Genomic DNA, 61,687 nt, shown 5'->3' with positions numbered 1-61,687 from the left:
CCCCAGGAGGTGTACCAGGAGCACTGGAGCTCTTTGGAAAGTGATCACACTCTCCAAATTTTGACAAAACCTGAATCTGACTTTTTTTTAAAAGTCCGAGCTGTCAGCTGTCATTCAACCCGAACTTCTATAGGCATTAGATACAGTGTCAGATGCATTTTACGTGTGTTTTAGCACTCTAGTCCAGGGGTGTCCAGAGGCCTGAATCCACCTGGCAAAGACTCTGATCCGGCTTACTGGATGTCTTTGGAAAACGCAAAAGAGGGCCTAAACTTTTGGATTTGTAACTGTATATTTAGGAGTAACACCAAGGTAAAAGATAAGCAATTAAATGACAGAAAAGTACCAGGTTTTTCACCATTTACTATAGAAATGTCAGTTTGGAGATTTGGTTTTTAACAGTGGTTTCACAATTAAAAAAAAAAAACAATCTGTGAATTAATAAGAACTTTCTTTGTTATAACTACAGGACAGGATGGGCAATGAAATACCAGAATTTCTTTGGTAATATTTCTCATTTATTTCTCACAGTTAAGCTCAAAGAGTGATGCTGACAGATTTCTTTATCTTTAGCTGTCTTAATTGAAGCAATTTATGTTATATTAAGATATGTCAGAGATTAAATTTGTAGTTGAACCTCTGTGCACTGACAGAAAGGGGGTGTTTCACTGGTCTGGCCCACTGGAGATCAAAGTTGGCTGTAAGTGTCCTACGATGTGAAATTAGTTTGACATCCCTGCACTAGTCATAGCGGTTTTAAGGAGAAAATTAGCAAACAGGAGTGTATAAGGCTGGTTTTGGTTAAAACACTTCACACCACAGATGTACCAGAGATTTAATGAATGGAAACCCTGATTACTCATATGTGAAACCACTGCCTTGCACCAGTTTAACACACGTGCCTTGTAACCAGAGAAAATATTTTGGCAACTGAGGTAGATGAAGGAAGTTCTGAACCTGGTAAGAGAGAAATGACATGAGAACATGTGAAGTGGCAGAAATACCACTGCTTAAAGTGGCACAGTTGTAGAACTATCTCAGCTATGGTGCCCAACCAGTTTAGGGGAGCTCTGTGTCAGTATTGTCACCTTACTGGGTAGAGAGCAGCTTCAGAACAGCAGTCTTTATAAACGGCTGGACAGAAAAAGTTAATACTGCAGGATTTTATTAACATCTGAGTGATTACGCTTAGATCGTCTTCTCCTTTGAAACCTGGGAAGCCAACAGGGATACAGTTAAGTGAGAGACTAAGGGGAGAGCAAAAGACAGAACCAATCTAAACAACAGAGGAATGTTCTCAGCTCGAGCTGCTGCTCGAACTGCTGCTCCCTGCTCTCCCACTTGCCTACAATGGTATGTGTAATTACTCCACAATTAAAGTGCCTTTGCTCGTCTGTGTGTGGACCTCGCAGTGCCTGGTGACCACACTCAACCTTGTCAACAATGTGGCCTGGACACACCAGGCTATTTGACATAAGTGAGTCGGTGAGTGACAAAATGAGGACAGGGTTAAAAAGTAAAACAACATTTCCCTTTTAGATGATGATGCCGCTGCAGGAAAAGGCAGCTGTTCTGATCGCTCTCTTGCAACAGGTCCACCTGCTACAATTTTACAACTTCAGCTCTATTTGAACTAAATTCTTCCCTTTTGTTTCAGATCTTTCATGTCATCTACCTTCATTTAAAAGTCTATTTTTGTTACTCCTTCCTTTCTCTTTATATGACATTTCCTGTGCTGTCTCATTTTCTTCGCTTACTCTAGTCTGACCACAAGAATGCAGGGTGACTGTCGTTGCTCTAGTCCACGCATGCATAATAATCACTGGCCCTGACAGGCACACACACAGACTGTAAATCACACTGATGCACATGCACACTATCAAACAAGCAAAAACATTTAAGACCTCAACAGTTGGCATTTGGTTTCATCTTAAGCATAACAGTTTTTAAATGAACCCTCATCCACATGTTTGCATATACTGTACACAACCATATACTCTTCACTTCCTTTCCAACATACATTTATTGGGAGACTAGTTCTATTTCTGCACATTTAAGCACTGTAAGAGGAAACAGACCAAGGGGGAAAAATACGATAAACATAAAGATATATATAGCTATTTGTGTGTATTTGTATGTGTTTTGTGGGAACTGCGGCGCAATTTCCACCCATACTGGGCTTTTCCTATGCAGTCCTCCTAAAGGTGCCATAGTCTGCATTGCTTGTTAAATTCAGTAAGTAATGAGAGAGCAGCTGGCTTCTCTTTCATTAAAAAAAAAAAAAAAAAAAAAAAGGCATTGCTTAACATATAAATAAAAATACCAAGAAAAAAATTTAAGTATGTCTTTTTTTCCCTCAAGTTCATTTAATTACTGGAAAAAGACCAAGTCTACATTTAACAAGCCAACCCTAACTCACTGGTCCAGTTTCAACAGTCATTAGTATGTTGGAAATACAAATGAGTTCCATTGCAATCATATCAAGAATTTCTTTTCACACAGAGTTTATCTTGTAAACCAACAAAGAAGCTATCCTAATCCCTTGCGTGCAGTTCATACAATAGTGGCTAAAATGCCTACAGACAGCATTTTAACATGCAATTCTGTCTCTTATCTTAACTTACAAAGTCAGTAATTTCATAAGACCATTTAAAAATACAAATAAACCAAATTCACATCTGTAATATTGATAAACCATCCAAATGAACTTCCACATAAGCACCTGAGAGGTTAAAAGTCATATAATCATGCAAGGGAAAATGTACAGCAGCTACCAATCTGGTGACCTGCCTGGCAGTCCCATTTAGTAGCAAATATGAGATGTATTTCTAGCTTTCCCTCAAAAGGGAAAGCAGAAAAAGGAATCTGCAGATGCAGCCAGAACTCCAGCATGACACGACTCAGTCTGCCTTATGAAGATGGTAAAAAAATGCAGCTGGGCATGCCTGGTTTTCTCTCATCTGAGCTCTCACTTCTTTCCCTCTTTTGGACTGTCTTCATAGAACTGAGGCTAAGAAAGTCATCTACAACTTAAAATCAGACTGAAAGTTAGCTGACGAGCTCCTTAAAAATGGAAAGGCTTTATTTTAAAGGACCCAAGCTCATACAGAGTCCATCCCTGCACATCTTAATGCTGAGTGTCCTTAAGCAAATACACTGAAGCTCTACCAGCAGCACCAGAGCCGTTTGTGAACAATATAAAAAGAGAGGCAGGGAAAATTTGCCACTAGACTCAAAGCCACCATGTCAGTCTTCCTGGTATGAAAACGTGTGTCATCTTGGTTTGCGGTTCTGTTCAGACAACAGCAGGTTATTTAGCTTGATTACAATGTTGGCAAAATCAGTGAGGTCCACAAAGTCCGAGGTGATGATGTTGACTCCGTCCACCCCTGGCTTCTGAGCCTCAACCCAGGACATGATGGTTGGCAGGTTTCTAGAGCCAAAAAGGAAGAAAGTCTGTATCAGCAAGCAAAGCATTACGGCAATTATTGTTGCACCGAACATCCTGCTATTTAAATTTGAATCAAAACCAAAATCATGACCTTGCAAATACACACAAAAAATATCCACTGCCAAGGTTTTGTCTTTTAGTTTTATAGTTATGTCTACATCACTGTCAAAAATCTAATCAGTAGTTCCTTACTTAACTGTTTCTCTTTCTGCCAGATTTCATTAAGAGCTGTTGACTGACTTTTGAGATATGTCACAATGTGGGAGAAAGTGGACATATTGGAGAAAGAAAATTAAAGGGACGGACATTTTTGTCCATCTGTCAGGGAGAGAGTGCTTTGCCCCCATTCAGAATCAATGCTTTATATATTTTAGTTCCTGGCATAGACACATACACAGCGATGCTGTAGCCGTATCACTTCTAACACCCTCTGATTCTTCACTATGTTTCAGTCACCAGCAGAACAAAACCAGGAAGTCACATTGTTTATCCAGCAGTGATAAACAATCCCATTTCCTCGGAAGTGCAAAATTAGGCTACCTCCTGTCTCGCCGTAGTGTCTGTTCAGAAGTTTTATACCCTGATATTGGTGCCCAGTGGCAGATGTAAGGGCATAGAGAGTATAATACCCGTACATCAAGTCAAGACTTCCACTGATGATAAAAAAGCCAGATGACAGCAAACAAATAGTGAAAATCATATGCCTTTGCTTACGAAGAATACAATCTCTTAAGAGTTATGAAAAGTTTTGATTTATGCTTTGTGCACTGTTTTTTCCCCCGATTCAGTCAATATAATGATAGATGCAAAACATGTTCTTATAACTTACTGTGTTACAGGATGTGCTCTAAGATCTGCAGTGTTTCTTGCAATGTAGTTTTTCAATATTTTTAGAATTTCTTCTTTTTCTGGCCTTTTAAGGCATGTGCAAAGCCAGCGTTTGACTTTGTTCCATGCATTTCATTAGCACCATTAACTCTATGCTGTGGTGTGCTGGGGGAGCAGCACAGCAAAGAAGGACTCATGCAGGCTGGAGAAACTGATCAGGAAGGCTAGCTCTGTGGTCGGCATGAAGCTGGACACTCTGGTGACAGTGGCAGAGAAAAGGACATTAAAGAAACTGATGGACATTATGGACAATGCCAGACATCCTCTGCACACGGCCATTAACAACCAGAAGAGTCTGTTCAGTGACAGGTTGCTTCTCCCAAAGACAAGAACTAACAGACTTAAAAACTCCTTTGTCCCACACGCCATCAGACTGTTTAACTCCTCCCTGGAGGGGAGAGGGAGGGGAAACAGGAGGACAAAGGAGGGGGGAACAACTAAGCTGTAGTGCCTCTTCACCTCACTGTGCAATACCTTTTGTGCAATACTTTTGTAAATAGTCAACGGTGCAATAGACTCAATACTTGAAATGTGCAATTCACTTGTATTTTTATTTTTATTCCTATTTATTCTATTTATCCCCTTCGTATATTTTATTTATATTGTCTCTGTGTGTATATATATATATATATATATATGTATACATATATATGTATGTGTGTGTGTGTGTGTGTATATATATATATATTATTCTGTAACTCTGTAACTTCTGTCGGTGCTGTGCTTTTTTGGAAATCGAATTTCCCAGAGGAACCCACCCGAGGGATTAATAAAGTTCTATCTATCTATCTACTGACCTCTACTGGCCACAAACTATAATAAATCAATGAAGATGAGCAGTAGAGGAAGCAGTTATTCTTGAGATTTTTTTCAGAGTTGTTAGGTTAAAACTGTCATACAAATATGATCCATGATTCCCTCTACACCATCCAATCGCAGTCACGGACCTCTCCACCAGGTAGCTGCGCAGGCCCCAGAGCAACCCCTTAGCCACAGTGTTGACAGTGGGAGTGAGGATGGCCTGGGATACATGGAAGGAACCCTGCTTGTCTCTTTCCTTCAGCGTAGTTTCCAGGAACTAGAAGGCAGAAATTTGAATGAATAAATCTCATGTGAAGAGAATGCATTTAAATATCTTTAGTTAGAAAAAGAACAAAATGGAGACCGCAAGAGATAAAACACGATTATTATTTTCTAACCTCTATGAGCTTGATGGGCTCAGTGGTGTTTGCCCAGGGAGCAGGGATCTTGTTGCCAGGCCACATGACAGGAACGCCTTGGGCTGAAGGATGATGGTAGAACACAATCACCTGTCAAGAGAAAAAATAAATAAAAGTTGGTGATCAGATGTCTGCAGACAAAAAGACTTCAGGCGAGTTCTGTGATCCATTTTGCAGTGCAAAACATAAAGTACAAAAAAAATATACCCCCCCCCCCCCAAACCAATGACCCTAGCATGGTGAAACACCTGACCTCAAAGTTAGTGAATGATTACAGATAACTGAGCATTCATGGTGGTATCTGCATGTTTCACCCTTACTGGAGATTTAATATTCAGCAGGAAATCTATGTTGTAGCTACGTCATAACCACAAACCCCTCTGAAGCCCTATGCCATGGCCTATGAGGTAACCTCTGCACCTCCCTAGAAACATAAGTACACGTTGGGTCAACACAGTCCACAACTACGACCACAACAATGAGCTGGGAGTGAGCAGGTAAAAAAGTCCCAGCATTTTGGGGGTTTTGTTTCTATCAGCCGTATTCAAAACACTGGGACAGGACCACAAGGTAACACAATTCACCAAACACAAGCACAAACACCAGCAACGATGTGCGCCACTGATGTGTCTACAAAGAGTCCTCGCAGAAGTCTAAATCTGGGCTTATGTGTAACTGGAAAAATATCTGACCAGAACAGTCTTCATCCACAGTGACAGAAGAAAAGTCAGAAGAAGTTTGAGTTGTGGGTTTCTCATAATGCCAAAAAAGAGTGAGGAGGAAAGCTGCCCTTTTCACCTACAAACTGTGCACTTTGTGCTCTACTCTCACTGTCTGCCCTGCACTTCATCTCCTTGTTCTTTGCCAACTAAGCCAGTTACAGATTAGGGTCATGGGAACAGGAATGATAGTATCTGAACATAAACATGCACTGACTGTAGTAATGTAATGCAGACGCAGAAGTACTCACACCTTAGCTGGAGGTAAGAATATGAAAGAGTAATATCGGAGACGCCAAAAGACAAAGAAAAATTGAAACGTTTTTAGCTACAAAAATCTGGAAGGATAAATGTAGGTTAGTTTATGAAACAAGTGCTAATAGGATGATACTTGCCACTAATTCTTGCCCTGGAAAATCACAGTTGGAAGGGATTACCTGTGCACAGAGGTCACGCTAACACACCGCTACACGAACACCTGTCTACTCCTTTTACTTGTAGGTGTACACCACATTTCAAAGGTTTGTGGAAGTCACTTAATATGTGCTTTTTATAAATATCAAACTGATTAGAGATAGGGGACCCTGGTGGTTAGCACTGTTGCCTCACACCAAGAAGCTCCTGTTCAAATCCAGCATCTGGTCACAAACTTTGGAGTTTTTATGCTCTCACCATGTCTGAGTGGGTTCTCTCCAGTTAGTGGGTTTAGGTTAATTGGTAACTCTAAATTACACATACCCACCTCTCTGTGATAGTTATGCAACAGTTCCAACCAGGGTGTACCCCTGTTGGAGTCAGAACAACATGTGTGCTTATTACTTGGAGCATCTCACCATGAGTCCAAGTTTTGAGGAAATGGATCAAAAATATGAAAATCTGTGAAATGTGGTAAAAGTGAAGGTGCTGGAGGACTGCTTGGAGTCACGTGACTTAAGGAGATCATGAAAAAAGAAAAACTATCACTCCATTTTGCAATACCTTGCCATAGCCTGTGACACCACGTACTTGGAACCACTTTCCTCCTCCAAAAGGCCAATGACCCAGACATAACTCCAAATTGCAAGAACTATTTAAGGAATAAGTTAGCTGACTGTCTGCACAGTGAATGAATCTCAGCCCTGCTGAGCTGTCATGGGTGCAGCTTAACACTATAGCCAAAAGAAAAGTACATGAAACCAGTCCCACTAGTGGCAGCACCCTAATAAGGTGTAGGCTGAAATGTTCCCAGATGACTTCTGTGAAGGCCAAAAGCCTGCAAGGCTATGATTTCTAAAGATGGGAGATTATTGGAAAAAGCAAAGCTGAGTTTTTTGTTTTTTAAATTGTTGTGACTTATTTCTGTTCACTCTGCCACTCATATAATGAATACAAGTATGATATTTCATGAAAACATTTGACAGATACATTTACCTGTTGCTACATACAACAAGCACACAAACATTTTTGCAATAAAGGCCGTCAGTACTGATGCAGTCTGATCGCACCTGGTATTTCTTCTCCCAGAGATAGTCCAGAGTGACGTTCTCCACCGCACAGTTATTGCACAGTTTGCTGCCAAATACTTCTTGGAGCATGCTGATGAGGTAAACGTGGTGCTCTGCCTCCATTGCATAGTAATGGTTAAAGTCCAGGAACACCACCTACATAAATTAAACATCAAACATAATCAGTTAGTAGTGTAAATGTAGCTCATTTATTTACATGTTTTATGTTTAGAAATTTTTAAAATGTGCTTCTCACCTCTTTCCTGTGTCTGCCCAGGAAGGAGCTGATTTCTAACAGGCCATCCCTCACCTTTGTGAGAAAACAGGGTGAAGAGCCAGAGATCAGGATACAAATTTACAAATCTTAAAGTCTCTCAGTCATGAACTGATGCAGAAAGGCTACTGTTCTTTTTAAAAGTCAGCATATTAGAACGCCAAAGAGCAGCTTAAATATTTTAGTGAGTGCGGCACTGCAAAACTCCACCAAAATATTTCACAAAATAAAGGTTAATAGAGTCAAATATCAACCTGTATACAGTTACAGCTGCTAATGCCACTGACATCAGAAAATCTTGAATATGCATTTCTTTATTAAATATTCTTCAGTCACATGGTCAAGTTATGACAGAATCTTTGTAATCAAAGAGTTCCTCGTGTAGGGAAAAGAATCACCCATCTTTATAGCTAAACGTTACCCTCTGATCCTTGCTTAAGGTCATCTCTGCCCACTATTAGCAACATCAACTGCAACACAGTACTAGAAGAAAACAGTTACTGTTCATACTGGGAGAAAATGAAAGCTTGTATTCAAATGTCATTTTAGCATTCTAGGACTGGAGCTGGCACAAAAGCATTCAGCACAGAAGGAAAATATCAGATTGTGACAGATTAAAATGAAAAATGTAACACATAAAAGTAAATGAGGGAGACCAGCTCAACAGTCACAATAACAACCCAAAACGGCAGTAAAAGTTTACTCCTCCGCTCACCTTGTGTCCAAAGAGGCCATGAATGAAGTAGATTTCATTTCCAAGCTCGCCTGGTTTTGCGGACACCCTGAGGTCAAAGTAGCGAATTCCTGCATCCAGCTGCTCCTTAAAAGTCAGGTTCTGGCGACACAGACCACATCACATTATACATAATAAGAAGCTGAGAAACACAGACACTAGACTGTAAAACACAGATCTGAAAAATGTACCATTTAGGCTAATTTGTGTGTGTGTGTGTGTGTGTGTGTGTGTGTGTGTGTGTGTGTGTGTGTGTGTGTGTGTGTGTGTGTGTGTGTGTGTGTGTGTATTGCAGTGATTTTGAGTCCAGTACCTGTGTCATGGACCACCTCACCATGACTTTCTTGGCTAAGACACTGAACATGGTAGCCAGATACTTAACATAAACCTTTTGATCGGGGCCCACAGGAGCATGCACATCCACCCAAAAAGTGAAAGAGTCGTGAGAGCCTGGAAAAAAGAGGGAGAGCTGCTGCTGGTGATGGAAAATTAAAAATTGAAATCGAAATCAAACAAGAAATCAAGGTGAAAAAAGAGAGGATTCCGTCTGCATCAGTAGGTGATGAAGGAATCAGCAGTGTTCCTCCCCCTGTTATGCTGGGCGTGAGGGTGGGGTTAGGTCTATTTTTAGTCAACATTACCACAGTACATTTTCCTTCTTCCGTTGACTAAATATCTTTACGCTTTGTGGACTCACCTGGCACCGCTAGATGTTTGAGGGGCATGGCACTGAGCTTGGAGGGGAGCGAACCCATCCAGTCGGCATGGACATTGCCGATCCCCGCAGGTCTGGTCTTCATTTCGGGAGCCGCCTGTCAGCAATAACTCCCTCAAGAGACTGCTCTCTGGTACTGATGCACTCCTGGTGAAGGATTTCCATGCGCTCCCACCATGTAAAATCTACCATAGGTCATCTTGGACTGTCACGATCGATTTTGCGCTGCTTCGATACGCATGATTTCAAGTCCAACCGGTTTCGTTGCCAAGTATCTGGGAGGAAAACTGCACCTCGTTGTTGTCGGTTGGACTCCAACCGGCAAACCGGCATGCCTTGACAAAGCCAGCGGGCAGCTAACGATCGCCGCAATCCTCTTAGGGTGAAATCCCTCCTCCCCTCCCGGCAGGTTGAACACACTACCGCACTAGGCAAACCATGACATTTAGGACGGGTAGAATGCCACTAAGGCACTAATTAGCTCACTGATCACGTGACTGACCAGGTGACAAATTACATAAGTAACACTTGTAGTCTACTTCAATATTAAAAACCATTGTATTAATTTTTTTGTACGGATGAACTTGTTATGTAATTTGTTTTTTATTATTAGAATATTATTTCCTACACAATAAACACTGAATAAACATTTTTAAACAACCGGTGACATTTTTGTTCCGCTAATGTGAGCTGTAGGCTATGTACATGCCATACGAAGTAGATTTGTACTATCTATGTACACTATGTATCTATGTCACTCTACAATTATACAGCGTCATCTACTGGTGCAGTCCTCGAATTGCGACCAAGTCGTGTTTTTTTCTCCTTATTCGAAAGAACATTCGTGTTTTGAAAAAGTAGAATAAAATAAAGAAATAAATAATAAAAATCTTGCGTATAGCTCTCACTTTAGTTATCTATTTGTAATTCAAAATATTTTACATTAAAAAGAGTCCACATTGAACAGGCATCCCTAAGTTACGCTAGAAATGTTAGCCTATTTGAATACAGGCTATTAACGCCATACCTCTCAAAGGACAACAAAGACCATAAAGCATTGCGGGCGCCGTCTCCACACTTGGTAGCTACAAGAAGCGTCGCGGTTGTGTGTACGTTTCCATGGGGAGAAATCACGCTCACACGCACGCGCTCACCTTGTAAGAGCTTCGTTCGTTTTATCTGAAGCTATCAGCAGGACAGCAGCCGAGGAAGGGACTAACGACCCTACATGGTGAGTTTAAAAGTGAGGGGAAAAAAGAAGAAGGGACACACAAGAAAGAGTCTGCACTAAATGGTCGAGGAACTGTACTGTTAAGTCTGATATGTCAGCAACAAATGCCAACTCACCTTCTTTTCCCGATAAAATAGCCTGCTTAATATTTTTACATTAAGCAGTCTTAGCTTATAGCTTTAGCTTTAGAGTAAAGGTAGTTGATTCGTTTCATGGAAAGACTGCTGGGGTTGAATGCGTGTGATAGCTGTTAGTTAACCAAAAGTTAAGAATTATGTGAGTAGAAGTATTGGTTTCTTTAACACTGCCTGTAGACGTGAGTTTTTAATATCGTCGACCTTGATTAGCTTTCTAATGTCACGTGGCCTGGATACATCTTAATTCCCTTTAAATCCCTTCACAACAGATCGCCATATGCGACTGAACCCTCCCCTTGTTTTGTTGCTTATTTTTACTCAGTGACAAAATGTGACATTACAGTGTCACATTTTGAAGGTCTTAGTTGTATCATATATTAATATTTTTTGTAATGATTAATATGTTACACTGGTTGCATAATGACTCCTTGAGGAAAAGTCAAATGGCCAGAGCAATTGTTTTCCAGTGTAATTAATTAGGGAGTCCCTATCGCACTAGCTATATAAAACCCTGTGTGCTTATCTCACAGCTTATTTTAAACATTCAAGCCACATTCTACAGAAAACATGTGTGATTATGATCCAGCTGCGCAAACTTGCAACCTACAAAAGAAGATAGCTGTGCGTTATTTCCGAGAAGAACACGCAGTTTGTTAGTTTCATTAAAGTACGCTGCTTAGCACACCTATTAGACCACCACCTGCTAATTTCTAAAATGGTTTTTTATGTTTCTATAATGGTTAATCCACTATTACAGAAACATCATTAAACCACACACACTTTAATTAAAATTATCATTTTAATTCTAAATTATAATGATTGTCATTATTCATTCATTTTCAATTTACTGTTTTACAGAAAAACAGGGTGAAATAGCAAAGCACATTATTATTTTTTGAGTAAGATGCCATTTACAATTACAGTTATTTACTTGCATTCATGAAGAGAAAAATTTGTTTTTAGCTTTTGTGTTATGTATGATTAATCTCTGACTTCTCAGAGAAGTCCAGTATGCAGCTAAAATATGTTATATGTTATTTGCCTAATAAATAACAATTTTATTTTTAGGTTTTGGACAGATTTCTAAAATATTTTTGTGTTTACTTTGTTTTCTTGATGAAATGACAGGTCGTCTAATAAATTTGTTAGGCACTGTATATTAGTTGTAATTGTAAGTTTTTTGGGAGGTCTATAAGGCTGAATGTACATCAGGCCAGTGATTACGATGGCCTGTGGCGTCATTCAAATCCTCTTGCCAGGCAGGGTGCTTGGGCAAGGTAGTGGATACCGATAAGCATGATGGTGATGTAACATCCTATTTACATCCCTGTTGGCCTAATCTGACTAGGGTTGGCTTTGTCATCTCCCTTGGGTGGTCATGTTGAAGCCTCTAGTGTGACACACACCTAATCCTACCACTGAGGGAAAAACAAGAAGTGGTCTTAGCATGTCTTTGTTTTCGCATTGTTTAAAAATCCTGGCCGACAAGAGTTTTTTGGCATGCTATTGGATTTATGTGATCTTTTATGTTTGCGGTTGTATTTATTGCTGACAATTTTTCATGTTTTTCTGTCTCTTGGCTGTTAGTTCAACTGCGTGACCGAGATCCCTACCTTTTTACATGGATCAGTTACTGCAAAATGAGCTTTATTAAACTCCCAGGATTGGCTGACAAAGACAAACATTGGCCAAACTACGATCTTTTCTTTTGGGAAAAAAGAAGTGAATTCTGGCTGATGAAACAAAGACTGAACAATACTTGAAGGAAGAAGGAGGATATTTGATTGATGAATCGGCTGTGTTTTTCTACAGCCCATCTCACACAATAATAAAGTTAGCTGATAAAGAGGCTGATGAAACTGTTTTGAGTAATGATGAATCGCTACACCACCCTGAAGCAGCTGGGTGATGGCACCTATGGCAGTGTGATGATGGGAAGAAGCAATGAGTCTGGAGAGCTTGTAGCCATCAAAAGGTGAGGATGTTGCTCATTCTTTAATTTTTTGGTTGTCTCTCCCTATTCAGCCTTTATAACATATTAATATTATGAGATTTATTGTTGTGGTGTCATGCAGCCCTATATTATGTACATATTTGATCAGCAATGAGTCTTAATAATGTCAAAATAAAATCACAATCTTGTTTGCACTATAGTAGATATATAACTAATGCTAACGTAGATCCCCTATTGCTACCAAAGAGCCTTTATACTCACAAAACATAGTGAAAAATCACATTTCTATCAAGTGTTTGTGTATCTGTTAAAGTTTTTACATGTAGATGTTGATTTTTTATTACATTTTTTTTCAAATTTGTGATGCAGAAAGAAATGGTTCCCTTTGAAATCAAAATATGACTGTTTTCATTTTACATCACAGCCTTTTTCTTTGTTGTTCTCTTTAATGTTTGTTGTGACACTACGAAACAGATGTGCTGTAAAGTTAGAAACCCCTGACCTGCCATCACCAGGACAAACAAACTACATTGCTTTGTTTCAGCAACATAGCAGCAGTGTTCAATAATAGATGCGAAACTGGGGACGTGCGTCCACTGGTTGATCATTTGGTTACCATGCAAGACAATACATGTGGTGACGGTGAAAGAGAGTGAAAGTAGAGGGGTGTGTCAGGTTGCTGACATTGTGGATAGATATCGGCTCATTCTGTAACTCTTATGTAATTCCAGAAGAAAGGACAAGTAATGTTGATCAGAGAACCCAAGCGTATAACAGGAGGTGTGTTGTTTTAAACAAACACACATTGGATAACAGTGAAAAAGCAGAGTAGGTCATCAGAATCAGAATATGTTTTCATTTTAATTTAAGTACAGAAAAATCTTGATTAGAATATTTATCACATTACATTCATCACTTTTCCAAGTTACTGATGGAGATGCACAGAGGAGTCTTGTAAATGCTGTAATAAGTAATAATAATGTTTATTAATAGATATGGCCTGAAAAGATTACATATGTGATGATCTGATAATAAGATGTATACATTCCTTAATGGTCTTCCATAGAATGAAGAGGAAGTTTTATTCATGGGAGGAATGTATGAACCTAAGAGAAGTAAAGGTAAGCATGGTAATATTAATACACCTGTTTGAAGTACCTTATAACAGCATTACTCGCAGACCACTGTTGCATAGATTGACCAATAGATAGATATGTTCACGCAAATGTAAATTGTCAAAATGTATAAGAGTACAATGGAAAATTAAAAGGTGGCATTCCACTACTACATTGTTAATGCATTAAGAAAATCATTGATTGAATGCACTCACTGGTCACTTGAGGTATAGCGCCTTCAAAAAAGTGCTAGAAGCATTCCTCAGAGATTTTGGTCCATATTGACATGATAGTGTCACAGATCATGCAGTCTGGCTTTTCACATATGACCAATAATTCCCAGAGAACTGCCAAATATTTCCTCTTTCTGACCTTTCTCTGTAAACTCTGTAGATGGCTATATGGGAAACCCCCCGGAGATGAACACTTTCTGAAATACTCAGATCAATCCATCTGGCACCAACAACCATGCCACGTTCAAAGTCACTTAAATCACCTTTCTTCCCCATTCTGATGCTCAGTCTGAACTTCAGCATTGAGTTCCTGCTATGGGACTGGCTGATTAGGTATTTGTGTTAACTATAGGCTGAACAAGTTTACCTTATAAAGTGAGCTGTGTTGAGTATAAATCAACAGCTAATAGAAGCCAGGGCTTACACACTTAAATGAAGCCAAGGAAGAGCAATTCTTGTTATAACCATGCACCAGTGGAAGTTGCTACACTTCATCAATTAGTACATTAACTATTTTGATATCTGTATTAAAAGTGTTCTTGTTATATACGAAAATTTTCGCATTACATGAGACAGTTTTTCTTATCTTTCCAAACATGCGTCACCCCAGTCGCTGAAGAAGCTGAACCACGCGAACGTGGTGAAACTAAAAGAGGTTATTAGAGAGAATGACCATCTTTACTTTGTCTTTGAGTACATGAAGGAGAACTTGTACCAGCTTATGAAGGACAGGTAAGAAAAGAAAAATCATGTTTCACAATACAAATGTTTGAAGAATTTGTTTAACACAGTTGTGTAGTGTCATTGCCAATTGGCCCACACACTGATTAACACCAGATTGATCTGATAGGCTCTAATGGTTGTTATTTAAGTCTGTCAATATCATCCTCTAAAAGCTTTGCAAGTCCTCTATATCAGGCTCTCTCTTGCAAACAGCTGCCACCTTCTCTGGGAGATGCCCTGATGTTTTTGCTAGTGTGAAAACCTCCTACAGTGCAAACTTGAGGTTTTTTATTTGCAAAAGCAAATAAGTCAAAAAGACATTTAATGTTTTAAAGCTGCTCAGATTTGTGGTCAAATATATTTATTTTACCGATTACTGTATAATGTAAGAAAGAATGGTGTTAATGTTATGTTGCTTTCATTAACTGGCTCATGGGAGGTATATCGATTTTATGTTTACAGAAAAAAATTGTTCCCTGAGTCAGTGATAAGAAACATAAGCTTTCAGATTTTGCAAGGCCTGTCGTTTATTCACAAACATGGTAGGTGTACTGTGTTTTCTTCATGACCTGAAAGCGTACGAGAGTGTGGGTTCATACTGCAAGATTCACTGACCATTTCAACTGTCAAAGGCATGTCAATATTTAAGAATCTCGCAAGCAAACAAGGCCATCATACATTAAATTATTTCAATCAACGATCAAAAACTCTTGTAGTATGTGAACCCTCCATAAATGCCTTGCTTCAACACTTGTTTTACTTACTGGTCTGTATCACTGCTGTGTAAAGAATGGATGTATGGATGACTTATTCTATGCATGCACACTAAAAAGCACTCTAAACATTTGACTCTGATTTTTTTTAATCAGGCATGGTGTGATCAGCTAAACAAAAGAAAAAGACCCTGGTCATACAAACCTTTGCATGTTTTAATGTGCACATGTGCTTCCATATATCCAAAATGCAGACTTTTCCACTTTTCTTTCTCTTAACACTTTGATTTCTCTTCTCTTCCATCTTTCCTTCCTTTTCTATCTGTTTGCTGTTAGAGAGAATAAAATGTTCTCAGAGAATGAAATTAGAAACATCATGTTTCAAGTGCTGTCTGGGTTGACTTTTGTACATAAACATGGTAAGAAGCTTTCCTTGGTCATCCTTTTACTCATTCAACAGTAGATTAACCTGTAGTTTGTCAGTTTGGGTGTATATGATATTTAAAAAGTCTTGTGGCCCTTGGGTAGACCAAAAGTATTATATTGCACATGCATGTGTGTGTGCTATGTTCTCTATTGCTAAAAGGTATGTCCTTGTATTTTCTTAGTTGTTTTCTGTAGCAGCGCAGTCCAAAATGTATTTTATTATGACATCAAACTTTATAACTCCTTCAGCTACACTCGATTAATCAAGAGTCATTTGGTTTTGTTTTACTTAAATGGGTGTCAGTGTAAATCACATTTGGATTATATGCCATTGTTGCTACTGCATTTAAAATCTTCCATCATAGGAAAATATTTTGCATCAGCAGAGTACATTTTTAGTAACATGACATGGACTGCCTTTTTTTTCAACATCTGCACGAGTAATTTTAATATTTAATGTTACTCCAAATTACACTGTTATTGTGTGACAGCTGCCGTACTGAAGCACTGTAGCCCTGGTACTTGTATATTTAAAATGATGATGTTGAAATACATTGAGCTCTGAATACAAATGCCTGTTAATGTTACAGGTGAGGCAAACATTCACCCATTCACAAGTAGTTCTGTCTGAATTATGAATAACATTTTTATGTATTAGATTTAGAATACCAGGAAATAGTGCCAGTCTGTTGTCATGATTTGAGTGGAGTCTATTAATGTAGCTAAAAGTTTGATATAAACCTTTGTACAGGTTTCTTCCATCGAGACATGAAGCCAGAGAATTTGTTGTGCATGGGTCCAGAACTGGTCAAAATAGCAGATTTTGGACTGGCCAGAGAGATCCGCTCCAAACCTCCCTACACAGACTATGTATCAACAAGATGGTGAGAGGAATTTCCACACAGTGGTACACTTTTAAGATAGAAAAGAAAGCACTGGTTAGAGTGAGCTAAGCTAAAGTTAACATGATGGTTTTTATGCTTTTTTCATTGGACCATATGGCCATGTATTTTTACACTGACTTTTACAAGCTGTTTATCTAACTGCTCTTGACTGTCTGTCAAGGTACCGAGCTCCGGAGGTCCTGCTCAGGTCATCTACCTACAGCTCTCCCATTGACTTGTGGGCTGTGGGCTGCATCATGGCCGAATTGTACACACTCAGACCTCTTTTCCCTGGGAACAGTGAAGTAGACGAGATATTTAAGATCTGCCAAGTCCTGGGCACCGTCAAAAAGGTGAGACCAAGGTGAAAGGAGAGAGGTGAGAATGCTTGAGCTCAGTCGGTGAGCTTATTTCATGTGTTCAATCATTAATACTCTAAACTTATCAAGTGCTGAATTTAACTGAAACATTATTCCTAAAGATGAAATATCTATACTTAGTGTAGTTAAATCACATTAGAATAAATAATATGCAAGCCTACTTAGTTCTCTAAGGTCTAAAGAGTTTTAAGTGTGGTTCATGCTGAACAAATTGACACTTGATTAAAAAGGCTTTCCAACACCATCACTATTAACTCTGTTTGCAACCTGCTATAACCTGGCCAGGAGATTAGTCTGTGACATCAGCCACAATTCACAATACGGTTCAGTTTTATTTACGTGGTGTTGGCTCATAACAGCCGCCACCTCTAGGTATCTGACGAGGTAAAAACCTTGCCTCAGACTTTTGCTATTTTAAACTATTAACATTTAAAAAGACAAAATAAAAATGTCCAGAACAACCTTTACACAGCTGAATAATGATAATATGTAATCAACTGATTGTGTCCTCCATTAGACCGACTGGCCAGAAGGTCACCAGCTAGCAACTGCCATGAACTTTCGATTTCCTCAATGTGTGCCGACCCACCTGAAGACCCTTATTCCAAATGCCAGCAATGAGGCTATTACCCTGATGAAGGACCTGCTGCACTGGGACCCCAAAAAAAGGCCCACTGCTGCACAGGTAGGCATGTAAAGTCTTACTCCAGGCTTAATTTGTTCTCTTTAACAAAGACCCTTTTTAGCCTGTTGTTTAAAATTAATCTGTAACCTGTTCTCAAAGAAGCAGTTTCCATTGCAGTCAACACTCATCACTTCATGCAGATTATCTGTATTTTCACTGCAGGGATTTCACTGTTAATCCTAAACATTTTAAATAGTCTCTAAGCCATACTTCATTCTCAGTTCTGCTGCAAAACATTTTTCCTCTCTGCATATGTGCATACACATTATGAACATTATATGCCCATCATATTGTTGACTGTAATTTACACTCCAGAGAGAAAGTTAGGCCTAACACCGTTAGAGGGAGTGACAAAGCTTTTCCATTTCTACCTAAACAGCTCCCAGGTGGGTGGTTCTGTTCAGATGCACAGATGCACATCTAATTTTAGCTCATTCAGCTCTTGTCTGATTCAGATGGTGGAAAACTGTAATTGCTGAATAAAATACACCCTATGGTACACAGGGGTGTTTCTAAAATGCCCTGGGATTTAGGTTTGGTGTGCATGTTTTCTGTATTGTGCATGAAAACCATCCCTGCAAGTTTAAATGACTCAAGTTACACAATGATGTGCTTTATTTTGTTGTTTTTTTAAGTACAGACTGTGTATTATTCTTGTTTCTAGGGATATTCTTTCAGTGTAATTGAATATCCTCAGATTATTCAGAATAATAATCTGTGTTCCTTCCTCTCCTTTGCTAGGCCTTGCGCTATCCTTACTTCCAGGTGGGTCAGGTCTTGGGGCCACGCCCTCAGAGCCAGGAGGTCAAGAAAGTCCAGAACAGGCCGCTTGCTCAAAAACAGGCCTCTGAGTACAAAGTTGAACTGCAGCAGTCTTCCTCTGAGTCTAAAGCCTCCACAACCTCCTCCAGAAACCATCAACAGCCTCTGCAGCAGATCCCCTTACCCCAGGCTGAGAGTAAACCTGGAGGCCTCAGCCATTCAGTGAGTAGCTTTATTAAGTCAGATTAAATACTTGCAAAAAAAAGTTTTTAAAATAAAGTAGTCAGTTTGGAATAAGTGAGTACTCTGAAAGAGCAGAAGTTCTGGTGCAGATGCAGAGGTTGAAAGTAGAACTTAATTCAGCAAGACTCATTGCCCAAACGTGACATTACTATGTTGTGCAGAAGGCGCTGGGCAGTGAGAACAATGCTGGTGGCGTCGGGATGGGTGTGCTGAAGAGCGGTCGCCGTCGCTGGGGCCAGACAGTGGCCAAGACCTCAGACAGCTGGGAGGAATCTGATCGTTCAGAAACATCTGCCTCCAACTCCAAGAAACCCAGCCTGGTGAATACAGAGGAGGAGAAGAGCCCCAAGGACCAATGTCCACCGTAAGCTTAAGAAGAGTGGAAACTTTGCTTGGTGAAGCATTTGCTATGCTATGTGCTGCTATACTATGTGCTTCAGTTTATAAATTACAGTATATATGTAAATAAATATGCAATATTGAATACATTTCATATTTATCATACATTCCACAACATCCACATTTATATTCAGAACTTACTGTAATGCCTTGTTTTCAGACACCAGGAGCAGAAACCTCTATACTCCTTCAGTACCGTTACCAAGCTACCAAACAATGTAAAGACTGGCCAAATGGACTCTAATCTTCCAGGATCTGCGGCCCGCCAACACTATCTCAGCCAGTCTAGATACTTGCCTGGTAAGACTAATATGTAGTCTTATCTGTATTGTTTAAAATAGGTCATTGCTTCTCTGGTTACAAATAAATAAATAAAAGTTTTCATTTTTTTTATCGTGGTTTGAATTATTATTATAAAATCCAATTGCTTGCATTTTAATCAGTTTTGTGAAAATAGCACTTTCTGAGGGCTAAATTTTTAATCTTGTAATTTTGTTGGCTTTAAGGCTTGATCAGCAAGAATCAGACCTCCTCTGGAGAAAAGGAGCTGACTGGCATGACACTGCGGGACCTGTGGGAGAACTCCTCAAACACTGTAAATAAACCACTTGGTCCTATTGGGGGAGGATTATCTGTCACCAGAGCCAATGCAGGTAAAGACTGATGATGTCTAATGCAGCAGTGTTAAGAGGTTTGGCATAGTGCACAGTGGACGGGACTCAAGTTTCCAGATTTCAGTAACACATTGAAGCAGCCCGACAGTGTGTAAATTTTTTTGTAATGTACGAAGGCAGAAAAATACAAACACATACAAAAAATATAATATTCAAGCATTGGGTTTGACAACAGACAACAAACCTGCTCACTCAGTGGATTAAATAATGACTACACCATGACTTGCTCTGGAAACCTGGCGGCTGTCAAATTCACCTTGTGTTACATAATACGACGGTGTCCTCTTTCTTATACTAAGGTTCTAAGTGCTGCTGATGAAGCTAATATCACCTGGTCATTAGTTATGATAAAGAGTTAGTGAGCCTAGGCATGTGCGACTTTGGAGACCTAGGACACCATAAATCAATTGTCATGTAGGCAGGCACACAGTATGCGTCCCTCGTCTTCTCTCTCTGCTGCTGTCTCTTCCTGTTACCTCGTCTCTACCTCTCCATTGCTTATTCATGAGATTAAGACTGTAGGTATAAGATCAAGTGTTCCCTAAATGGCCTGCAGCTGTAGACCCCTCCCCCATCCATTCTCCCAGCACTGTTTGTTTTAGTGCTGCTCGCCTGTTCTGCATGAAAATGTGTTATTTAGCATGAAAAGTTTTTTTTCTTTTTTTTTCTTTTGAAAAAGCAAAAATGCTTTCAGTTTCCCTTCTTCGCCTTTACTTTATTGTTTGTCTTTTCTCCTTTCTCTCTGATCCCATGCATCTCCTCCAACTCTACTTTTTTTGGGCCATGTGATTAGAAGATACTGCTGCAAAGTGTTTGGATAGCCCACCAGACAAAACTGTGGTCAAAGAAAGAATACTGCAGAAAATTGATCTCTCCAAAGGTATTTAAGTGAGACTGGGTTTTTTGTTGTTGTTTTGTTTTCATTTGATTTTTTTTTTTGCTGTATTTCGCAGCCTTATTAGTTATTTGGAGTGCAACCTTTCTGAAGGCGGTATATAGAATAGCTTGAGGATAAAATCAAATAAACCAACAACCAGGGTGGTGGCTGATGCTGTAGCAAGTTTCAGATATTCAAACAGCCACTTTGCATGTGAAAGAAACCGGCCTCTTAAAGCTCTGCGTGAAACTAGGGTGTAAACATGCAGGTTAACATGAGAACGAAGAACTCCAGTTGCTTAACAGAAGATAAATGATACTACAACCACAACATCTTAAGGGAACAATGAAGCTTTTGAGTAATTATGGAGATAAAAATCTCTGACTGGTGGTGGAGAGACTCGATGGTGTTCTTTGAAATGTTGAATGACAATCAATCGACCCTATTCCTCCGCTTGTGCCCCTCGTGGGTATGCGGTGGTTCCAGTATGTCACGGGTGTTCACACATAAAGTTAGTGGTCGTAAAGCCACCTGTGAGAAGATCTGTGTTTTCAAGATCAGTTTTTTGTGTTTTTTTTAAAAATGTTGCATTTTAGCAAATAAATACTGGTTTAATAAATGCTGGTTGGACATCTGGGTTGTGCAATAATAAGAAATTTCAGACCTTTGGTTGAATTCTGTATTTATTTTCTTAAAGGGAACTTTGTGAGCACCAAGTACAACCTCTCTGGTGGTTACATCTCTTCATTTCAAAAGAAAGAGGTTGGCTCAGTGGGACAGAGACTCCAGCTTGCCCCCTTGGCTGGCCAGCATGCAAGTAAATAACTCTTTTTTTTCTATATAAACCCAACAAAATAACTTGTGAGACCTTTAGCCAGGTACTTTTAATCATTTATGTTGCTCTGAGAGAACAAAAAATCACTCTTTCCCACGTGTCTGAGAGGTTGCTCTGTTTCTCTAATCATAAACATTAATTCTGGTATTATAGTTGAACTATTCTGTTGTATGATCGTCCTGTACTCTTTTCTAATTTCCTCTGTTTAAACCTGCATCACATTTACTGGGAGTATGTTTCCTTTCTTTCTCCCTTTTCTTCACTTTTAGTAAATCTTTCTTCTTCTCCTGATAACATAAAAGACAACCCAAAATCTGCAAAACTCAAGCCCATATCCAACTCATCATTAAAAGAAACTGGTGAAGGTATTGCCATTTTCAAATAGTTGCTGTGTTTTTTTTTTTTTTAAAGCATCACCTATAAAGACGCTGGTGATTAAGAGAGACATTTGTTTTCTCTAGAATATGAAGCCTGGAAGAGGAGGACAGACAGCTCTCAGATGAAGGGCAGCAGTTATTCATCAGCACTGGGAAAAAACTCCGGAAACCTCCTGACCAGAGCTCCTGCTGTGCAGCCCGTCCATGGGAGGGTCGACTGGACATCCAAATATGGCGGAAACCGGTAGTTTGGGGGAGCACATGCTACAAACTACTACCGCTTGTTAGTCTTTGGCGAGCAATTGAATCCTGAGCAGGCTGCTAGTTAACTATGCTAGCAAGCATAGTTAACTATGCTTAGGCTCAGATATCAAGGTCGACATCCCACGTTCTTTGTTATGTTTATACAAGTAGCACCGAACTGTATGTGCATTGAATCTCTGTGTTCTGGAGATGATGGTTGCCATGATGCTTAACCAGGACCGGTATTGTCCTCAAGACAATCCCACTGCATCCTTCAGATACAGTGGGAGCCAATTTCATTGTCATTGTTTGGATTTTTTCTTCTTTCTTTTTTTAAAGTAGGACTCCAGCACAGCAATTCAACTTTTATTTAACTTTAGATTTATTTTTCTCTAGTTTCATATTACAAAATGTCTTTAATGAATGGTTCCTGTAATGTTGTATCCTCTCTTCTTTTATTCAGCATGTAGTAGGTGACACAAAAAATCCAGAGTGTCATAAAAACACAGCAGACTCTGAAAACTGTAAGGGAACTGCAAACCTCTTTGTAATATATCAATGAGTAAGCTGAATTTTTTTTAAACTTTTTTTTTAACAAATAAACAAGTTCAAAGGTGCATTCACTGAAAAAAGACAACTATTTACTATATAAACAAGAGGGTACATTTATTGCATAAATCTACACTTTTTTTTTTTAAACAAAAGGACATGATTCTGGGCATAAATGGCAAATGCTGAGAGGGTGCTTCTGAAAAGAGCCACAGGAGCTGATGGGAACTGATATTTCAACATATTAACTTCGTCAGGACTGTACAGGTTTCTGGAACAACGCCAAGCTAAGCTTCCCCACCATCAGAGCACTGAAACAAAAGGATTACATTAGACCTCATTCAAAGAGCCAAAGTATACAGTAAAAAAGAATACAGATTACTGGAAGGGGGGGAATAAAATCCTCTGTAAAATGTGGCTTTCTTGGCTACAATGTAATATATAAATAGAAGTGAGGACAAAATTATTAGTGCCTCGATGATATTAAACGTTTTTGTGATAATTTTTTTTGTAAATGGAGCAAGGGATTTATTAACATAGCATTTCTAAATATACTAGCCTTCTTTAGAAACCATAAATTATTTCTATTAGCACACAATAACAGAATTATTTCAGAAAAAAATAAAAGTTACCAGGTCAATATTAATGCTCCCCCTGACAACTGACATGTGCAATGACATGCTTTAACTCTGTAATGCTCAAAGACTGGAAAAATATCAAGTTAAAACTGAAGGTTGTCTTTTTATTTACACAGTATAAAAACTTCCAACGGTTTGAGCTGTCACTTGAGAGAGCATCGTACCAAAAACAAAAGAAATCAGTTTAAACTTGCAAAAAAAAAAAAAAAAGAAAAGAAAAAAAAGTTGTTAATGCTCAAAAAGTAAGCGATGGATACACAAAGTTATCAAATGTCAAGAACTGGCATGAGAAATCTCATCAAGAAATTCAGAAAGAGCCACACAAGGCAGAACAAGCCTGGCAGAGGTAGGAAGCGAACGATTTCAAAGACTCTGGGAAGAAAACTAGCAAGCTGTATCTAAAGACCCCCAGAACAACTGCTGAGACACAAGTGAATGACTCAAACAAGTCTGAAATTATGGTCTTAAAGAGGACAATCGGTAGAACCCTGGTTTCGGACTAAGAAATATTTATAATAATCAAAATATTATAAATAATAATATAAAAATAGAAATAATAATCGTTTGGCCATGGTAGTTTTTGTTTTTTGTGAAATAATTTTGTTTCTGTGTGCAAAGTAAGTAAAATAATATCCCAAAATCAAACTAAGATATTTGGAATAATACTGTCCTCATCTGTGGTACTTGATAACAAGTAATGGCTGATTGGACTTGTACCAGACCTTGCTACAGCCATCAGACCAGCTGGCATGAACTTCCTCGATCCATAAAACCGCTTCCCCATGATACCAGTCAGTGCTCCTGATGCAGCTGGCAGACAGCAGGAGACGGAAAAGGTTAGTGAAGGCACTTGCAATGAAGACATTAGATATTCAGAAACCATTTACTTACATGCAGAACATACAGCTGCTGTGTGCAGTTTAGTATGTGGGTCCACATACTAAACATTTTGAGTGTATTTTTTTGGTCATAAGGCATAATAGAGTTATTCAATTAACATTCAAGACTGCGGCTTAAATGGCACAGCAGTGTTCAAACTTTACAGCTTTTTCTGACATGATGTTTTTCATAAGCTGAGGAAAGAAAAAAAAAAAGTTTACTAACCTAGTGACACCCAAACATTTTTAGGATCATTTGAGACCTGGTAAGCTCCAAAACCTGCAAAGCCCCCAAACAGCAGCCCAGCAGCTAGGGAGGGAACACTGCCTGACAGAACAAACATACAGGAGGTCAGAACCTAGGAAAATATAAACCAACGAGACAACAGCACCAATAGTAACACTTGCTGTTACAGAAATGTGATTATTTAACTTAAGTATTTTAGGTAACACATACCTGCTTTCACGTAACCAATGACTCCTCCAGATGCTACAAGCGTGGCGTATCCATATCCTACCCAATCCACAGTCATGTTGGACACCTGTCAGGACCACAGCGTGAAGTTATGAGAGTCAACAAACACATTATTGGCGTTGCACATCGATTATTCAATTAAAACCTCCTCCTGGTGTGAATCTAATTTGACCTACTGGTGTAAAAATACTTAAGGAGCTGTCCGAGTCCTGCAACACAGAGCTGTCACTGAGCATTAACGGAACCAACAGAAAAAGTGAAAACATTGTAGGAATGTTCCCGCTGTCACACACCGCAGCCGTAGTTTGTCAGCTTTTGATCAGAAGTCGTTAAAGAAAAAAGGGGCGTGTGTGTGTCTGGCTTAGTAGATAAGCCAGACTGCTTTACTGAGCCTTAGCACAAACTAGCATCACTGCTGCACCACACACTCAGAAGTTACACAATATCGCCGAAACCACTGTTAACAGTCACCCCGTAAACTTTGAAAGTAGATTAAATCTTAAGCAGCACTCTAAAACACTGTCGACTGTGGAAGCTGAATTAAAATAACAATCCGACTTACAACCTTAGTCGTTCAGTTTGTCCTCTGTCTGCCACTGACATAAACAGTGTGGTACCTACCAACTGCAGCTTGTTCTCCACCGAGCACAATTTATTGCTGCACTGTACGTTATGCGCTCGCGGATGCCGCATACGTAGGCTTACAGTTCTGAGCAGATCTCTTTATGTTGTGAAACACATACGGCTGCGCATAATAATAATAATAATAATAATAATAATAATAATAATTATTATTATTATTATTATTATTATTATTATTAATATTATTATTATTCTGTTTTTTTTATCGTTTATCGTTGCAAACAAACACGACCGATGAGACTTAAAAGCTATTTAACTATTTTCTCTGCGGAATCACTACTGACGATTTATTGTCCTGTACTCTCCATAATAAACCGAGTCCTGCTTACTTAACGTCGTCAACGCCACTCGGAGCTATTTTATGATAATTGACGGCCACTAGATGGCGCCACAGGATTATATTAGGTTGTGTTTCAAGTTCAAACTACACCCCTCACAACAAGAGCTTTTTTTTCAAATAGGCATGTACTTTGATTTGCATGCATCCGGAAAAAAAATGGTGTCTTCTGTTGGGTGACTAAAATGATCAAGTTTAAGCTTGACAGACTGATTAAGGTTAATCGGAATCAGAATCAGAAACTTTATTGTCATTGTCACAGGTACAACGAAATTAAAAGAAGAAACACAGGTGAACACAGGCACTCAGCGTATTGCTTGTTAGAAATGCATTTGTAATATTTGCAAACGTTTGTATTCCTCACAATTCGTGCAATTTCATGTAGCCTTTCCTTTAAAGCACCTGTGTTTCTGACTGGCATCGGCTCTGCAGATTTACTTCCTGGAATGCTCCCTGCTCACACATTCTCATTTGGTTTCAATTACCTGCATATTGACTTCAATCCACCAGCCGCGCTTCCTCGCTCTTATCCAAAAGCAAGGTGGCGCTATAACACAAGTTATCTTGTTTAGAGAGCAGCCTTTCTAACGTTGGGCCCGAAACCGTCTCAATTGAAAAATATAAATAGATAAATAAATCACGAATTTTTATGAATATAACCAAGCTTGGAGATCTTCGCCAGTAGGACACATCCAGCAGGAGCTAGAGCGTGGCTGTGGGAAAAGAATATTTGTTGCAAACTCAGCATTTCTACGAAATTATTTACCAACTTCATAACTTCATAACGTTTGGGGGATAGGAAAAAGTGCTCCTGTCTTTGATCAGCCTTTTTTAAAGAAGAAGAAGACGGAGACGAAGAAGAAGGAGGAAGTCTTTCTGCCATTTCTAGCAATGAGAGAAGGACGCGTAAAATACGCACCAAGATCTGTCTGTGTATTTAGGTACACTTGATAATAACAATAATGATTATAGCAATACTACTACCACCACTACTACTACTACAACTAATAATAATAGTAATAACAATAATGATAATAATAAAATGTACAAGATGCCTGAGGCGCAGTCGTGGCTATCGCCTTTTAAACACAGCTGGCGGTTGGGGAACATTGCCGGAGGCCCGGTGCTGTGTGCTGCTGGTTGAAACTAAGCCCTAGACCGGCTAGATATTCAAAAGGGACCCCGCTGCAGAACAAGAGTAACCTACTCTCAGACAGCTCTGCTTTAAAACTTCACTCCTCCCTTGCGCAGAGCCCCAAACAATATTTCTGATTCCCCCTCCCCACCTTCCTCTCCTTTGTCCAGGCCTGGTAAGGTCTATATAGCTGCAGGTATTGTGTGTGCAGTTAAAATGTGTTCGCCTTTGAAGTCAAACATGAAGGCTCGTTTAAAATATTAACGCCACAAAAATCTATAGTCTCCGTGTGGAATTTTGCAATTTAGAAAAATACAAAAAACAAAAAACAAAAATGGGGTTAAAGCAAAATTAATTGTATTTTTCTTCCCCCGTTAAAAGTTTGTCCACCAGCACCAGTGTTACACTTAACGCTTATAACACGCTGTCTTTATGTGTGTGATATGATATAGTGAAAGGTAGATCAATGACGCTATCTGCCAGCGAAGTGCCCCCGCGACTACGTCCATAGCAGCCAGTTTGCCTACGTGTGTGTGTATGTGTGTGTGATGCGTATTACTTCAAAGAGGAGAAAGGGGTTTTGGACAAAAGATTTGGCCATTGTCACCCACGTCAGCGCACGTGTTGCTCTGCTTTCTGTGTGCGTGTGTGCGCGTTTCTCATGTGTGCGTGTGTACCACGGGGAGGGGGGGGGGGGGGGGGTTGCTCATTCGCTCTTGGCCCGAGGGGTCTACATAAGTATGTATTAGAAATAAACAGTGGATAAATAAATAATGACTCTCACAATAGTATGGTAGCTTTCTGTGTAATGATGTTGGCAGTTAACCTTCAAGTTTTTTAACTTGACACAGTTTCATTTGCACTGACAATTCATGTTTTCTACCAAGCAAGACAAATCAGAGAAGAAAAGGAACGGAAAGGTTAACAGATATGTCCTTTTTAGTTTTATGCCAGGTGAAGACAAATATAACCTTTATATATATATATATATATATATATATATATATATATATATATATATATATATATATATATATATATATATATATATATATATATATATATATATATATATATATATATATATATATATATATATATATATATATATATATATTTACATTCGCTTTGTCCCAAGCAGTTTCCCATATTTTCTCATATGGAACCTTTATTACTATTATTATTTTAAAAAGCACATCTTAGTTAATCACACTGTTTGCACGCACAATAAACCAAATTATTATTTGATGAAAAATCATATAAAATCCTCTTTTTGTTGTCAAAACATGAAATGGTCTTGATCTTTAAAAATATATTATTACAGATGTATGTATTTGTTGGGGTGTGTTGTGTCTGCATCAATCACGTTAAATAGCCTAAATAATATCCATACTTTCAGCTCGTCACTTGTGAACGCTGTTGTTTTAAAAACTAATTAACTGTGACAGCTCAGACCTATTCGACACACAGACACAGACAAGCTGTTTCTTTTTTCTTCCCAGGTGCTCGCCACTCTCCGGTCCACACCCGGAGCAGTGCGCATGCGTCGCCAGGTGGCTCCACATATGGCCAGGTGAAGCGATTCCGGCCCAGGTAAAGGTTTACTTTTGCGAACGAAGGCTTAATGAAATAGACGCGCCGTCGGATCGGACCAAAACAAACCGCCAAAGGAAGCAAAGGATAAAGAATGTCAATTATGGGCAAAATGATGGAATGGCAGGTATGTATTGTTTACCTTAAGAAAAAGAAAACGGCTGCAAAAAGGGTGGGAAAATACATAAAAACAGTCAAAGTATCGACTTGTTGGATGAGGCTGCACGGACGCTATGAAATCCTGTAGTAAAGAGAGGCAGCACAGTTCTGTAGAGGCTCCTGGATTTGATCACACTGGAGATATTTTGGAGTCTTTTGCGGGGAGCTATAGCCTGAAATGTGGAATTAACCATATTTTTTTGTTGTTGTTGTTTTTATTCTGAAAGTCTGAAGGTATGGATCGTTTGTTGCAAGGACATCGTGCGCGTTTCAGACACACTGTGAAATCCACATTTGTTTCATCATAAGTTAGACATGTATGGAAACAGACTTGAGGTGCTTTGTTAGAGGTGGAGCGATTAGAAAACACAGCCCGTGCTCGATGTAGTTAGGCTTTCAAGTAGAAAAAACAAAAACAAAGAATAACAATGATAAACTTTTCATGTGCTTTGCAGCTGTTCCAATTTTGCATGGCGTGAGCATGTCACAGTGGACTTTCTGTACAGTCTCATTTTAAAAAAACGATCTGGGCTTGACTCAAAAGTATGGCCTCGACTTGTGGATGCGTTGGGGATTTAAGAGAAGACCTGAGATGTTTGGTGGAAGAGAAACACTCCAGTTTCAGGCGAGCAGGCCAGGTCTCTTTTACACGGATGCATTGCTGTCGTTGACAGCCGCTCCACGTTCATTAATAACAACTGTTTGTTACAAAAAAAAAGAAGTGGGGGGTGGGGTGGAGGGGTCTCCGTCCCACCAAAAATACCAAACAGGCTTTTAAAAGGGGGACAACGCCTTGAAGCGCCGTGGACCTGTCTGCTGACCCACGACCTGGTGAGGTGAAGGCTCAACCGGCGACAGGACAGAGCCAGGCTCCCCCAGCCGCTCATTCAAATGAAACAAGGCCACGTTGTTGTGTTAATTATTGACACCAACCCCACCTCCCTCCCCCTTCCTCAACTCCCTCACAAGCCCTGCCAACCTTACAGGTAGCCAGTGGACCTGTAGAGCGGCTTTGAATAACTCACCCTTTTTAACATCACACTGAAAGAATGGCCTCTCGAGGTCTCAATAGGATTAAAATAACACTTTGGGAGGGTTTTTTTTTTTGGTTTGGTTTTTTTTGCAGACAAAAAAAAAATCAGGGTTGGCCCCACGGTGTGTGTGATGGGCTGTTTTTACATCAAATTAAAAGTTATCAAGAGGTGGATAGAAGGGAGTTCAGTTTAGACAAAAAAAAGTCACAGAAAAATATATTTGACAATTTGTTAAAAATACACAATTTCTGAAGGATTCTTTAGGATGTGCACTTTTCCATCCTCCCAAATATGAAATCAAAATGATTGTAGAAAGTGTCCCAGGTGCAAGCAGGTCCCCATGCATGACCGTACCCTCCCTTCCTCTCAATAAAAAACACACACACACACACACACACACATACCTCATTGAACAGTAGAAATAATAACCGTGTGTAGCATCTTGTTGCTTTTTTAGTCTTCACCTGTAATGCTGTCCATTGGTGTTGTGTGAGCAGATGGGGGGAATCAAACGGCTGTTGATATGCTAATGAGGCCCGGTGCCAGTGTTATTACAGAGCTGATCCAGCCCTTCACTTCCACCATTAGAGGGAGACCTCAGAGCGCAAGACAGACAACCAACCCACAGCTTCAATAAAAGTAGTTTTTCTGAGCGGGGAGCACAATTCACTGAGTGAAAACAAGGCTAAGGCGATACCTATACTCAATATCCACCTCAACAACCCATGAAAATGCTCTGGAAATTAACTGATAACATTAAATATGAAGACTGCGAGGTAAGAGGCTCGTTTTTAATTTACTAAATTTGTTGTTGTTATATTATTATTATTTTTAAACATTCAGTAATTATTTTATGGCTGCTTTTTAAAATTGTTTTGATCCAGCTGTGAGATTCTTTTGACAGCTGTTAGAGAACATATTTAACTGCAAGATGAATAGACTGCATCTTATGGCTTTTGTTAAGTAATGTAATAATAATAATAATAATAATAATAATAATAATAATAATAATAATAATAATAATAGAAAGCTGCTTTTAATATCGTCTGGCTGCATAAAAATCACAACATTTTCCAATTTAAAACTTACATTAAAAATAAAATAAATATGACAAAAAAATTATATTGCACGTGAAAACATTAAAGCATTAATATACACTTACCATGCAATTTAAATTAAAAAAATAGTATTTTAAAGCAGTGTGAGTGCTGGCACTGCCTGGTTCATTTTGCGCTTCAGTTACAAGCTCTTGGACTCTTCAGGTTTTTCTATCACTGCAGAAGCCGTTAAATTCTGCGTGTGCGTGTATGTGTGAAGTGCATACACTGAGTGATTGTTGTTGTTGTGGACACAGACGAAGTTTGGCAGTAATACCGGTGGCTTGTTTAAGGAGTGGAGAAGCCAGTCGGACGTGTTTTCGCCCGCGTCCTGTGAGGATAGAGAAGGACGGGAGCAAGAAAGCAAAAAAGCAGAAAGAAAGAAAGTGGCACCTCCGCGGTCGTGTTAAATGGATTCTTTTAATTTACAGACAAACGGTTCGTTTCCTCCGCTGGTATCGAGGCAAAAACAAGAAATACATAAACAGATAAATAACATTTGCAGTCGCGGTCCAGCCGAGGCCCCAGTAAGTGCTGTTTCGTAATTTTAAAGTGCATGATTAGGCAGGAAGGGGAGTGGAGCTATTTCAAGCCGCGCGCAAAAGTTACAGAGCGCAGGATCCAGCGGCCCTGTCTCACACTGTGGGAATTTTATTTTGCTCCATCTTTCCGGGTCAACGTTAAAGTTAAAGTCGGCGTGACTCTGGGTTTTTTGGAGTCGAGGACGGATCGGTGGATTAATTCGACGGAGACGGGAGAGGCAGAGAGAGAGAGAGAGAGAGTGAGAGAGAACCATGGAGGACAGCTCGCTGTCGGAGTCTGAGGTGGAAAACAAAGGGACAAGCGGTAGAAATGAGCCGGCTGGAATGCCCATAGCGTCGTCTGCTGGATTTTCACCCAGTTCAGAGGTGCACATTGTTTCCTTCCCTGGCTTCTTCATTCCTGTCTGTGGTCCACCTCCCTTCCCATTCCTGTCTTTCTTTCACTTTTGCGCTTTGGCCTGGGACTCTTTTAAAATGCCCCCCTCCTCCTCCTCCCTCTCTCTCTGATTCGTCAGACGAGGTGAATGTCCCTCTTTTTGTGTGTGCCTCTCTCCGCACACTCTCTCACTCCCTCTTTCTCTCTCACTCCCCCTCTCTCTCTCCCCATCTCTGATTAGATATACTGATTCCTCCTTTCAATGGACGTCATTTAAGCGCAGACTCCTGCCTTGAGTTGCGTCCTCCGCTTCACGCCAGATTTCCGTCTATTCTTTCCTTGTTATTAAGTATTCCTGTGGTATTAATTGTAATGAATGCGTTCTGGTAGGAGTCCGAGAGGGAGACGAAGAAGCGGCTCTTTTTTGGGGCTAATATGAGCTCGAGCGAAGGGACGGTAGCACTGTGATAGAAGCCCGGAGAACAGGGGGGAAAAGAGGGTTTACCAAGAGAAACTTTTCAACCTCGATCGGCCAGCACCGCCGAATATCTGCATTGTTAGAAGCAAATGAAGGGCAGCTGGGATCTAACCGTTTATTTCTGATGGATTATCGTCCTGCTACCGAGGCACATATCTGATCGCCGGGGCCATCGTGATCTTTGCAGGAGAGAAGAGTTTTTTCGGGGGCCTTGTTCTTTTTTTTTCTTTTTTCTTTTTTGGGTTTTGCTGGTTAATTCCTTTTGCTCTTCCCCCCCGCCCCCCAAAGACTCCGTGTTTTTGTGAACTGATTACTATAATAATCATTTTTTATTATTATTGAGTCGCACCATAAATCCTTACAGATGTTAGTGCACAGTTTTTCCCCGATGGTAAGTTGCTGGAGTCTCCCACTATCAGATACTTTCTTTCTTTGCTTGTTTGCCTACGAGATTTTCTTCTTCTTTTTTTTTATACTTTAAGTTTTTTTTCCAAAGCGTGCATGCTTGAAAAATCAGCTGAGCGTCCTGAAAATAACAATTTAAAAAAATGTCAGGACTTTCCTATTTAATGCCGTTTCATTTTCTGGATTTTTTAAAAATTATTATTTATTTTGCTCATGTGCTGTCAGGTTATTTTCAATTCCCAAAACTTTGCGGATGTGTTGTGGGTGTTGCTGTTTTATTGTTGTTTAAAAAATCCCTTTCCCTCAATTAACTGGAATAATTCAACACAGATTCCACACTTGAGCTAATCGTGTCATCCACTCAGGGGCATATTTGATAATGCCCGCAGAGCATTCACGTGTAAAAATATAGACGGACGTTTCGCTAATTTATGACCGCGTCCTTTCTTTTTATTTTTATTTTGAACGTATTCAGGCTAAAACGCTCTTTTCCTTCTTTCCTTACCTGCCAGGATCGTCACGACGGCACCAGCAATGGGACAGCCAGGCTACCTCAGCTGGGCAGCGTGGGCCAGAGTCCCTACACGAGCGCCCCTCCGCTCTCCCACACACCGAACTCGGACTTCCAGCCTCCGTACTTTCCCCCACCCTACCAGCCCATCTACCCGCAGTCTCAGGACCCTTACTCGCACGTCAACGACCCATACTCCCTCAACTCCCTGCACGCCCAACCGCAGCCACAGCACCCGGGCTGGCCGGGCCAGAGGCAGGGTCAGGAGAGCGGCCTGCTGCATCAGCACCGCAGCCTGCCCCACCAGTTGTGCCGGGAGTATCGCAGGGAAGTGCTCCTGCCATCCGGCCACGGCATCGATACGGGATTGTCGGACTCTATCCCTATCCATGGAATACACCAATCTTTAGAAGACGTGCAGGTGAGGCAGCGTTTACCTGGCTTTCTCTTTCTGTGGAATTACTCCATTTAAGAAATGAAAATAGAAAGAAAAAAAAATGAAAGAAAGAAAAGGAATAATGCTGTCATTAAGAGTTCGAGCACCACGGGTGCCAACCCGCTATTATCTGTAAGAGTGAGGGTGTGTGTGTATTTTTTATTTAAATAAATAATGAAATTTGTTCTGTCACCCCGCCTTTAAGAAATCAGGTACTAGTCATAGCAGTGCTGTGACTGTATCATGTTTATCGTATTAATATTCGCTGATACAAACACGACTGACACGCAGTAAATTAGGTTCGGGGAGCTCATTATAGCTCTTAAAATATACAAAACAAATAAATGCGTGGATTTTTTTTCAGTATCGTCAAGGTGTTTTAAGACAAAGCAGCACTGATTTGCAATTTATTTCTGTCATGAAATATATTTTAAAAACCATTCATAATGCTGCTCGTCGACACATGGCTTTTGTTCGACATCTGAAAGTAAAAAGGCATGAAATACATGAAAATAATAGATATCTCTATTTTCACGATTCATTTTCTTTCGTGTCGTTTGCTTTTTATTTAATTTCTCTGTTTAAAACAAAATTAAAAAAACGAAGCCGACGCTTATTTGAGAACAATGACATGAGAGTGTACTGCATGCACATTAAGGAGAATTTTACTTTGCTGCACGGAGCTCAGACAGACGTTTTACTGAAGGTCTGTGATGGACGAGCTTTTACATTTGTCAATAAACTCCATTTATAATAAGAACATTACACAAAAAAATCAGAAACAAACACCAATAATTCGCTAATTAGTTCATAGGCCTTTAATAGGCAGCGCCGCCGTAATTACTATCCAATCTAGATTAGAAGTTTCCTTGTGAGTACAGCCAATCTGAAGGCGAAATTAGGTCAGGATTATGGGGCGACACAGCTTCGTTATTTAAGTCTGCGTTTTTCATCTAATCAGTGTAACCGGTCGAAAACACCATGGACAATAATAACAGGTATGGGGCCTCGGGAGCCTCCATGTTGGGTGATTCTGGCTGCTAATTGTGTCAGGCTTTGTTCCTGCACCGCATCCTGAGGTGCGTTTACGTACGCAGGACCGAGGCTGACATTATTAGGTTTTTCCTTCTCTTTCCTGCCTTTGTGCTTAAACGTATACTTTTTTTTGCATTTGTGTCATAGCCTGTTGAGGATCAAGGAATTCACATCCCCGACCAGACTGTAATTAAAAAAGGTAAGCAATTTCCTCCGAGATACAGTACCATGCATGTTTCTTCAAGCTGCACACCACTAAGCAACACACACACACTCGCATACACGCACAAACGCCATTCACTATTCTGCTCGAGAGAGCTCGATGCAATGCGGTAATGCCTGACTGATCCTAATACGCAGTAGCCTATTTTTCATTACATGGTTTCCAAGTGCGTCAAACTGGCTGCACCTTTTTTTTTTCCTCGCTGATGGAATTTACTGTCAGCGTTTCAGCGCAGCGGGGAGATGAGTAGAGCTGGTGGGCTTTGTAGGCCCGCGTGCTATTGATGGTCAAAGATACAGGCCTCATAGACGATCCTGGCACTTCAGGAAGCCAATAGCTGCAATCACGTAGCGTGGTCAAATCTAAAATGGGAGTTGGTACCGCTGGATGGAGCACAGGCCTGCTGTGTGTAGGATGATAGTCTGTCATTCAGTGAGGGGAATCAAAACTAGGCTTGGGAAAAAAATAAAATCACTTGGCTGGATGTTTAATATGGTGAAATGCAATTGTTTAAATATATATTTAAATTTAGGCTACTTTGGTGAAGGTTGTTGGATTGTGCTGCTGCTGCTTCAGTCCGTCGTGTTTATTTGCTGTTAAAATTCAGTGAATTGTATTACTTGACACAACACGAGGAAGTCCCATTCTTTTCGTGGCCATGTTTAAAAAGGTTTTGTCAGGTCAAATTAGAACTCGCTGGATAAGATATGGAGTGATTTTGCTTCCCCATTTCTTCCCTTCCTTTTTTCGTTTTTTACTTCTTTCTTTCTTTCTTTTTTTTAAAATCTTTTTAACCATTCTTTCTTTTTTAGTCTGTCTATCTGCACATCAACATGATAATTGGCTTCTTATATTAGTAATCTCAAGAGTTCGTTTAACTCCTATTGTCTCTATTAGGCTCCCTTGAGCCATTAATGTCACAAGTGATCTATCCAAAGGCGCACAGTCCCCTTTGTCTCCGGTTACTGCACACCAAAACGGTGTAAAGCCCAGCACTGCTGAGCCCCCCCTCCACATACACACACACACCCCTACCCCACTATCCCCCCCACCCAGTGTGAAATCACACACGGGGTACGGTGTTTTGCTGGATACCCAGGATATGTCAAAATAGGTAGACTTTACAGAATCTCTCGGTTGGTATGGTTGCTTTGTGCGGAGATGCTGTGTAGGGCGCACACATCCTTTTATTTCTCATTGTCTGCTGCATAGTTGTCTACATAATGTCATTGAGTGGTTTTTTTTTTTAAGTGATAATAATAATAAAAATAATAAAAAAACAAAAGAGCACAGACGAGCGGAAGTATTCTGGCTTTCAGGCAGGTATATTTGAACGGAAATCAGGTCTCATAGTGCTGATTTTACTGATTCTGCAATATATTATTATTATTATTATTATTATTATTATTATTATTATTATTATTATTATTATTATTATCATTTGCCAGTCTTACCGAACATGTACACATGTTGTGCTAAACTCCAATTCCGGGGCCTAACCTCCACCCCCCTTCTCATTTAGTTAAGGCTCTGCATTGCATGAAATTCACTGAGCACGGTCTCTCTCTCTCTTTCTCTCTCACCCCGCAATCCCTCCCTCCTTCCTTCTCTCCATCCCGCCATCCCCCTCTCTCTCCCTCTCTTCCTCCCTGGCTATAGGTCCAGTGTCTTTATCCAAGAACAACAACGTCTCCGCAATCCCAGTAAATAAGGACGGTCTTTTCGGAGGGGTGGTTAACCCCAACGAGGTGTTCTGCTCAGTTCCGGGTCGCCTGTCCCTTCTCAGCTCCACATCAAAGTACAAGGTCACGGTGGCAGAGGTGCAGAGACGCCTCTCGCCGCCCGAGTGCCTCAACGCCTCTCTGCTGGGCGGGGTGCTGAGGAGGTGAGTTTGACTGGGAGGCTGAAAAAAAATCTCCTCTCTCTACTCCCTCTTTACCTGTGGGTTTGTGCGCGTGCGTATGAAACTCGCTCTACTCCAATCATTTCTTTCAGCGAGCGTGCATCTCTCCCTTTCGCTCTTGCTTTCCCATTCTCTCTCTCTCTCTCCTCTGTACCAAGAATAATTAAAATCGACCAACCATGACACCTAGCTCCTGCATTTAAAGCAGGGGGGTCTGTTAAATTCCATATCAACTTCCCAAGCGTACTGGGTATCTCTCTCTCTTTCTCTCTCTCCCAAATTAATGTAGGCCTAGTCTGTTTCAAGCTCCGCTCTATAGGCCCACTGAAGGCATTACACATGAAAACATTGGTCTCCAGTGAACTGTCTACAGAAGTGCTGCAGACACACAGCCAGTAATAGCGCTGCCTATTAAGTAGGACTTTATTTATTCAGTTTGTACAGTATTTGCTGGTAGAAAAAAAGGCGGAGGGGGCTCCTTAAGTATTATTTATTGTTTGTAGCTATCAGATATGTGGAGGAGGGGGAAGTTCACGTCCGACTTTAAATCACAACCACTGTTAAATTAGCCAAAACATATATACAGTCAATCATTAATAGTTATGCATTAATCATTACCTTTATATATATATATATATATATATATATATATATATATATATATATATATATATATATATATATATATATATATATATATATATATATATATATATATATATATATATTCAAAGAAAATATTCTTGCTCATATATTAGCCTCCCTTATACAAATTCCTTCACATGAGCAACACTACAATGAGTTTTTCTGCTTTGTGTTACTGTCACAGGGCCAAGTCTAAGAACGGAGGAAGAAGCTTAAGGGAGAAGCTGGATAAAATCGGTTTGAATCTACCTGCGGGCAGACGCAAGGCAGCCAACGTAACCTTGTTGACGTCACTAGTCGAAGGTAAGTCGGATACCGTAAATTACGTTCCCACTCTTGTTGCTCCCGCGATACCAGGTGCTTGCAAACTAGGTTTTTTCTCTCCTTTCTCTCTTTCTTTCTTTCTCTGTGTTGGAAATCAGCATATGCGCTCATCCGTGTAATGTGGACCGACTTTGCCTCGCAAGTAATAAAGCATGAAGGATGTGTGTGTGTATGTCTGCGAGTGTGTGTGAGAAGAGAAACACACACGCACACACACACACACACACACACACACACATATGTATATATAGTGAGAATGGTGCTGGTAATTCTAGTGGCTTTGCAGCGTTGGCCTTCGCTTTCAGGAGCACACTTGCAGGTCCACGGCTGGCCTAGTTTATACACTGGATTAATTTGTGTTGAAGTCCAGTTAATTATTGAGTGCTGCTTGTTTATTGGGCACCGCTGAGCTGTTTCACCTCATGGATGAGAAGTCGATTGATTTATTAACCCTGCATTGTTTCAAACGTTAATATAGTCTGGATATAACAGTACAGAGCTGATTTTTAATGGTGACTTAATTCTTTCGTTAATAGCTTGCCATGCTTTGGCTTTCGGTGGGATTTTTATTGCATGCAAATGGCGTGGCGCTGACCTATTGGGAGCTATATGTTTCGGGCCTATTACAAAATAAATTAGTCAATTATTGTGCGCAGAAAAGATGCCTTTTGCGCGACTGGATAAATCCATTCTGCTAGCAGAGTTGAACCTTATTATTCAGTGCAGTGGTATTTGGTGTGCTGCTGGTTTCCAAAGGTGAAAGCCTGCGATGCTTCATTGGTCCCCGTTAATCATTATTGCAGAGGAGCACCGAATGCAATATTCATTGTGTTTCGTAGAAATTTGGTGCTGTATTGTAATGAGCCTGGAGAAATGTTTGATTGTGGGTAATAAGAGGGTGGTGGCACGTGGGGGGTTGGGGTGGTGGATGACAGAGAAGGGTGGGGGGGACTGAGACAGCCGGTTATTTATTGAAGGGACAGTGGGTTTTCTGTGCTGTCATTGTTTACGATCCGCTCCATTTTATGGAAAATAGCTTACCGGACTTGAGCTTTGATGCTAATTGGCGCATGCGTTCTTCCGGAGCAGAGGCTTATGGGCAGGAAGCCCCGCAGTAAAAACTCAACTGCTTCAGGAAATTAAAACCAAAGACTTGGAAAAAAAATCCACCAACAAGAGAGGCGAGCTTGGGACGGAATTAAAGCAGAAAGTCTCATAAGTGAAGTTTGCAAAGGCAAAGTGAGATTTAGGTGTAGCCTTTTAAAATTGCTGTGATGTGCTGGACTTTCAATAATGCGCAGGCATTGGTAATCAATGACATGGTGTCGAGCATGACGCTCCGTCTATACTTCACCTCCACTTAAAGGTTCTCCTCCATCTCTTAAGTGTTCCCACGGTGTGACGGAAAGACGGGGTGCACTGACTGCTCGCAGGGCCAGCTTCATTATCATTATGAATATTATTATTATTATTATTATTATGTCGTCATCAGCATCATCATCATCACTGACGCTGTTGGGAACGCAGGTGCCTTAACCCTGCCGTCTGAACGCACAGACTGGACGCTGTGTTCGGGCAGAGAGTGTGAACTTGTCTATGCTTGATGTAACCATGCTTTATGGGCAAACATATTCAACCTCATTTCTTTTCGTTCTCAGGCGAAGCGGTGCATCTTGCCAGGGATTTCGGTTATGTATGCGAGACCGAGTTTCCAGCCAAGGCAGTAGCTGAATATGTAAACCGTCAGCATTCCGACCCAAACGAACAAGTCCAAAGAAAAAACATGCTGTTGGCCACGAAGTAAGTGCTATTATCACATTTCACCATGTCACACCAAATGCATGCCGCTCTGTGCCAGCACAGAATTTGATCAAAGTGCTGCTTTTTTACGCAGTTTTCACAGGCTGAATAATTTATTTTGCATTATTTTATTTTCTATTTTTTAATTAGAGTACGCTACGTCAGACACGTGACCATGATAAAAAAATAAAATAAATAAACAACGCGTTTGCCTCATACATATCGGGCTAGTGTTACCGAGTAACAATTAATTAATAATTAATTAATTAATAAACTTCTCACGCTTCTCACCTGTTTTAATTATAGACTTAATTCACTTCCTTGTTTTCCTTTATTATTATTATTTAAGCAGGTGCCTCTATATGATATCATAAATTATAATTACAAGGCTTGCTAAATATACCGCTGTTCAATATGGGCCTTTCGCCTCATCCACTCGCGCAGCAGCATTTTGTTTACTGTGAGATTTCAGTGACACTGACACATAGCTGGTTTTCATCCAGCACACTGTTGGTGTTTATGCATTAACTAAAACATGGGAAGTCCTTACAGGGCAAAGAAAAGCAGAGGCAGCATTTAATATTGATGATAGGCTGCTATAATCAAACAGCTGTTAGCCATAACTGCTTATTATAGGCTTTTTTTTAATGTTAATATACAAGTGGCATGATATGGTGTGTGTATCTGTGTTAATCCACCCTTAATGCTGGTGCCCCCCTAAAAGGAATATATGTATTTAATACTTTAATGTCATATATTGCTAAATCGTTGGTTTTAAATGATGAAAATAAAAGGATGAAAGCAGGAATTTCTTTTTTTTTTCATTTCTTCTTTCTTTGTCTTTCCTGTTTGATAATCAGCGACTAAAGTTCAGAGTTGACGCTGCAAAAAAAGAAAAAAGAAAAAAAGAAGAAGTTCATTATATTAGCAGATCTTTCCTTGTGTAGTTGGCTCGTGTATTATGATTTTTAAAAATGATTATTTATATTTTAAAGTAAAATATTGCAGCTAAGAGATTAACTGTCACCTGTTTGTAGCTCCAGGACATTTTCTTTCCCCAAATGTTATTTTTGGAAACGAAGCGAAGGAAACACGGGCTCACACAACAAATTTTTCCACGCAGATATGAGAATGTGATGAAATAAGTTTCTCTTTTAAGCTCCAGCCGGATACTTTTGACTCGCTTAAGCAAGTTTAGGATTTACAACCCAGCACTCCCGCGGGGGCATTTCGTTTTGCACTGTGTCCATTTGAATTTAGCCTCTTTTTCTTGTATTATTGAAACATTAAATTTGCATGCAGGGATTTTCTGTCTCGGTTATTAACACCTCCTGTCTCTCTGATTTTAGGCAAGTCTGCAAAGAGTTCACAGACCTGCTGTCCCAGGACCGCTCGCCGTTGGGAAACTCGCGGCCACAGCCCATTCTTGAACCGGGAATTCAAAGCTGTTTGACCCACTTCAGTCTAATTTCGCACGGTTTCGGAACCCCTGCACTGTGCGCGGCCATCACGGCCCTGCAGAACTATTTGACCGAGGCTATCAAAGCCATGGACAAAATGTACCTCAACAACAACCCCAACAGTCACTCAGATAACGGCACTAAAGGCGGAGACAAAGACGAGAAGCACAGAAAGTGATCTTTTTTCTCTCTCTCTCTCCATCCCATCTTCACCGAGGGCCAAACCGGCCCCCCCACGCAGGGGCCCTTCTTCTGCACCGACCCCACACCCTTCCGCCCCGGCGCCCCTCTGCCCCCAACCATCCAATATAAATATTATAAATACCTTATAAATATTATTGATAAAGTTAAACGTGCCACTTCCTGATCTTGCGCGGTTTTACATGTTTTTTGTTTTTGTTTTGTTTTGTTTTTACATCCCACTTTGGATTCAGGAGCAGGGGGAGGGAAAAAAAAAGAAAAGTCGCAAGAATCTTCTTCCATCACCTGAACCATATGAAATGTTATTTAAAAAATAAAAAAAGAAAGAAAAGAGGAGAAAAAAGCTGCAGAGGAACAGCTCCAGGGCGAGGAAAAGCTGTATTGCCTCACCCAGAGGACTTTTTATGTACTCCCCTTATTTTTTATGAGCTGCAACGGATGGACTGAAATCCAGCGACCCCTCTATATCTCAATTTTACGATTGTGACAAAGAAAAAAAGAAGAAGAAGCTAAAAGAGGACGAATTCTTATCAGTATTGTGAATAGTAAACTTGAAAAACAACGAGAAATCCCACAGATCTCCATGCCATGACTTCAGTTGTAGACTCTGTCTCTCTCTCTCTCACTCTCTCTCTCTCTCTGTCCAAGCGACCAACTTGAACTTTTTTGAATTTCAACACGATTCACGGTTATATAAGGGAATCAGTGTTCATGTATGTATATATTTATTTATGTGTAATTTAATGGGAATTGTAAATATGGTGCGTCTGTTGAAACTTCTTTTTTTTTTTATTTATCTGGTGCCTCCTGTTTTAGTGGGTTTGAATATTCGGTTAGTTCTTCATGTGATTTTATGGTTCTTAGAAAAACAGAAGTTTGGGGTAATTTTTCATTTCTCTGGGATATTTCAACTCAGCCCTCTTGTAGCATGTTGAGGCGACATTGAAGCAAGTGAACAAATTTAATAGAAATAAACTTCCAATTTTCTCTCTATATATCATCCTTATTCAGTTTTTTTTCTTTAAATTTTATTTCAGACAGAGCATAAGTGAGCCCCCACCCCCCACCCCACCCCACCCCCCGAGGAGAAATGTTCTTGTGTGTGTGTGTGTGCGTGTGTGTTTCTATTTTTCGTTTTTATACGAGCTTTTATGTGTTGTGCCAATCAGAAATACGTTCCCACCTCTTGTTCTCTCCTTGAAGCAGCATAAAAGCAATAAATGGAATATTGTCTTTTTTTCAATGTTCGAAGACATTCAAAAACATTTTTTTTGGGGACCACCTGATATCTTGTTATGTCCGATAATGTCCGAAAATTGGAGGCGGTTTTAGCTGTATTGTATAGACCTGTGCTGGCAATAGTTCCTATGCCTGTCAATGTATTATAGTCCTTTGTTGCCCAGAAAAAAATAAATATTTGATACGCTTCATCTCGATTTTATTAATATCTTTTAATTTTTTATTCACTGCTTGATATACCCGGGTGTTTTTTTTTCTTCTTCACGATTTTTTTGTCTTGGTATTTTCCCCCCTATTCTGAACGGCTACAGTAATTGAGTTTAAGTCTCCCCTGACGATTGCTCCTTGCAATAAGCAGCTGAACTCACTGTTTCCCTCAAGTATAATAAAAAAAATTCTTACTTTAAACTCCCTAGTTCAGAGCACAGGATCTTATGCAGGCCAAATGGCTCACAACAATGGATATATTCGCGTTTGAAGTGTGCAGCGCCACCCCTCCAGCTAAAACCCTCTGAGATGTATATAGGCCTGGTGTGCAATGTTTTGTTGTTATAGGCCATATTTGGCTCTTCTTCGTTGATTCTGTGCCGGATCTTTATTCAAAGACACGCATCAAATATTTGTTATGTTGTTTCGCCTCTCAGTGTAATCAATGAACAATCAGAGAGCTCAGTGTGGTGGATTTGTATTTATTTTTTTCACATGTGTCTATTCCGTGGCATAACCGTAACACTTTTTTCACTTTTTAACAACGAGTGTCCAGCTCTAAACTACAATTTCGCCTGATTTTGTGACTGTGGTTCTGAAAATGTGGCCATTTTTAAATTTGTATTTATTTATTTATGTATTTATTTTCGTACTTTGTGATGGCAAATCTGGCGCTAGGCTCCCCCCCCCCCCCTTTTTCTTTCTTTTTTTTGTGTTGTTGTTGCATGAGCTGCGCAGAGCGGCCCATTGCATAACATTTAAGCTGCGTTTGATTGTGTGCTGATGGCCTGGCACCTATAGTTCCGAATCAATCTCGTCTGCGGCGTGAATCAGTCTGGTGATATATGCATTCTCGTATTGTTTCTTGCTTTTCCCCATTTCACTGTCTGGTAACCATGCAGTTTAAAATATTGTAACACTGGGAGATATGGCACCCCACACCCCACCGTTCTCCCGCCCACCCCACCCTTCCCCTCCTTCCCCTCTTTCTCTTCTCCCCGGTCTCCTCGGCAGTCGTATTTATTATCTGCATGATTTTCGGGCCTCAGTTTAATTCTGAGGCAGTTGTTTTGCAGGAGGGTGAATGAAGCCTAACTGTACATGTCCTTGGCATAATTGCGATGCACAGTGCTGGAGCAGGTGAAGCGAGGCATTGTCTGTCAGGCCCTGTTTTTGTTGGCTCAGTCCTCAGATTGTGTGTGGGATCCTGTCCTCAGGCACAATAGCTCACTCATAAAGGAGAGAGACTACCCGGCTGCTCCTGCTATGGTGGATGTGAGGTGGTGGTGGTGAGGGGGGGGACTAGCATAAATAGTCACTTTAAGGGGAAAACAATCGTATTAAAACGGCATTCATTGGCATTAGCGAAAAGGAAGCCCCTCGCGTGTGTCATTAATGCTAATGTTATTTAATAAATTTATCGGGGCCGGGCTGAATGAAAACAGGTTTTTTTGACGGTGAGACAAACGCATTAGAAATAGTCATATCGGTGACAATGGTGGAAATTTGTGCTCGTTATTAGCAGGAGATGAGGAGGATCGAAAGGCCCGTAATTAGAGCGTGTTTTAAATAGAATCGGGGTGTTAAAGAAACTCGAAATCCCATTGTTTGCCTTTGTTTACACCGATACCGGGCCTGCAATTTGCATGGATACCTTAAAAATACAAAATTGGAATTTTACCCTAATTTGATCTTAAACAGGTAGAACTAGTTTCTCAAATGCCTCACAGCAAAAGTCATTTACAACACACACACACAAAATAAAGGGGGGGGGGGGGGGTGAAATTTGAAGAGCCAGTCAGCAGCTGAATTTGGATAATTCAATCCCTAACTGCTGGTTGTCTCAACTAAACCAATTACAGCTGATTCCCGTATAGTAATTAATAAGTGTGAGGCCTGTTGTTATCAAATATATTCTGGGAGAATATGTGAAAAAAAAATATATTCCAGGGGTTACACTGATAAATTTGTGCGCCCCTGAGCGTGATGGCGTTCAGGGGCGAGAAACAACAACAACAAAAAATCATACAGTATGTGTCTATGTGGCTCAGTGCAGGGCTGGTATTTATAGTTTGCAGCAGAGATGTAATGAAGGACAAACACAGACAGCCAGTCAAACCGCCTCTGTGTGTGTGCGCGCGCACTTTAGCCACTCAAATCTAAGTTTAAAGGCAAAGCAGCAAAATTTAAGCAAATGACACTTATACGGAGGTTTCATTTAGAGGAGAAATTAATGCTTGTGCGCTGATACTCCAAACATATTTTTTTTTCCACGCTAGTCGCCTTCGATTGATCGCCGTCTTTCGGTGTTATAACTTTTCATCTCCAACCAGCTGCACATCACTGCTGCGCTCATCACTCCTGTATAAATGTGTCCCATCCACTCTGCACGCTGGGAGCATTCTTTATTATTATTATTATTGTTATTATTTTGTGGTCAGAAAGTATTTAGTTGATACTGCTGAGATCATTGCTGGATGAAGGGACTGTCTATGGCCTAATTACCCCGTAGCGGCATCACTACAGCAGTCTGCACTGTAACGCTTGGAGGCAATGCTTTGGAGCTTGCTTGCCTGCATGGGAAGATATAGGGCAACAGTCTATGAGGCCCAGATTTTCTCTCTGCACTGACAGAAATATTATATAGGTATGACTGGAATTTGATTCAAGTCCAGCTGTGTTCCTGACATTTAAACAGGGGGATCTGAGTATTGATGGAGTTGGAATACATAGTTTAATGTTTTTATTAATTCATTTATTTATTATTTCGCACTACTTATATATATATATATATATATATATATATATATATATATATATATATATATATATATATATATATAACACGGGTCCTCCTCACCCAAATTTCTTTTAGTACCCACACAATGCGGGAAAGTTTTTGTTGATTGATGGAGCAGAGGTGTTTTGATAAAGGCTTTTGATGGACTAAACATGTTGATGTTTTAGAAGTAGTAAGAGAGGGCAAAGTCTCAAATAATAGCAAACAGATGGTCATTTTATCCACTGGAGTCTGCTATGTAGAACGACTTGTATCTTATTTTTACTATCGGTAATTTCAAACTGCCGACTTAATAATAAGTAGAGCGGACAAGGCGCAAAAGGTTCCCCTAAAAGACATTTGATACGGCTATTGGCGCAATTGAATTATGTGATTTTCGAAGTTTGCAATGAAGCGCAAAATGGCTAATTGTCGTCAACTCTGACATCAGCCGTCATTTGCAGCTTATCCCCCCCACCGCCTGGCTCTGACCCCCTTTGGGCCCCCTTGCCCATTCAGCAAGCCAGGGCTCAGAAGCCAAGAAAGGTCAATGACTTCACCAAATCGCCCTTGATTACTTGAGACATTAGGTAATCGATTAGAAAACATTAAGTGACTTTGAATAAACAGAGGCACTCCTGATAGGCATTAGAGCTCAATAGATCCACCTCAATATGGCTCATTCACAAAAATGAAAATGAGAGGTGTGTGAACATAAACAGCGCCCACAGTTTTTTTCTGGAATATATATATATATATATAGTCTTCTTCTATCAAAACATTGAGATGAAACCGAGCTTGTATATCTCCAAATATATGGAAGATGAGCGGATTAAAATTGTATTAATATTTCCCCATTCGGTTAACGCAGTTTATTTTCTAGTTTTAGTCATTCTCCTTCTCTCCCTCTGCCTCTCTCCGTGTCTCTCCCTGAATCCTCTGCAGTCAGCCGGGGGGGAGTGTCGCCCCGGGCCAAACATATGCTTCTTTCCATTGCACTAATCCAAATGCAGCGTGGAGGAATAATTGCTCGAGTGGCCGTGGCTTCGCAGGGGCTTTGTCCCTCACTGGCTCCCGTCAGCCAGGCACACGCCATTTCAATCAACTCTCTCTCGCCCTCTCTCTCTTTCCCGCTCCCTTTCTCTCTCTCTCTCTCTCTCTCTCTCTCTCTCTCTCTCTCTCTTTCTCTCTGCATCAACCTCCAGATCTTTTATCAAACCAGACCCTCACGCTTCTCAAGCACAGAGCCACATCCTTTAAAACGCCTTGTTGCCTTGCCTTCATGTTGTTGTTGCTGTCAGGTCATCATATTTGGAGCATCGTCTTCATTAATATTGACAGTGCACCCTGTTGGCAGGCTTTATTGGCAAAAACGGTCGCATGACTACAAATGACGTTTTGGTGAATTCTGTCAGCATCTCACATGATTTTAGTCATTTATTATAATTATTATTATTTTTTACAGTTTCTAAGCAACAAGCATTATCCAGTCAACTAGAGGAAATCATCTCGGCCTTTCAACCAGAAAGTTGACAAGGCTGATTATAAGTTAATGTGATTTGTGGATGACTGAAACCAATAAAAAAAAAGCTTAGCGTAGAAATAATAATAATAATAATAATAATAATAATAATAATAATAATAATAATAATAATAATAATAATAATAATAATTTGATATTATTTCAAAATAAATCTAAAAATACTATCCAGGGCAGCAGCAAACCATCCCAGTGTGCCAAGTTTTTCGTTCTGACTTTATTGTGGGATTAACAGCAAAATATGATTCGATAAGGACACTGAAATTCATTATTTCCTGTGCTGAAATCACAGACATGCACTTTTTTTTTTTTTTTACCCCTGTGAGTGGAGAAAGTAAATCAAAATGCACACGGACCTCTGTTATGCCTTGTATACAAACACGCAGAGTTTAAACACCCCATGTCATCGTTTGCCTTTTCTGTTTTCCCCCCAGTGAATCGACGATGAAAAATCACTCTAGTAAAATGGAACATTTGCTAGGAAATCACATATTTCCACGGATAAGAAATGAAATAAGACAGAGGGAGAGGTGGGGTGGGATGGGTAGCGACGGAGAGCCGTGGATGTCTGACTGAATTAATAGACATGATAATTTCACACTATTTCATAGTGAGCTATCTGTTCCATCACAGCAAAATAAAAGGGTCACTGCGCAGCTGTGGCAAACCCCAAGCGTTATTATGAAGTTTGATGATAGACCCCCCCCCCCCTCCCCTCTTTTTTCTTTTTTTCGCTCGCTCTCTTTTTTCCTTCTCCCTGGTACTTCGCTTCAGGCCAGCAATAGCTCGAGGCCACGCCGGTGCCTCCCCATGATAAAGGACTTATACTGTGTCTGTGCGCAAAGAAAGCTGCAGCAGCTTCTCTCTCTCCCGAACCTAATCAACTCACTGGCTTGGCCCTTTAACGATTGGTATACCCCCCGCCCCCGCCCCCACACACCCTCAATCTCTCTTTTTCCCATTTTCTCTCTGTTTCCTTCTGTGTGTTCTGCACGTATTCATGAACATATATTAACTGCATTTAGCTAATAATAATAATAATAATAATAATAATAATAATAATAATAATACAGACAGTTATATGCTCTATAAGATAAAGCCAAAGTATATTTCTTTTATAGTTTTTATATAATTTGTTTACACCTGTTCAACAACCACACAGTTTGCTTCTGAAATTTGCCTGAACCCATTACATGAATGAGGCACAATATAGTTTCCTTTCTTTGAATGGTACTGACTTAAAAGTAGGTGATGCTAGGTAAATGGGTCTATTTTCCTCAAATGGGGTTGCAAACAAACAAATAAATTCTGATGCACTGACTACAGTGTTTCTTGATATGAGAAAGCGTGGGAGAAACTCAAATAATGCTACTATTATTATTTTGTATTTTTTGGTGTTGTTTCGTTACCTCAACCACCAACATCATCATCGTTTTAATTTTTTTTGTGTGTGTGTTTTAATCACTGATACATTAACAAAAAGTATCAAGGGGAAGGAATAAAGAGATGGAGAAAAAAAATGTCTGTGACACGTGACAAAGGTCATGAGCCAGTTCCAAGCCAAGACTCCTTCCAGCAGTGAGATGTGGGAGTTTGAATGTCTCACGAGAGTCTTGTGGGTGTTTTCTATAGCGTTATTTATTTTTATGACAAGAAGTAGCAAATATTTTTGAACCAGGCTTAAATATGCTTAAATCATTACTCTTGCCCTAACAGAATAGCCACTATCTGTAAAAAGCAGTATAAAGGAGAATAAGAAGAAAAAAAGCCACTTTGAGGTAGCCATTTTTTTCATTTTGACAATTTTTCTGCTCATTGCCCTTATTAAACATGACTTAGGTGTTTTTAATACTGCAAAGTTTCACTGTTTAGTTCAGAATACCGCACATAGCTGAGAACGACCGGGCATAATAGAACATGTTAGAGTAAAAGTGTGAAACTACTGCCTTGACAGCACCTTAAGGCATGCTGGTCCTTGTGGGTATACAGTATTTAGTCTCAGAGGACACCATTTAAATTATTTACAACAAATTAGGATTTAAAGAAAATCAAATGAATTCACACAGACGTGACGAGGGTATGCTTTATAGAGTTCTGTTACAGTGTATTCGTTGTTTGAGTATTTGCTAAAATCACAGTTGTTTTGTAGGGGAAAAGATTTTTGATGTAGCATCTAACAAAATATAATTCCTTACTAAAACACTACACTTCAAGTCATCTCAGGGAATATGTGATCATTTATCATCACTGTGTGAGTAGCTTTTCATGCAGTTACAGTTTCATTTTGTTTTGATTTTCCTAGACGACACCGGGAAGTGAACATTAAATACTCTGAAATTTAGATGCGACTGTATTTTTAACAATCTTTAAAAACTTGTGTGCAAAAAATTGGTTTGCTGACTTACTTTACGATCTCCTCCTTTCTAATGGTTTTGAAGGACAAATGCTTTTTATTTCTCGCACCGAGTTCATCTTCGCTGATTGTCTCAATGTTAGTGATCTCATGGACACAAAAATAGATTTACATAAAAATAGCACGTGGCACGTCAGAAGCGCAATTACATTTCTCTGTCATTTTCAGTAGAGCAGCTGATAGTAATGTAATAACTTAGAGATAAACAGCCACGTTATTAGCTTAAAGGAGAGCCTTGTGTGGCTGTGAGAGTAAGAGAGCTTGGTCTGGCCTCTCAGAGCCTGTGAAGAAATGGTTTTGATCTCACCACAGGCTAAACACTGCCAACAGGACTTGACATTGCAGAACAATTTCCCAATTACCTTTTGACATGCATATTGACACAAACGCACAAAACTGTAATTTTCTCTCTGAATTTGTTAGCTTGAGGGGCTCACTTTCATGCCAGTGGATTGTCAGATGTGCTGCTCTCTCTCCCTTTCTCCCACTAAGTATCTCTCTCTCTCGCTCTCTCTCCCCTACTCTCCTCCATTATGCTTATATGTCAGTGTCCAGAAAAAGGATTTCCCCCCTGACAGCTGTTAAATGTATGAACCAAATGGAAGAAGCATATAAAGAAAATATGGTTGAAAAAATGTTTTTTAAAAGTTATTTTTCAAGTTTTTTTTTATCTTCACAGATTTACAGATTTAAATGTGAACTGATAGTTTGCTTTCACAAACAAGTTTTATGTAATACTGTTGAACACTTGTGTGCCAAAAACCTCAACCTTTCCCAATAAACTTTGCAAAGCTCACAAACATGTTGTCTCCACACTGTCAATCTCAAGGTTCTGGCCAAACTCAACATGCCAGTTGACACTGAAATGCCATAATCACTGGGATGTTTTCGTGCTTTTGAGATGTCCAGGCACCAAAGGAGAGGAGAGTGGACGATGGCCGTGTCATCATGAGCTTGTCATCGTGGTCGGCTTGATTGGCACATGCTAGGCCAGATTACAGGAGCTGGTGCTGATGGAGGGTTACCCTGAGACTCCCGGTCGCCTGCTATCAGGAACCCCTGAAAACTGGGTCATTCTTGGGCTTGGCTCTGCCTCGAGCCCCTTTGCCCCAATGCCGGTCCCAATGAAAGAGTGGAAGAGAAGGATCAAGCCCCAGGCCTCGGATGAAGGCCAAAGCTCAAGCCCTCTCCCAACATAGATTTAAAATCAGAACCATTCTTTCTTCTTATTTGTAACTAAAAATACATTTATATATTTATGCTTAAATGATCACTAAAAACACTTTGTTTTTGTCATGTCCAGCACGGACCGACTTCACATCTTTCCTCGGCCTTTTCAAAGATATATATTTTTAAGTGTTTATCCTTTTTTTCTAACAAGCAGACTAAGAAGCCTTTATGTTTATTGGTTTGGCAGCCATGGCTCCAATCTGGTGACAGAACACAAATTAAATTGATTGCGAATGGTAAATATAAAAGGAAAAGAGACAGAAATAATAACAGATGTTCAACTGCTTTGAATCCAATATTCATACATAGTGCAACATATTAAGGCCTCATGGTAACTTGTTTTTGACCTGCCAGAGTATTATTAGACAGCACATGTAAAGCAGAAAGGACTAAAAACATATTTTAATGCTTTAGGATAAACAAATGCTTCAAATACAGAATACAGAGACCAGTTTGTTTGGTGAAGAAATCATATGACATGTATAAAGTTCACACTGGTCTTACTGGCAAACCACTTTAATGACTGTGGTGACAGCTGGTGGAGTTTGACATTAGAGTGACATTCAACCACAAGTCATTTAAAACACTGGGCCTCCACTGCGGTGGCTCAACAGATTAAAATGTGCATATAGTTAAAAGTCAATTCGGAGGTACTTTTACTTCCTTTGATAAAAAAAACAGTTTAGTTAAGTGTAGATTAGTCCTAACCTCTTAGATGCAACCTGAATGAATGAATCATTTCCTAAAGAAGTGGCAAATCGGATGCAAATGAGAAAATGTTAAAGCAGACTATGTGAACTCACTGTGGGCATCCCCCTTTATCTCCCCTCCATGGCTCTGCCGCACGCTTTCAGTGAGCGTGTAACCCAAATGAGCTCTGTCTTCTTTCACCTAAATTAAAGCAGCCACAACTAAGGGGGCTGGTGCTGAGCGCCAAAGCTTTGCAGTGGCAGCACCGTGTTTAACACAAGTTCCATTAAAAAGAGCCCATTACTACTACTGAAGGAAACGGTGCCCGGGGCCTCTCTAAAGTGTTGCGAAAACCTCATTGATAATTAAATGTTGGTTACCCCTGGTATGCATCGCTCCCGCACTTTGCTTACCAATCAAATCTCCGCCCACCACTGCTGCCATTTGCTCTCTCCCTCCTCTGTTTATCAAGAAATCATACAGCCCTCTAATAGGTGCCAATTAGAACCAATGGGGGCTCTGGGGTTAATTATTCCCAACACATTATTTGATTGAACATATTTAGAGCACAACACAGTGGTGGGAAGAACGGGGACAGTGGTGGCGGTGGATAGCACCTTAGTCTTTATTGATGAGCACTCCACAGTCACAGGAAGAGAGTGACAGACACGTGCATGCCGATGTGCACACACATACACACAAAGAGATGCAGACACAGCACTGTTTTCATGCATTGGCTTTCCTAGAGACTTACCCTAACCCATTTAACCCTGATCTTCATCTAGACCTAGACGTAGCCTTAGCTAATGAAATTTATAAGACAGCATTCTTAATTTTAATCTGTCAAGGCTTCCTTGTTTCCTAACTTTTGGCCAGCTGATTTGATTGAGGTCCAAACATCATATAGTAAAAGTCCTTGCTTTGAATACTCACTCACAACTACATTTGTTGATCTCTCAAGGTAATGTGAGAATATTGAGAGTGCCTGATAAAAGAAGCGGCTTGTTAATAATTTCTATTGTTGAATAATCCTGCTCGCACAAAATCAGAAATGCCCCCAAAGTATTAGACGGAGCTCGGTGCCGAAGCAAACAAACAACAACAAAAAACAAAACAAGAGAAAGTGAAAAATCGTTATCTCTTTCGCAGGTTCTTTCAAGCGCAACGTGGAGCGTTTCGCCGTCAATAATACAATAATATAAGAAGAGGGAGAAACAAATGTGGATTCAAGCAGCTCTCCTTGAACAGCAAACACTGGCATGAGAAGAAAGTAAAGAAACAGAGAGACAAGGAGAAAAAAGAAAAACATATACACAATGAGCAGTAGGTATCTGATTTATGCCGGGCTGATAATAATCATCACGCCCAAATAGCGCCTCTCCTCAGTCACACAGCAAAAGAAGCAAAGACATAAAAGTAAGTTGAGAATGAAGCCTTTGACAGGTTGCTAATGGATCGCTTTAGGCCCATCTGTTTCACTCCAAATAGAGAAATGGTGGGGTTTTGATTTTGCTGTTGAAACTGTTACCACTGTCACTGTAAACAATAATTGTCAAACATATTTACCCCACAATCGCTTTAGCAGATGTTCCGCTTTTTGTTTCAAGCAGCTTTTCTGTGTGTTGTATCTCCCCTTTGCAGACACACCACATGCCCCACCACCACCGCCGCCGCCGCTGCACCCCCAACTAGAATATTGAGCAGGTATTTGCAAAAAGGTGCTCCAGGGCACAGAGTGCAAGGGATTGGGTGGGGTGGCTGGGAGAGGGGAGGTGAAGTGAGAGGGAAGGGTGGAGGGAAAGGGATAGAAGGAGGGAGGAGGAGATTATCTGGGCCCTTCATCAGTGGTTCAGCCTCCCTCCTCCTCCACCTCCCCCTCACGGTCCTGCCCATGGTGGAGCCCTGAGGGCCCGGGGAGGCGGCCCCCTTGCCTCACAGCCATGCAACCTCTTTATCACTCTAATCTGTTAATTGTAGGCGCTCAATTGGCACATGGTGGCTTTTTATTAGAGCCTCCCAACATTAACTAGACAGAGAATGTAGAAAAGCTGGTGTAACCCTTATCTTTTTTTTAACTCCTTCTATTTACAACAAGAGCACACAGGCTTCCATACTTAGAATTCCACATTTTGAAAGACTTATAGTGCACTTAAACTCTTTAAAATAACAATCTATAATCACTAAAATTAACATTTAAATTAAGTTGAAGCTGTTCATGGAAAACAGAAACTTCTGCAGTTTAGAACTGGCAACAATGTAGTAAAAAAACAAACATAATTCATGTTTTAAATGAGTGAAACAGCGTATCCTTGTCTCATATCAGAGACTTGGCTCTTTAAAGGAGGAATGTTGAGATGACTCTTTAATGCAGTCAAGTGATCAGCAGATCTGATCTCAGGTGTTCAGCCCTCCTCCCTCTGCTCTTCCTGCTGTCTTTGTGCAGCTTGTTACAGTGAGCTGATCCCTTACTCTGAGGCGACTCTGAGGGACGGCTGGTAGAAGGCCAGAGGTCACCCTCCTGTCCCGCACAGACTTGTCTGCAGCAACTGCTCTTTTTTTTTTTTTTTGGTTCCCCTCCCCAAGAGCAATTTCTCTGCCTCCTTTTTTCTTTTTCTTTTCTTTCCTTTTTTTGTCTGGCAGCTCTATTTTAGAAAAGAGGGCTGTCCAGGTGACGTAAGCGCAGACATGAATGGAATTTTCATACAACTTCAATGTTTTCTGTGGTCCAAACAGCTTGTGTTTGTTGTCAAAAGACCGATTAGGAAAAAGACCCCTCTCAGCTGGCTCTCCCGAGCCCTCCTGAAAAGGTCAACAGCAGCTAAATTATGATAAATTAGTGTGTTTTTCTGCAAACATTAATCTTAATATCAGCATCCCACCAAAAAGCGTCTGCTAAAGGGCCGCGACTAATTTACAATGTAGTTAAATCATATGCCACAAAAGGAGACGTTCATTTTTTATTCAAATTTGTGAAATGTTTTTTACGCAGATTATTAGAAGGGAGCCGAGTGACTTGGAGAGAAGTCGAAATTCAAAGGCCAGTTTGCGCCACGGTGCATGGTTACGGCTCAGAAGTTCATTTTCCAGTTTCACAGGTTCACAAGGAGTGCCTGGCGATTGATGCTTTAAATGTTTGATGCCATAGCAGAGGAGGTGGGCGGCGGCCGGTGTTGCGCTCTCAACAAAGTTTTACCTCATGAATCCCGCTGAGAAATCCAGGCCTGCGAGTTGGTGACAGAACAATGGAGTGAGCGATTTATGGCCAGCTATTAACAACTTCTGCTTTCAGGCCCCATACTGCAAACAGGTGTTTTACGAATCCGCCCCCCACGCTGACACCGCTGTTTATTTCGACCAACTTCCAGGGTTTCCATTTCTACCCTCGGCTAAGGGTTAAAAAAATGAAACCACGCAGTAGATGACAGCATCAAATCACATCGTTTATACTTTATTTTCCTGTTTGGTTTTATATTTGCCTGTGTTCCAGAAAAAGCAAGTCCTGAGGAGAAACACTGGGCCCTTGGCAGTTAATTGGTGAACATTTTCTGTATTATGACCGATCACCAGCTAAGCCTCTTTTTAGTGGTTTCTTTCCATGGTAAGGAGAGAACCTAAGAATTAGCCTGCAAGAGCAGCAGTGGAGGTTTAACACTGACTCACTTGTAACACTGCAAACTGATTTATGTGTAAACATGTCAGAGTAAGAATGATCAGTTCCCCAGTTTCACCAGCAACAAAGCCGCCCAATGTCCAAGAGGGCTTTTTCTGTTATCTTATCATTTGTGTTGGAGAAAGAAATAAATGCATCGCAATAACAAATTGAATCTGGACAAAATGAAATTCAATTTGTTTAACATGCTTCAATTTTTTATAGGCAGGAGAGACATGTTGCTGTTGGTTCAATGGAGTCTTTGTGCAGGGACAGCGGTCAAAGAAGAACTTTTGGGGTAATACACTTTTAGCTGAGCATGAGCAAGCATTTGAACTCCTATGTCTTTTTTTTTCCTGGCTTGCATTTGCTTTGAGTCTGTGTTCATAAATGCATTAATATAGCATTTAGCAGTTGCTTTATAGATATTTAAAGTATCTATACTGAAACATCTGCCTTACAAAGTGCAAGCTTTTGTCTTTCAGTCATAAAGGTTTTTTTTTTATTTTTTTTAAATCTTGATTCTGTGGCTTGGTCACAAGGACTGCATGAGGCAGACAACACTGGGTGTGATACAGAACTAAATACGCCGTGAATCTGTCTATTTTGGGGCAATAGCTCCACAGAGTGCAGCTGCAGAAATGTTTTCAAGATTTATATCTTATCCAGTGACCGAATGAAGCAGAGGATGAGAAGAACAAATGTAAGTTTATAGAAAATACGCTAGAGAAATCCCAGCATCCTGAACCTTGTTATGTACTATTAGGTATAGAAGCTTTGGTAAAGTATCTATTTTTTTTAATTCTGTGGGAAAGAAGGAGGGAGGATGTGAAGCATTTCCTGAATGGATACATTTTCACATTATGGCGCAAGACAGAGAGCAACTCTGCCATCCTGCATGAAGTGAAACTAATCTAATTCACTTTGAGGAATGTACGTGGGCCAATGCATACAAGGTGTGAGGCAGCAGCCTGTAAACAAAACTCTTGAAGGCTTTAATTAGAAACTGACACGCAGACAATATAGCTTTTGAAGGCCTAAATATAACCTAAAATTGGTACTTCTGTGACTTTAGCAAATTGCTGAGGTTTTATTGTAATGTCTGTGTAGACAGGTTTTAAGAAGACAATATATCCCCAAATCCCAAACAAGTCCCCTTAAATGCACTGTGTTAAATTGCTTCAGAAATGTCTGTACTTGTATGTAGTCGTGAGGGTTTACAATGTGGAGAAGGACAAAAGCTGGCTTGAGAGTAACACCCTGTGTTAGTAGGAAGGGAAAAATCCCCTTTGAAACTTTCAAAAGAAAAAAACTCAACCCTGATTGCAAACAGTTTAGGCATATGTGATTTTCTTTGGGGATTTCTTGTTTATCCGTGTTTGCAGCGGACAAACAGTGTTGTATGTAACGTTATGAAAGTGTAAAGTGGGACTTAACCAGTGTCTATGTGTGTGCGACTTGAGCTGTGGCTTAAACTAATTGTCTGTGTAGTGAAGCATTAGCTGTTTCCTGTTCTGCTGACAGCTTTGTCATTGGCGGTCAAACTTTGCAGTGGGCTAAACATGCCACGCTCCAGACCGCACTCCAGTTAAATAGCTTTTATTGGGTGACTTTTCGCCAGGCTAAATGGGGATACATTTTATTCGCGGTGTTTGGGGAGAGCCCGAGGTGTGTACGGCCAACATAAGTGGAAAGGCTTTGCAACTTAAAGGAGCCCTTACCTTCCGGCACTTTTTTATTACAACTACTGTTTACATCTCCCAATACATCCTAAGTATTTCCATTATTAAGTTTGGACAAATCATTTGCCTGGGGTTCAAGGTAGTATGCCATTGAAACATGATCCTACTGTTGATCTTATTACTGCCAAACCAAACAAGCAGAAATCAATTTCAGCAGGAAAGGTAAAGGAAGAAGGAAAAAAAAAAAAGAGGAAATTAGATCAAAACGATTGGGGCCGGTGGTTGCAGCTGTGGATTGTAGGAGAGAGGTGGGGCCAGGAGGTATATATGCCAAGAGTGTTTGCTCATTGCCCAAACAAGTCAACAAACAGCGAGCGGTAATTTTTTTTAAAGCATTAAAATATGAGGCCTTTTTTACAAAGCTGCCCCCCTCCCAACACACACACACACACACACACACACACACACACACACGCACGCACGCACACACACACACACACACACACACACACACACACACACACACACACACACGCACACACACGCACACACACACACACACGCACACACCTCTGCCCTGAAGGTGAAATCAGACACCTCGGATTACATTTTCTTTTCATACTTGTCACATACTGTGCATGGATTTACAGACTCACTTCGCGCAGTGAGAAAGTATGTTCCAGCTGCTTTAGCACTAATAAGGCTTCAAGTTTGATTGTTTGACAGTTCAAAGAATTTTGTACACCATGTTTAAAAAATCTCATAACGTGGATTAAGATTAATAGAGTGTTAGTGAAAATATAGATCCTGTTGATCATTGGACTGGGCATCCTGTATTCATTATTAACTGTTGGGAAGTTAATGAAAGCATAAATAATAATAACAATTAATAACAGACTCTAAATACATACTGCACACTGTTTTTTTTGTTGTTTGTCTTTTTGGAAATACGGTACAGAAGTGTCCCAACTAAAGCCAAAGACAATGTGCACATTTGAAGAAGAAAGAGTAAGAAATGGGTGTGACAAATTAGTAGTACAAGGAAACAAAACGCAGGGGTTCTGGCAGGAGGCCTCTTGGAGCTCCTATAAAATACTAACTCATAGTATATCTGATATCTCAAAGAGGAAAGGAAAGTGGGACAGTGGGAATACTATTAACAGCAGATGAGTGATGTCGTGGAAAAGGTACCACGTTTGGCAACTTTTATGTCTTCACATCCTACGCCTTCTTGAGACGGTGACAAATACACCTTTTAACTGTGTGTTTGTGCGCAGCTACAAGCATGCGTGTACATATGCAAATACACGCAAGGACCCATATACATGCTAACTGTTAGGTTTTTTCCCTTAAATTAAGTCTTCTAGTTTAACCAACCTCTCTTTCTGAAAGTACTCACATTGTTCATAAACTAAGAAATCTCATTGTGTGTGTTTGTGTGTGCGTGCGTGTGTGTTTGTGTGTGCGTGCGTGTGTGTGTGTTTGCACATGTGCATGCAGATTTTGGCAGGATGTTGTTCTGGATATAATTTGCCTACGGTGACAACAAAAAGATAGGTCGGGGTGAGAATTGCATTGCAAACTTATTTCTAAGGTCATTATGCCCCGTATTACAAAACAAACAGGGTCATTGTACTTTCCCATTGGTTAGACCCTCATTTGCATAGTCAGCTGAAATGAAAGATCACGCACGTTTCGAATGTGTTAATGTACCAACAGAATATATGTAGTGTTGTGTAACTGCAAAGTTGCTTAAATTATCATTTGTAAAACAGCTTGTTGCATTTAAAAAAAAAGTAAAGGAAGAAAAATGGTTCCTCTCCAGCTGCATTAGCATTGTGTTAGGCACCGCAGTGTTTCTGGTACCGGTTGCGCAGGCTGTGCAGAATTCTACAGACTTTCCCCATTTACAGCTTGCAACAGTGACAGCAATCAGTCATCAGGTTGGCCTTTCTCTCTGTGTGTAAATCTTTGGGAATGTGCAGAGGCTTTGTTAACACACAGTTGATTTTCTGGCTTTGCTGCTTTATATAGCTTTGCAAGTTTGGCAAGGACCACTAGCAAGCTGCAGAACATGCACATACAGTTCGCAAGCCAGAGTGCATATGCACACAATAAGAGTTACGAGAGACCATGGAAACTGTGGTATTGGGTCGGAGTTACGTAAAGTTTTAGCAGAAGGTATTTGGACATTAGAAAGCATAGATATATCAAGTAACACACTAATGACTTGAATGACATTTCAATAACTCCAGGCTGTTCTAGACTAACTTTGACTTTAATTGTGTCAATTAAAAACATATACTGAGTTAAGCCAGTCTTAAATCCACCTTTGATTACATGTTATGTTGTGTTCTAGTCTAACTAATAGTACAAGGAATCACGTGCATATTTTTTTTCCATTTTTTTCCTTCTATACTTTAGCGCTTTGGCTAACATTTGCATGTAGACTTAAACACATCCAATCAGAGCAACTCAGTGTTCAGTGTCTTTCCCAATGATACTAGAGTAGCTGAGGAGTCAGTCCGCCAGTCTTCCAAATGGTACGCAGCCCTTTCTACCTTCTTAGCCACCGCCATAATGTGTGCTCTGCTAACAAGTTTTCAATCAAGCTGTCTGCTAGGATCCATTTTTCTTGTTTAGCATTAGAGATAAAGATACCTTCATATTTATGTATGCTAAAGAAGGGAAACAACAAGAAAGTTATCTCACATTCACCTTTCATTTCCGACAGCACACAACTTTCAGGCACAAAAACAGCTTATTACAGGAAAAGCTAAATAAAACATAGCAACAACTTGTCAAGCTAATCCATCTCTCTACACTCAAGTCAAAATATATTTATCTTAAAACTTTAAAGAACAGCTGCATTTCATCAAACAGGAGCTTGGCCTTAAAGCAGTGTTCTTACCACTCCTTTTACGACTCACAAATCTAAGAGAAGACAGCGTTTTCTTTTGATGCCAGACAACCCAAGCAGCAAACATAATACTGTCTGCAAAGTGTGAATATTGTATCGTTTTTTTTTTTTCTTTCTCTACTCTTTTTTTCCCTGCCTGCCCTGCTGTCTGCCTGTGTTGTTTTGAAGCGGTGAATAGATTTAAAAGATGCAGGATGACAAGACAAAGAGCCGGGGAATAGCCCCCGGGCACTTGTGCTTTAAGTCATGCCATTTCCTTGCATGGCAGGCAGCCCTAAATAAGTTACTTATAAGCATTTATTGATGCACAAGTGTGGCATCTGTTCCTAGGCTGTGGTTCTGGGTGTAATTAGCTCAGAACCTTACGCACTTCAATCAAGCGACACATTTAGAGACCCCCACCCCCACTACCTCCCTCCTTCAGTGTTGTTTCCTCATTCCCTCTTTCAATCTCGCTCGCTTGGGTGTTTTACTCATTCACACTGTGTAGAATCCTCTGTGCACAGTAATTACTCCACGATAACCTCCATCATCATTATCGTTATCCTCTTCAGCATTCAGCCAACATTGCTTAACTGTAAAGCCGGCGAGGTGCTGCCGTGGTGCGGGGCCATTCTGATGACATCAGCGCCAATAAAGAAATGCTAAACAATCAAATGGACACATGAAACCAGTCGCTGGATCAGGCGCGAGCTATTTCACAGAGCCAGATTTGAAACGACCCCTGAAATTCTTTTAATAGGGTTTGTTTCCCTGTGTGCGGGTCGCATTGTTGCCTCGCGAGTGCACGCACACAGACACGCCGTGGTGCGTGTTTGTCACTGTGTGTCCATGTGCATGTACTTAGGCTCAGCGCAAAGAGGAATTAAATTTGATTAATTTCAGACGGATTTTGAAAATATAAACTATTCATTTTGTTATGTAGAACACAAGAGAAGGTTTAAATCTAGCCCAAGGGTAGAGCCTTTGTGTTGAGTCTTCTTTGATATTACTGAGGGCTTTTTTATTGAGCGCTTGACATGATAGATAAACCATACAGTGGATTGAATGGCCTTCTTCTGCAGAACCCAGTAAATGCCATTTGCCATTAACAATGCTGCACTGGGGTACATAAACCATTAATATAACCTTTATGACCATGCGGTCTAACTGAGCATGTCTACTATACACAGCTCTTCTTCTGATGGACGTGCTAGCTGAGGCCTCCTTGCAATACCACTAAAAGAAGAATTTAATTGCACCAAACAGATGAGATGACAGACATTAGCTTTTTAAAAGCTGTCGTAAAATGGAGACGGGATGAAAATCATAAGAACTGGTACACCTATCTCCTGCAATCTCCAAACCAATAAAAACTGTACTTCAACGTGGAGGGGAAAAAAAAAACAAAAAAACAATGTTAGCTGCTGTTTCAGGTTGACAAAGCCAGCAACCAGTAGCAAGGAGTCTGTGACCTGCTGTGTGGGTTTAATTGAGGAGACAAGATGAGTGCCTCTTGCAGGCCAGGGGTGTGGAGAGGGTGGAGAGTGACAGGCAATCACTCTCAAGATGAGCGGGCCCAGGACGGAGACCTGTGGGGTGCCGCAGACCCTCGGCCACTCCAGCAGGGCCCAGCCATTGATCATTACTAGCTGACTATCGAGGAAGGATTGTGACTAAAGCAGGCATGCATGGAACAATGGTCCATAGTTTAGTCAACGTGCTTAAGCAGCTGGGTGTCAGTGCCTTTAATAGAAAGGGTAGACTCCCTCTATATGGTCCACAAAGCATTGTCTGTTTCCCCCTCTGACAGAAAAGGTGGTTTTCTGTGAGGGGCCATACCCACAATCATGTGGTGGCTCAACCCCCTACCCCACCACCCACCGCCCGCCCCACCCACAGACAACCGTCTCCGTCAGCTGAATGGACTTTGTGGGTGACATGGTCTATATGTTTGTGTGTGGATGGAAGAGGTGGGGGGGGGGATCTCCAGAGGAAGAAAGCAACCCATTGACTCACATAGCAAGGGGGAGGAGGACACACACAGCATATCACAAGGGAGCATCTGGTAGGAGGAATGTGTACATGATGTCAAATGATAGTCCAAA

General features: G+C 40.4%; 4 protein-coding genes across 20 annotated transcripts; 2 read left to right on the top strand and 2 right to left on the bottom strand.

The window, feature by feature from the left end:
• Positions 1-1,148: 1,148 nt before the first annotated feature.
• plcxd2 (phosphatidylinositol-specific phospholipase C, X domain containing 2) lies at positions 1,149-9,909 on the bottom strand. 2 transcript variants are annotated; one of them, XM_026179339.2, is made up of 8 exons: positions 9,467-9,909; positions 9,083-9,219; positions 8,752-8,871; positions 8,019-8,072; positions 7,763-7,918; positions 5,539-5,649; positions 5,239-5,417; positions 1,149-3,433 (listed from the first exon to the last, which is right to left on the bottom strand). In XM_026179339.2, exons 1-8 carry the CDS (start codon positions 9,567-9,569, stop codon positions 3,274-3,276), a joined length of 1,020 nt encoding a protein of 339 aa, XP_026035124.1. In that variant the 5' UTR covers positions 9,570-9,909; the 3' UTR covers positions 1,149-3,273. The 2 variants fall into 2 exon arrangements, with proteins under 2 accessions (XP_026035124.1, XP_026035125.1); XM_026179340.2 differs by having other exon boundaries at positions 5,287-5,417.
• Positions 9,910-10,083: 174 nt separating this feature from the next.
• Positions 10,084-22,992, top strand: mak (male germ cell-associated kinase). 10 transcript variants are annotated; one of them, XM_026179326.2, is made up of 16 exons: positions 10,084-10,715; positions 12,440-12,827; positions 13,873-13,927; positions 14,765-14,886; positions 15,927-16,009; positions 16,768-16,900; positions 17,082-17,253; positions 17,798-17,965; positions 18,707-18,949; positions 19,135-19,334; positions 19,530-19,669; positions 19,876-20,022; positions 20,837-20,923; positions 21,618-21,737; positions 22,025-22,120; positions 22,217-22,992. In XM_026179326.2, the coding sequence occupies exons 2-16, from the start codon at positions 12,724-12,726 to the stop codon at positions 22,378-22,380; spliced, it is 2,034 nt and encodes a 677-aa protein (XP_026035111.2). In that variant the 5' UTR covers positions 10,084-10,715; positions 12,440-12,723; the 3' UTR covers positions 22,381-22,992. The 10 variants fall into 10 exon arrangements, with proteins under 10 accessions (XP_026035111.2, XP_026035112.2, XP_026035109.2 ...); XM_026179327.2 differs by having other exon boundaries at positions 19,132-19,334; positions 20,840-20,923; XM_026179324.2 differs by having other exon boundaries at positions 19,132-19,334.
• A 23-nt stretch (positions 22,993-23,015) lies between these two features.
• tmem14ca (transmembrane protein 14Ca) lies at positions 23,016-25,925 on the bottom strand. 4 transcript variants are annotated; one of them, XM_026179344.2, is made up of 5 exons: positions 25,537-25,925; positions 24,898-24,982; positions 24,667-24,768; positions 24,285-24,372; positions 23,016-23,235 (listed from the first exon to the last, which is right to left on the bottom strand). In XM_026179344.2, the coding sequence occupies exons 1-5, from the start codon at positions 25,606-25,608 to the stop codon at positions 23,178-23,180; spliced, it is 405 nt and encodes a 134-aa protein (XP_026035129.2). In that variant the 5' UTR covers positions 25,609-25,925; the 3' UTR covers positions 23,016-23,177. The 4 variants fall into 4 exon arrangements, with proteins under 4 accessions (XP_026035129.2, XP_026035127.2, XP_026035128.2 ...); XM_026179342.2 differs by having other exon boundaries at positions 25,478-25,584; XM_026179343.2 differs by having other exon boundaries at positions 25,481-25,557.
• Positions 25,926-28,594: 2,669 nt separating this feature from the next.
• tfap2a (transcription factor AP-2 alpha) lies at positions 28,595-42,681 on the top strand. Of its 4 annotated transcripts, none has more exons than XM_026179337.2 (7): positions 28,595-28,749; positions 33,226-33,645; positions 34,843-34,894; positions 36,578-36,803; positions 37,651-37,769; positions 39,449-39,590; positions 40,940-42,681. In XM_026179337.2, exons 1-7 carry the CDS (start codon positions 28,717-28,719, stop codon positions 41,226-41,228), a joined length of 1,281 nt encoding a protein of 426 aa, XP_026035122.1. In that variant the 5' UTR covers positions 28,595-28,716; the 3' UTR covers positions 41,229-42,681. The 4 variants fall into 4 exon arrangements, with proteins under 4 accessions (XP_026035122.1, XP_026035121.1, XP_026035120.1 ...); XM_026179336.2 differs by lacking the exon at positions 28,595-28,749 and adding an exon at positions 30,366-30,591; XM_026179335.2 differs by lacking the exon at positions 28,595-28,749 and adding an exon at positions 31,576-31,820.
• The last annotated feature ends 19,006 nt before the right edge of the window (positions 42,682-61,687 follow it).

This window comes from Astatotilapia calliptera, chromosome 9 (assembly GCF_964374335.1).
Source record: "Astatotilapia calliptera chromosome 9, fAstCal68.1, whole genome shotgun sequence".
Lineage (NCBI taxonomy): Eukaryota > Metazoa > Chordata > Actinopteri > Cichliformes > Cichlidae > Astatotilapia > Astatotilapia calliptera.
The sequence above is the reverse complement of the archived record's forward strand: the minus strand, read 5'-3'. Positions and strand labels throughout refer to the sequence as shown.

Excerpts from the sequence above, each read along its gene's own strand:
- mak (XM_026179324.2), top strand. The coding sequence starts at position 12,724 with ATGATGAATCGCTACACCACCCTGAAGCAGCTGGGTGATGGCACCTAT. Across the intron at positions 16,010-16,767 it reads GACTTTTGTACATAAACATG|GTTTCTTCCATCGAGACATG; the intron begins GTAAGAAGCTTT and ends ACCTTTGTACAG. Across the intron at positions 19,335-19,529 it reads CCCAAGGACCAATGTCCACC|ACACCAGGAGCAGAAACCTC; the intron begins GTAAGCTTAAGA and ends CCTTGTTTTCAG.
- plcxd2 (XM_026179339.2), bottom strand. The coding sequence starts at position 9,569 with ATGAAGACCAGACCTGCGGGGATCGGCAATGTCCATGCCGACTGGATG. Across the intron at positions 5,650-7,762 it reads TCTGGGAGAAGAAATACCAG|GTGATTGTGTTCTACCATCA; the intron begins GTGCGATCAGAC and ends TTCTCTTGACAG. Across the intron at positions 3,434-5,238 it reads GGGAATCATGGATCATATTT|AAACCTGCCAACCATCATGT; the intron begins GTATGACAGTTT and ends TTTTGGCTCTAG.
- tfap2a (XM_026179335.2), top strand. The coding sequence starts at position 31,707 with ATGGAGGACAGCTCGCTGTCGGAGTCTGAGGTGGAAAACAAAGGGACA. Across the intron at positions 37,770-39,448 it reads GTTGACGTCACTAGTCGAAG|GCGAAGCGGTGCATCTTGCC; the intron begins GTAAGTCGGATA and ends TTTCGTTCTCAG. Across the intron at positions 39,591-40,939 it reads AACATGCTGTTGGCCACGAA|GCAAGTCTGCAAAGAGTTCA; the intron begins GTAAGTGCTATT and ends CTCTGATTTTAG.
- tmem14ca (XM_026179341.2), bottom strand. The coding sequence starts at position 25,181 with ATGTTTTCACTTTTTCTGTTGGTTCCGTTAATGCTCAGTGACAGCTCT. Across the intron at positions 24,983-25,091 it reads CCTTAAGTATTTTTACACCA|GTGTCCAACATGACTGTGGA; the intron begins GTAGGTCAAATT and ends TGGTCCTGACAG. Across the intron at positions 24,769-24,897 it reads CATTGGTTACGTGAAAGCAG|GCAGTGTTCCCTCCCTAGCT; the intron begins GTATGTGTTACC and ends TTGTTCTGTCAG.